At 37.9% G+C, this 70,283-nt stretch overlaps 3 protein-coding genes and 2 long non-coding RNA genes across 5 annotated transcripts; 4 read left to right on the top strand and 1 right to left on the bottom strand.

Annotated features, from left to right (window-relative positions):
• The first annotated feature begins 33,839 nt into the window (after window positions 1-33,839).
• LOC123318548 lies at window positions 33,840-34,757 on the top strand. The gene is made up of 2 exons (XR_006538321.1): window positions 33,840-33,960; window positions 34,025-34,757. It is a non-coding gene; the product is annotated as an uncharacterized LOC123318548 (long non-coding RNA).
• Window positions 34,758-40,469: 5,712 nt separating this feature from the next.
• On the top strand, window positions 40,470-41,904 carry LOC123322572. Its single transcript, XM_044910516.1, has 2 exons — window positions 40,470-40,676; window positions 41,651-41,904. Exons 1-2 carry the CDS (start codon window positions 40,477-40,479, stop codon window positions 41,820-41,822), a joined length of 372 nt encoding a protein of 123 aa, XP_044766451.1. The 5' UTR covers window positions 40,470-40,476; the 3' UTR covers window positions 41,823-41,904.
• A 7,782-nt stretch (window positions 41,905-49,686) lies between these two features.
• Window positions 49,687-50,554, top strand: LOC123319190. Its single transcript, XR_006538456.1, has 2 exons — window positions 49,687-50,223; window positions 50,331-50,554. It is a non-coding gene; the product is annotated as an uncharacterized LOC123319190 (long non-coding RNA).
• A 378-nt stretch (window positions 50,555-50,932) lies between these two features.
• LOC123308158 (glycosyltransferase-like domain-containing protein 1) lies at window positions 50,933-53,332 on the top strand. The gene is given in 2 exon segments (XM_044890715.1): window positions 50,933-52,156; window positions 52,159-53,332. Coding segments are annotated over 2 exon segments (1,104 nt in total). The 5' UTR covers window positions 50,933-51,096; the 3' UTR covers window positions 52,203-53,332.
• Window positions 53,333-63,948: 10,616 nt separating this feature from the next.
• On the bottom strand, window positions 63,949-64,878 carry LOC123322696 (craniofacial development protein 2-like). The gene has a single exon (XM_044910682.1). The coding sequence runs from the start codon at window positions 64,876-64,878 to the stop codon at window positions 63,949-63,951; it is 930 nt and encodes a 309-aa protein (XP_044766617.1).
• Window positions 64,879-70,283: the final 5,405 nt, after the last annotated feature.

Here is a 70,283-nt window from a genome sequence, read left to right as displayed (position 1 = left end):
GTCTGCATTCCTTCGGTGACGTATTCTATGAGCCGTAGTAATTGGAGTTCAGTCGAATGTTCTCGTCGAAATCCAAATTGTTCGGGTGGAATTATCTTCAACATTTCTGTTTCCTCATTCAGCCTTTTAGCGATAACCCTCTCGACGATTTTTCCTAGTGCTGATAGTAGGCTGATTGGTCTATAATTTTGAGGAAATTTCCGTTCCTTTCCAGGCTTGTTGAAAACTATCATTTCTGCAGTTTTCCATCTCTTTGGGTAGTACTCGGTTATATTCGTCAAGGCTGCTATTCCTTTTCTAGGCAATTTCTTCAAAATATAATTCGTTATCCTATCTTCTCCCGGCGCTTTCCTGTTTTTCAATTTCATTATGATCTCTTTGATTTCTGTTGGTGAAGCCGGTTTTGGAATGATTTCGGTTTGTGGTGGTTCCATCATCAGTTCTTCGTTTGCCTCCACTTCTTCTTCTAGATCTTCATTGTCATCATCATTTCTGTAATTTATTCTGGCTTCTCTCTCAATTGAGTCGGCCAGTGCTTCGGCTTTCTCAAGTCTCGTATATACCATTCCGTTTGCTCCATGCAGTGGAGGTATAACTGTCCGTTCTCGTTGTAAGCGTTTTTGCATTTTCCAAGCCGAGTGATCTATTGTATTCAGTTCCCTTAATCTCTGGTGCCATCTGTTATTACGCAGTTCTGTTAAAGCATTTTTCAATATCTGGCTATGCTTATTCAGTTTCTTCTTGTCTTCATCTCTTTTTGTTGTTCTGTAGATTTTTCTGAGCCTTCTGTTCTTTTTTATTAGTTCCTTTATATCCCTTGGCGTATCTCCGTGTGAATGTTTCGGAATTGGTTTCCTTATTCTCTTGGTGCTTTCTTCATAGGCTTCTTTTATTTGATTTTCCAATTTTTCAACTGCTTCATCTAATTCATCCCGGGTGTTTATTTGGGGAATTTCCGTGATTTTCTCCTGAAGTAAATTCTTATATTTCTCCCAGTCTGTGCGGTCCTTGGTTTGTGTCTCTTCTTCGTTTCTTGGGCCATGTCCCACTATGAATTCTATGGGATTGTGGTCTGTTCCGTCTTCTATTGTATCAATGCTGATTTCTTCAGTGATGTCTTTCATCACGACAATGTCCAGTACATCGGGTAGTCCATTAACTCTTGGTATGTAGGTCGGTATATCAGGTCCTATTACAACTGCATTAAGTTTTTCAGCATAAATCTTCAGTCTTCTCCCGTTGGTATTTTCCACTCTACTATTCCATTCCTGCGATTTGCAGTTAAGATCACCAATTATGATTTTCGGGTGTCTTCTAGTAGCATTTTCAGATCCTCTTCCAGCATGTCCTTATCCGGTGATTTATAAGTCGAAATAATCTTCACTTGTCCTCGATTGGTATTCACAATAATCGATATTGCTTCTACTTCTTGACCATTGAATATTTGGTCGAAATGGTGATCCATATTCCTTCTAGCCAGTATAGCAACGCCACCTGTGCTGTTAGGTCTATCATTTCTGTAGATATCGTAATTGGGAAATGCTATCCGAACGTTGGGGTTAAGTCTTGGTTCTTGGAGAGCTATGACATCCGGTCTCTTCTCTTCAATCAGTTCTTCGAATTCTGGTCTGCGGGCTCTCAATCCTTCGACGTTCCAAGAGACGATTATGAGATTGTTCTTTATCGTCGTATCAGCCATTAAATATTCTTAATAATTTGCTGCATCTTCTTCTCAATCTCTTTCTCCAGATGCTGCATCATCGTGCTGAGGAGGTTTTTCGTGAACTTATCCAGTTCCTCAGTGATTCCAGAAATTCCTTTTCTAGTTTCGGCTTTTTTGACGGTTTTTGCCTTTTCCGTCTTTTTCTCTGGTTTCTTCGTCTCTTTGACTGCTTTGGTTGCAGTTTCCTGGGGTTTCTTCACTTCCGAAGAGTTTTGGGCTGGCTTCGGAGTATTTTTGGCGATCTCTTGGTCTTTTTAGTGACCAATTTCCATTCGCTACATCCCTTGTAGCTGGCTGGATGTCCTTGCTCTCCACAGAGAACACAAGAGGCATTTCGCTCCTCGTTATCCCTGGTAAGCGTACACTCTTTGGAGCTGTGATTACCGGAGCATTTCACGCACCTCCATGGAAAAGTGCACATACCTTGGGTATGTCCTTATCGCTGACAGCGATAACATTGTCCAGGCCCGGTCGTCCTTCTCTTAGGATCAACAACACAGTTCATGTTGTAGAGCCTTCTCACCTCGAAGATACCCTTATTCTTGGTTTTAACCAGCAATAAGGGCATCGGCTTTTTTGATATATTCGAGGTCATCCTTATGACCTCAGCATCGACGATCCCTTGATCCTTGAGGTCGTCAAGGATCGTCGGGATATCTGCATCCAGCGGTAGGTATCTTACTACCGCGTAGATTTTCTTTTCTTCCTCCCGTTGAAGAGTGTAAAACTCCCTATTTATTTTATGAAGGAAGTCCGTCATCCTTCTATGATCATCGGCGGTTTGTGGGACGATTCTTATACCGTCCTTTACTGTCGTCGCTCTTTGGTATTTAATACCGTTCCGTATCAAGGCGTTTGATATTGAGGTCCATTCGGACGTACCTCTCAGGGTGACTGGGGGGATTTTTTCTTTCCTCTCCTCCACTGGAGTGGTTTTCTGTTGGGCTGGGGTTTCCAAGACTCTTTTTTTGTTCGAGTCTTCATTGGACGAGGAGCTTTCCTTTCTCACTCTTTTGGCGGGTGGGGAAATTTTGTTTTGAGGGGTTTTGACTACCTCCATCTTCTGTTTTTGAACCGGTAAGGTCAATTCTTGAACATTTTTCAAAACAATGTTCTTTTTGAGTGCTTTGGAGTAAGGACTTTCCTTATTTCCCTCCTGCAGTTCGAGCCTCTCCCTGAGATTTTTAATCTCAGCAACTAAGCTAGATACGCATCTATCTAGCTCATTCACCCTCGCTTTCAAACTTGCGTTCTTCTCTCTCAAAATATCGTGTTCGGACACGACATTAGCGATTCCTAGCGCGTCTTCTTCCATTACGGAATCGCAGTCCGAATGGTCAGACATTTTAAAATCTAATTAATAATTACTAAAGCAATTTGAAATGAAATTTTTCAAGACAAAAAAGAAAAATATATCTCATGCATAAAAACTAAACGACTCATCAAATTCTCTACGCTATGAGAAAAATCGGAAAAAAGATACGAAAAATAAGCTCACCTGATGTTTTCTGCAGTACCAACGAGGAAAAAAAAATCCTCTCGACACTTAGGATGAACACCAACTTTGAAAATTTTAACGAATTAAAATTCCGATAACAAATATAGAACCTACACAAACTTCACAGACGGAATCAAATATTCCGTAGCTTTGTTAGTGGGCACTTTCACCTCGACTTTCTCCTCCGCTTTCTCTTTTATAGCACTGGGAGCACTATAGCACGTCTTCTTTTGTCAAGATTTCACTCGAGACTGAAAATGGTTTTTGGTTTCTTTTATCGTTCCCCTTCTTAGACCGAAAACCCAAATTTGTTCTCCACCTCTCGTGCGTGTATCCCCCACGACGCGCTAACCTTGCATTTTTCTGAACTAATTGAATTAGCCGGATAAAACTCAAGAGCGTGGTAATTCTTACAACGCCAAATCAATTATCTTTGAATATTGAATTGATATACAGTGTGTCCAGAAAGGGTAGGGGGTATTTGTAAATTCAATTAGAAACAAACCACAAGTCAGAAAAAAAAATATATATATATTAAATTTTACAGAAGATATTGCAAAATTAATTGGCAAAGATTATGTTGTCCAAATGTTGACCCTCGCTTTGCTGGCATTCCTCCAAACGAAATCGGAAATCAGCCACCACGCATCTACACATCTCTCCCGAAATGGCGGCCATTTCGGTGCGGATATTGTGCTTCAGTTGCAGTAGAGTTGGTGGTTTATTTTCGTACACTTTCTGCTTAATGTATCCCCACAGGAAATAATCAAGGGGTGTCAGATCGGGGCCTCTCGGAGGCCAGTTGATGGTTCCTCGACGAGAGATCACTTTTTCTGGGAAAAATTGATTGACAACCGCAAGCGATTGGTTTGAAGTGTGGCAAGTCGGCCCATCTTGTTGAAACCATGTCTCCGCATTAAAACCTTCAAACTCCTGTAATTGTGGAGCCAAAAAGGCCTTGGCCTCGTTTGCGAACTGATTGAGACGGATTTTGTCGCACTGAAACTCTCACTTCTTCAATCGCTTGTTGGGTTCGAACAGAGCGTGGGCGACCTGGATGGTGAATTTTCACACTCGAACCGGTATTCTCAAACATTGAAATCCATTTTATGATGGTATCGTCCTTCGGTGCATTCCGTACATGGAATTCTGCACGATATAAACGTTGAGCTGACACTATCGAATCACCATTGCGATAATAAGCGCGTATGCAAAACGCACGATAGTTTCCCGGGTACGCTTCCATGGTTATTGAATCTCCAAATCATGGCGGAGCACGTTATCCTATCCAGCCCCCCCACCAATCGAGCCGTTACCCGGACAAAGCCGATACAAATACCCCCCACCCTTTCTGGACACCCTGTATAAGCTCTTATGGGCGAGTTATTGTCTAAACTAAACCTCTGCATTTCTGAATATATCGAAAAAGTAGCAATTGAGAATCATTGAATGGACCTATAAAGATCATACTTTCCCCCTAATTGCCGTTCATGCAAGGGATGCTTTCTGCATACAACAATTTACGTGGATGAACAGTTCTCAATTGACCTGCAGTAAAATGTTCACTGCACATGGTGTAGTCAGTAGTGTTTGCTGAAGTCATTGTCTTAATGCCCTGAGAATTTTATCCACTTCGGAGCACTGAAAATAAGAATCACTGAAAGACCGAATCACATGTTACGAGTTTTAATACTTACGCTTCCATTTTCCTCAGTTGAGGGAAAAACTTAATCTCGGAAAATCCATTTTATTATTTGATCCAACGTTCTTCACCATTCGGACAATATTTTTGTAATTTCACCGAGAAATAAGAAAAAAAAATTCAATAATCAGCAACTAAAACGAGCTAGATAAACAAAGAGCGGTACGAGAAGTCTTAAATCTTAAAGAATTTCATATGTTTCTACAAATGGCACTCAATTCAATATTTCAACCAGTCCTAGCGTCTTAAAAACACGCTTGACACACAGATGGCGCTCAAATCGCTTTAGTCGCCTCGTTTTCCATCTTCCTACTCTATAATCTTTGGTTCAAAGATTCTAGAGTTAACTCTATAATGGAGAATCAAGAAGGATACAGCGGCGGCCAGATCTGGTTGGTGACTATCCATGCCCTGAGTGTGGAAGGATCTGCAGGTCACGGTTGCACACAGTCGCAACTAGCCCTGAGAAATTACAAGTCTGTTCGCAATTTTTTTTTTCTTCTTTTTGTAAATTTATTCCCGGTAACGGGATACAGCAATGGAATGGAACCTATAGTCTTTGGTATTAATTTGAATTTATAATCCATGTCTCCGTTCATATCATTCAGATTGTCACATGTTTATAGAAATGTACACATGAACCAATGTTTGCAGGGATAAACTGAGTGCCCTATCAATTGGTACTTTCCATAAAAGTATTTATCTTCTCCTTGTTGAACAATGAACAATATTTTGATATGGTGTCTCTTCTCTGTTTACTCTTCTTTCTATGACGGAATGTACACAAAAAAGGAATCGTTTCATTCTGACAGCCCTAGAACCTCCACCTCCAACGATAAAAATGAACCGATATTCGGTTTACGATGCTGATGGAGCGCATGAGGAAATTGATGGAATGGGTGCATGGGGAAATAAATAATCCTTCGTAATAAGTCACTCCATCCCGCCATGTATATAGCTTTATTATTCCTTTCGGCATTCTATACTATTTAAGGGAAAAAATCAACAGACTTCATTCAGCGTTGATATCAGACATACACTATTTCCCGTGGTGGAATAGACGTTCTTGGAACTGGACAATCGGGGGGTGAACATCAATACGGTGTATAAATCGGGTTGATTTGATTGGTTTATTTTTTTTCGCTTATGCTTTTTTCAAATTGATTCGGTGGTAAAAGACATTCCGACATTCCGAGTCATTCGCTTGACAAGAGAAGACGTGCTACAGTGCTCCTAGTGCTATAAAAGAGAAAGCGAACGAGAAAGTCGAAGTGTCACAGTGCCGTAAAAGTGAAAGCGGAGGTGAAGGTGTACACTGGCGAAGCTGCGGAATTTATGATTCCGTCTACGAAACTTCCGAAGTTTTTTGTAAGTTCTATAAGTGTATGTGTTATAGAGCGGAAATTCGTTCAAATTCAGTGTACTCAGTGTCGAGTCCAGATCCCAAGATCGCTGGTTCCACGGATATCACTGGTGAGTCGATTTATTTTTCTGATAGTATAGAAAATATTTAATTTAGCCACATAGCTTAATAGTAACATAGTAGTAAGGATTTCCAATATTCATTATTATTCCGAAATATCTCATATAGTTCAATACGGTCAAAAAGCCATGTCGGAGGTCTCAGACAATGAGAGCTCCTACATGGAAGCTACGGACACCGAAGAATTCAGCGATGGAGATGCAGAGGAGCTTGTAAGGCTCAAAGAAGAGAATGGGCAGTTGAAGGCTCAAATAAATAAACTGACTGAAACCGTGTCTCAGTTCGTCGGTGAGATACGCATCTTGAGAGAGGAAGTTAACAAGAATAAAGCGCCTCAATCCCCTAGTTTTGCTGAAATTTCAAAACAGATTACGGCACAGAAATCCCCCACATTTGCAGAAATTGCAAGGCCGGTAGCGGTCCCCAAAAATTCATCCAAACAGGAAGTAGCTCCAGAACCGGAAAAGAAGAAAAATTTTGCAACTCAAGTTACTAAAACCCAGAACGCGCCGCCCACAAAACGCGCGCGTAAAGAAAGTTCATCTTCAGACGAAGAGACCGCAAAAAAAGCAACGGAGTTACCTAAAAAAAATGAAATTCCACCCATCACGACGATGGGTACAGCCGATTGGGTAGAGATCTCAAAAGCTCTCTACTTGAAGAAATTCAGCTACAACAGAGCAACCGTCGTAAAAGACGGGATCAGGATCGTAGCCTCGACTGTGGACGACTACAGGAACATAACAAAATATTTTGACCAGATTGGTGAGGAGTACTTCACGTAGCAGATGGAGGAAGAGAAAAAGATCTACGCAGTTATAAGACATCTCTCAATAGATGCTGACCTAGATATAATAAAAAATGATCTAAAGGTCCAAGGAATCCATGACGTCGAGGTGTCCAGAATGACATCCAATAAAACCAAAAAGTTTATACCCTTATACCTGGTAAAAACTCAGAGAAAGGAGATTTTCGAAATAAGACGCCTCTACAATCTCTGCATTGTAGTGGAATCAAAAAGAAGGGCAGAAAATCCAAGCCAATGCTTCAGATGTCAGAGGTACGGACATGCCCAAAACAAGTGCTCTTTTCCATACAGATGCGTCAAATGTTTGGGAAATCATTGCACAAAAGATTGCGAACTTACCAGAAAAGGTGAGGAGAGAAATGCCACATGCGTTCTGTGCGGTGAAGAAGGCCATCGAGCAAGCTACAGAGGATGTAGCGAATTAAAATTAGTTACAAGGAAGAGGAAAACAGGCCAGAAATCGGCTCAGCAGAGCACGATTCCTCAAAAAGTCCTGGAGAAAAAGAAGCCCACCCCCTCCAAAGTAGACGACAAGAAAAAAGAAGTACCCAAACCAGTACAGAAGAAGGAGCAACCGAAAATGCCCCAAGCTAAACCTACGATCAACAAAACAAAAGAAAACAGAAAAGTCTCTGAATCCGCCGACGATTTAGACACTTTTACTGAAAATTTTTTTAACAAAATCATGTTTGAAATTGGAAGAGAGATGGAGAAAAAACTCCAAGGAATGTTTAGTAAATTGAAATAATGGAACAAACAACTAGGAAAAATTTCTCATTTTGAACAATTAAGGGTGGAAATTCACCCCCTAGATCCCAAGGGAAGTGGATGAAATTTTCAGAAAATAATCGCATCCGTGTAAGGATTGTATATGTCGAATCTCTTTATGCGCCGATGAACTGTTTCCGAGATATCGAATTTTGAACATTTAAGGGTGGAAATTCACCCCCTAGATTCCAAGGGAAGTGGATGAAATTTTCAGAGAATAATCGCATTCGTGTAAGGATTGTATGTGCCAAATCTCTTCATGCGCCGATGAACGGTTTCCGAGATATCGAATTTTGAACATTTAAGGGTGGAAATTCACCCCCTAGATCCCAAGGGAAGTGGATGAAATTTTCAGAAAATAATCGCATTCGTTTAAGGATTGTATGTGCCGAATCTCTTTATGCGCCGATTAACGGTTGCCGAGATATCGAATTTTGAACATTTAAGGGTGGCAATTCACCCCCTAGATCCCAAAGGAAGTGGATGAGATTTCCAGAAAATAATCGCATTCGTGTAAAGATTGTATATGTCGAATCTCTTTATGCGCCGATGAACGGTTTCCGAGATATCGAATTTTGAACCATTTATGGGTGGAAATTCACCCCCTAGATCCCAAGGGAAGTGGATGAAATTTTCAGAGAATAATCGCATTCGTTTAAGGTTTCTATGTGCCGAATCTCTTTATGCGCCGATTAACGGTTTCCGAGATATCGAATTTAGAACATTTAAGGGTGGAAATTCACCCCCTAGATCCCAAGGGAAGTGGATGAAATTTTCAGAAAATAATCGCATTCGTGTAAGGATTGTATATGTCGAATCTCTTTATGCGCCGATTAACGGTTTCCGAGATATCGAATTTTGAACATATAAGGGTGGAAATTCACCCCCTAGATCCCAAGGGAAGTGGATGAAATTTTCAGAGAATAATCGCATTCGTGTAAGGATTGTATATGTCGAATCTCTTTATGCGCCGATTAACGGTTTCCGAGATATCGAATTTCGAACATTTAAGGGTGAAAATTCACCCCCTAGATCCCAAGGGAAGTGGATGAAATTTTCAGGGAATAATCGCATTCGTGTAAGGATTGTATATGTCGAATCTCTTTATGCGCCGATGAACGGTTTCCGAGATATCGAATTTTTTACAATTAAGGGTGGAAATTCACCCCCTAGATCCCAAGGGAAGTGGATGAAATTTTCAGAAAATAATCGCATTCGTGTAAGGATTGTATATGTCGAATCTCTTTATGCGCCGATAAACGGTTTCCGAGATATCGAATTTTGAACATTTAAGGGTGGAAATTCACCCCCTAGATCCCAAGGGAAGTGGATGAAATTTTCAGAGAATAATCGCATTCGTCTAAGGATTGTATATATCGAATCTCATTATGCGCCGATTAACGGTTTCCGAGATATCGAATTTTGAACCATTTATGGGTGGAAATTCATCCCCTAGATCCCAAGGGAAGTGGATGACATTTTCAGAAAATAATCGCATTCGTGTAAGGATTGTATATATCGAATCTCTTTATGCGCCGATTAACGGTTTCCGAGATATCGAATTTTGAACATTTAAGGGTGGAAATTCACCCCCTAGATCCCAAGGGAAGTGGATGAAATTTTCAGAGAATAATCGCATTCGTGTAAGGATTGTATATGTCGAATATCTTTATGCGCCGATTAACGGTTTCCGAGATATCGAATTTTGAATATTTAAGGGTGGATATTAACCCCGTCGACCATAACGGAATTACGTGGAATCCCCAATAATCAGTCACATTCCATCAAATCTAGGATCCTCTTTTTCATTAGCTATGTGAATCGGCCTTATTCCAGCATAAATTTGACCTACGCTTCGCACGCCACTGGACACGGCGTTCGGGTGTTTCCGTCAAACGGTCTGCCAGAAACGGTCTGCTAGGTTCACGCCGGTACATACAACTAGGAAAAATTCCCTTAAAATAGTCTCCTGGAACATAAACGGGGTCAGAACTCGAAAACCCGAGATAGAAGAAATAATATCAGAGAGAAAACCTGATATTATAGCCTTACAGGAAACAAGAATACAACCAAATACGCGATTGAATATCATGAATTATAAGATATATAGATGTGACAGAATCGCAAACACTGGGGGAGGTGTTGCCTTACTGGTTAGACGAGATCTGAAACACTATTTTAAAGGAAGATCTGACGAGTCACAAATAGAAACAGTGACGATTGTTGCTGAAATAAATCGACAAAGAGTCGAAGTCACATCGGCATATAAAAAACCCCCAAATAACTTATTGGAAGAAGAAATCAACAACTTACTAGATGGAACAAACCCGAAAATCTGCATCGGAGATTTTAATTGCAAATCTCCAGAATGGAACAGCAAGATGGAAAACAGAAATGGCAGAAAACTGAAAGATCTCGCTGAAAAACATGAAGCTATCGTTATTGGACCTGAAGAACCAACGTACCTAGCATTCGGAAATGGATTACCAGATATAATTGATATCGCAATTATGAAAAATATCATGATATCTCTATCAGAATTCTCGATAGAGACCTTGTGGGACGGAACCTCTAACCACAACTCCATCGAATTAACAATAGGAGAAGGGCCAAGAAGAGAACTAATGCAAACAAGAGAATACACCGATTGGACGAAATATAGCCATCTGATACAATCGGAGGTAACAGAAATACCAACAATCAACACCCCGGAAGACCTAGAAAGAGCAGTTGATAAACTAGAAAAGAATATACTAGATGCCTACAAAAAGAGCACAAAGAAAATAACGAGACCAGCACCGATACATCCACACGGTGATACACCCAGAGAAATCAAAGATCTCATCAGGGAAAATCGGAGACTGAGAAAAACATACAGGCTCAACAAAACAGATATAAATAAGAAAAATCTAAACCGACACAGCCAAGTTCTAAAAAATGCCCTGAAGGACATGAGAACAAATAGATGGAAGAAAAGAGTTCAAGAACTAAATACTATCGGTCATTCTGCATGGAAAATGCAAAAATGTCTGAGAAGAGAAAAGACTAAAATACCACCTCTCCACGGAGAAAGAAGAATGGCATATAGGAATATCGATAAAGCAGAAGCACTGGCGGACTCGATAGAAAGAGAATCGAGAATAAATTACAGACCTGATGACGATAATGACGATCTGGAAGATCTTGTAGGGAACAACGAAGAAGAAATGGACGAACCACCAGTAGACGACAAAATAGAAAAACCAACTTCTCCATTTGAAATAAAAGAGATAATCAGAAGCTTGAAAAATAGAAAAGCTCCCGGAAGTGATAAAATAACGAATGCTTTGTTGAAGAAATTACCTAGAAAAGGTATAGCTGCTCTCACAAATATTGCAAACGGTATAATGAGGACTGAACACTATCCGGAAAAGTGGAAAACTGCAGAAGTCATAGTGTTCAACAAACCAGGCAAAGACAAAAAATTCCCCCAAAACTACAGGCCGATAAGTTTATTGTCCGCCCTAGGAAAAGTAGTAGAAAGGGTAATCGCTAGGAGGCTTACAGAAGAAACTGAAAATCTGAATCTCATTCCAGCAGAGCAATTCGGATTCAGAAGAGACCACTCAACTGAACAGCAATTACTGAGACTCACAGAATACATAACAGAAGGATTCCAAAATAAACAAGCAACCGGTCTTGTACTACTAGATGTCGCCAGAGCATTCGACAGAGTATGGCATGAAGGATTGATTTACAAAATGAGATATGCTGGATATTCAATGAAACTGTGTAAGTTGATTAGGAATTATTTGAGGAACAGAAGATTCTACGTGAAAGTGGAAGGAGAAAACTCCACAACCAGATATGTGGAAGCAGGGGTGCCTCAAGGGTCAGTACTTGGGCCGTTACTGTATAACATATATATTCACGATATACCAAAATCTCCAAGGACTATGCTGACACTATTTGCCGACGACACAGGAATCGCAATGCGACATCGCAAGCCAGAAATCATAGAAGGAATATTACATGGAGCTATAGATGAAATAAATGACTGGTGTATTAAATGGAAAATAAAGCTCAACGGACAAAAGAGCCAAGCGATATTACTGCAGAAGAGGAGACTAAGAACTACAACAAGTCTAGAGGTAGATGGAGAAGAAATCGAATGGAAAAACGAAGCGAAATATTTAGGTATCACCCTAGACAAAGGTCTAACATGGAGAAGCCATATAAAACAAGCCGTTGACAAAACCAAGGCAGCGATGAATATGCTCTACCCGCTGATAGGTAGAAAGAGCCACATGTCAAATGAGACAAAATTGAAAATAATCAAAGCCGTTGCTAGACCGCAACTGACTTATGGATCAGGTGCTTGGGGATTCGCGGCAAAGAGCCATATACAAAGAATTCAGGCAACAGAAAACAAGCTACTACGATGTGCCATAGATGCGCCTTGGTTTGTCAGGAACAAACAGATATATCGAGATTTGAAGTGGGAAACCATCACCGAAGTTATGAGGAGGAAAGCTGAAAAGTTATTCGAAACAGCGAAGGAACATCCAAACGAAGAACTCAGGAGACTAGTGGACTACGATCCGGAGGAAGACAGAAGAAGAATGAGAATTTACAAAAGGAGACCGCGATATCAATTGAGGAGAGATTGAAATGAGTACGAAAACTTATTAAAACTATACTAAGAAGAGATATCCGAAATGGACGAACATGAAAACCCTAGCACGACAATGTGCAAGAAGAAATTAACCGATTAAGGGATAAATGGTTTATAGGCAAATGACCGGAACCAATAAAAAGCAGGTTAGGTTTAGTGGGTCGCGAACTCAGGAGAGTGAGTAACCCCACAGTGTTCCCTAGAAATGGGTTCCTCTGGGCGAGAGATAGAGCCCCGTGTTTTCACGGTCGCAGATTCCCCCTGCTATAAAAAAAAAGGTGGTAAAAGCACTCCAGAGGATCTGGAATGTGTGGATGTGGATGTGTGGACTGGAAGAGATAATATTGAAAGCTTACGAAAAAAGCACGAGGAGAGTTAAGAGACCAACACCAAGTCATCCGCATGGCGATAGGCCTAAAGAAGTAAAAGATCTTATACGAGAAAATCAAAGACTCAGAAGAATATATGGGATGAATAAAAATGATCTGGACAAAAGGACCCTCAACCGCCATAGCCAAGTTCTGAAAAATGCCCTGAAAGATCTAAGAACAAGCAGATGGAACAAAAGGGTTCAAGAACTGAATACAATTGATCATTCTGCATGGAGAATGCAAAAAAGCCTACGAGGAGAAAAGACTAAAATTCCACCCCTACACGGAGAAAGGGGAATGGCGTATACCTATACTGATAAGGCAGATGCATTGGCGGACTCGATCGAACGAGAATCGAGAATAAATTACAGGATAGACGACGATAATGAGGATTTGGAAGAACTGGTTGAAGAAAATGATGAAGAAATGGATGAATTACCAGCGACTGCTGAAATAGACAAGCCAACATCGCCAAATGGAATCAGGGAAATAATTAGAAGTTTGAAGAAGAGGAAAGCTCCCGGAAGCGATAAAATAACGAATGTTATGTTGAAGAGATTACCTAGGAAAGTTATAGCCGCTCTAACAAATATCGCGAATGGAATTATGAGGACAGAACACTACCCAGAAAAATGGAAAACAGCAGAAGTCATAGTATTCAATAAACCATTCAAAGAGAAGAAGTTCCCACAAAACTACAGACCGATAAGTCTACTGGTAGCGTTAGGAAAATTAGTAGAAATAATTACCGCCACGAGGCTAAATGAGGAAACCAAAAATCTGAAACTAATTCCACCAGAAGAGTTCGGATTCAGAAAGCATTCAACAGAGCAACAATTATTAAGGCTCACAGAATGCATTACAGAGGGATTTCAAAATAAGCAAGCTACAGGTCTTGTTTTACTAGACGTCGCCAGAGCATTCGATAGAGTATGGCATAAAGGATTAATATATAAGATGAGATGTGCTGGATATTCGATCAAAATAAGCAAGTTGATCAGGAATTATCTCAAAAATAGAAGATTTTACGTGAAAGTGGAAGGAGAATGCTTCACAACAAGAGATTTAGAGGCTGGAGTACCCCAAGGGTCAGTGCTTGGGCCACTTCTGTACAACATATACATTCACGATATTCCGAAGAATCCAAGAACCATGCTTACATTATATGCTGACGACACAAGCATGGCAACTCGACACCGCAATCCAGAAGTAATAGAACGAGTTCTATAAGAAACGATTGACGCAACAAATGACTGGTGCATAAAGTGGAAAATCAAGCTCAATGGACAAAAGAGCCAAGCAATATTACTGCAGAAGAGAAGACTGCGACCCACGACGAATCTAGAAGTTGACGGCGAAGAAATCGACTGAAAAAATGAAGCCCAATATTTAGGAATAACGCTTGACAAAGAACTCACTTGGAAAAGTCATATTGAACAAGCAATCGACAAAACGAAAGCAGCGATGAATAGACTCTACCCTCTGAAGAAGCCACATGTCGAAAGAGACAAAATTGGTCTTCTGAAACGTTGTTGGGAAAATGAAGATGGAACTGAGCAGAGACTTCAGTTGATTGTGCCGAAGAGCCGTGTGACAGACATTCTGACCAGACTACATAATGGAACTTCAGGTGGACATTTCGGGATAACTAAGACGTTGGAAAGAGTCAGGCAGCGATTTTATTGGCTGAATTGTAAGAAGGACGTTAAAGATTGGTGTAGAAGATGCAAGGTTTGTGCTGCTGCTAACGGACCTTATGGTAAAGGAAAAGCACCAATGAAACAATATAACGTCGGATCCCCCATGGAACGAGTAGCTATCGACATCGCTGGTCCCTTTCCCGAAACAGACCATGGAAACAAGTACATTTTGGTAGCGATGGATTTTTTCACGAAATGGGTGGAAGCCTACGGTATTCCCAATCAAGAGGCAAGTACGGTAGCTGATAAATTGGTCAGAGAATTCTTCTGCAGATTTGGAATACCTCTGGAGCTGCATTGTGATCAAGGCCGAAATTTTGAATCGAAGTTATTCCGAGAAGTATGCAGCAAATTGGGGATTCACAAAACAAGGACTACACCTCTTCATCCACAATCAGACGGCATGGTCGAACGAATGAATCGGACCCTGGGAAAACATCTAGCCAAAGTAGTTTCTGATCATCAGCGGGATTGGGATGAATATTTACATCTATTCACCATGGCATATCGATCTTCGGTTCAAGAATCTACCAAGGAAACTCCATCCAGTACAATGTTCGGCCGAGAAATAAGGCTGCCTTGCGACTTAGAGTTTGGATGTAAGCCTGGAGAAGACGTAGCTGGGGAGGACTACGTTAGTAAATTAAGGAACAAGCTGGATTACATTCATGACAAGGTACGCAATCAAATGCAGCAAGCAAGTGACCGAATGAAAATGCGCTACGACATCAAGGCTATTGAAGGTGGATTCACCACTGGAGATCTGGTGTGGCTACATAATCCACAAAGGAGGAAAGGTTTTTCACCAAAGCTGCAGAGACAGTGGGAGGGACCGTATGAAATAATCAAGAGGATAAATGATGTAGTTTACCGGATAAGGAAGCTCCCCAGAGGAAAACCAAAGGTTGTCCATTTCAACCGATTAGCCCCGTACGCGCAGGACGAAGAAGAAGTACGTCTTGTGGAAGCCCCGATGCAAGGTAGCAGCGATTACCAGAAGTTTATGGATTGTTATGGTGAGACACGCGTTGCACGGTTCGGCGTTACACAGGAAGTACATCAAGATCTCTTTACCGTGTCTGAGGAATACTCCCTCGCTCATTACGTAGCAGAGGACCTTTGTATGAGCAAAGGAATAGCGAGAGTATTCAGAAATAAATTTGGACGTCAGGAACAACTATTGCGACAGCAGCCAAGAATCGGAAAAGTTTTGAAATTGAAGACTGAAGGTTGGTTCATTTATCACCTAGTCACAAAGCAACATTCCTATCAGAAGCCAACCTATCAGAATCTATGGACGGCACTGCATAGCTTGAAAGAAGACCTTCAACGCTTTGGAGTTAGGAAATTAGCTGTTCCCAAGCTCGGTTGTGGATTGGACCAGCTGAATTGGCGAGTTGTGCGAAGCATGCTGGAGGTGGTATTTCAGGGGACTGGTATACGGATCCTGGTGTGCAGTTTCAACCCAAAGCAGGCCAAGGAGCCTGGAAAAACTGTGGAGTGCTACTTCCATCAGAATGGCTACTGTAGGAATGGTGATGAGTGCAAGTTTCGCCACGGTCCTTGGAGAAATTCACTAAATCTGTTCTGGGACAGAACAGGCTTAAGGAGGGGACAGTGTAACCAGTCCGGCCCTTGCGTGTTCTAGAACAACCGCGAAGGTACCTGAATGTTTCCGGCGCCTATATAAGCGCAGCGGAGGAGCAGGCAGACAAGTACAGTTACAGTGCAAGCGACTAGTGAAAATAAACAAGAGTGGAAATAAATAGTAGTGTAATAGTTAGTTTGTGAGTTATAAGTGTATTAAGTGTAAATAAATAATTTTAATAAGTTGGACGTTTTAATTAAGCGAAGAAAACGTTACAATATATTCGATGTCGTTTTAACAAAAACGAATTTGTTTCGCCCTTATGTGCGGTCACTGTTGACGTCCGGAATGCAGGTTCGGGTGCAGGTCAAGTGTCTCCCTGATAATCGTTGCCAGATGTCTTGGGACCGCACGTCTTCGAGTAGCTGGAGTGGTGCAGACTTGGAATGCGGAAGCGATATGCGTAATTTTCTTAGCTGGTGGTCGTATGTCTCGATCGTTGAGTCTGATTTTTTTTTGGTGTAGCAGAGGGAAAATCTGCAAAACAGACGAACACACCCTCTCCTGAGGGGGAACAGTGTGGGGATTCTCACTCTCTGAGCTAGAGACCCACTAAAAACCCTTAACTGCTTCTTCATAGGTTCCGGGCATTTTGCCTACTAACCAGTTGACTCTTATGGTTTCTGGACTCTCACACGTCGTGTTGATAGTTGTATGCTGCCTATAGCTTTAATAGGTTAAGCTCTTCTTTTCTTTGGATACTTAAAATCCTTAACTGATCTGTCGGTCTTCGGTAGTAGGTTTTTGACCTTCTAGCTTCTTCTGTTGGATCATAGTCGACTAATCTTCGTAGTTCCTCATTTGGATGTTGTTTGGCTTTGTCGAATATCCTTTTCGTCTTTCTCTTCATAAATTCTGTAACTGGTTCCCATTCCAAGTCCTTGTAGATTTGTTTGTTCCTAAAAAACCAGGGTACGTCGATAGCCATTCTAAGGAGTTCATTCTCAGTGGCCTGTATTTTCTTGATGTGGTTCTTGGCTGCGAAGCCCCATACCGCCGATCCATATGTGAGTTGTGGTCAATAGTTTTAATCATCGTCAACTTGATGTTCTTATTCATATGACTTCTTCTGCCTATGAGTGGATAAAGTTTACTCATTGCGGCTTTTGTTTTATCAACAGCACATTTGATGTGGTTTTTCCATGTAAGTCCTCTGTCAAGCGTCACTCCTAAGTATGTTGCTTCATTTTTCCATTCAACCTCTTCTCCATCAACTTCAAGGTTTTCTTCCATCCTCAATCTTCTCTTTTGCAGTAATATTGCTTGAGTCTTTCTTCCATTGATTTGGATTTTCCATTTGATGCACCATTTGAGTAATTCATCTATGGCTTCTTGCAGTCTCCGGTGTATGATCTCTGGGCGTCGATGTCTGAACGCTATTCCTGTGTCATCTGCGTACAAGGTGAGCATATTTCTAGCATTCTTCGGGATATCATAAACGTATATTACGTAAAGCAGAGGTCCAAGTACCGATCCTTGAGGCACTCCCGCTTCCAATTGCCTGGTTTGAGAGGTTGCCCCATCTATCTGCACATAAAAGTTTCTATTCCTCAGATAGTTCCTTATAATCTTGCATAGCTTGGTCGAATATCCTGCTTTTTTCATCTTGTAGATTAGGCCTTCGTGCCATACTCTATCAAAAGCTCTCTCGATATCCATCAGAACTAATCCTGTGGCCTGTTTAGTCTGCATTCCTTCGGTGACGTATTCTATGAGCCGTAGTAATTGGAGTTCAGTCGAATGTTCTCGTCGAAATCCAAATTGTTCGGGTGGAATTATCTTCAACATTTCTGTTTCCTCATTCAGCTTTTTAGGGATAACCCTCTCGACGATTTTTCCTAGTGCTGATAGTAGTAGTAGTAGGCTGATTGGTCTATAATTTTGAGGAAATTTCCGTTCCTTTCCAGGCTTGTTGAAAACTATCATTTCTGCAGTTTTCCATCTCTTTGGGTAGTATTCGATCCTCATCGCACCGTTTGTTATATTCGTCAAGGCTGCTATTCTTTTTCTAGGCAATTTCTTCAACATATAATTCGTTATCCTATCTTCTCCCGGCGCTTTCCTGTTTTTCAATTTCATTATGATCTCTTTGATTTTTGTTGGTGAAGCCGGTTTTGGAATAATTTCGGTTTCCGGTGGTTCCATCATCAGTTCTTCGTTTGCCTCCACTTCTTCTTCTAGATCTTCATTGTCATCATCATTTCTGTAATTTATTCTGGCTTCTCTCTCAATTGAGTCGGCAAGTGCTTCGGCTTTTTCAAGTCTCGTATATGCAGTGGAGGTATAACTGTCTGTTCTCGTCGTAAGCGTTTTTGCATTTTCCAAGCCGAGTGATCTATTGTATTCAGTTCCCTCAATCTCTGGTGCCATCTGTTATTACGCAGTTCTGTTAAAGCATTTTTCAATATCTGACTATGCTTATTCAGTTTCTTCTTGTCTTCTTCTCTTTTTGTTGTTCTCTAGATTTTTCTGAGTTTTCTGTTCTTTTTTATAAGTTCCTTTATATCTCTTGGCGTATCTCCATGTGAATGTTTCGGAATTGGTTTCCTTATTCTCTTGGTGCTTTCTTCATAGGCTTCTTTTATTTGTTTTTCCAATTTTTCATTTGCTTCATCTAATTCATCGCGTGTGTTTATTTGGGGAATTTCCGTGATTTTCTCCTGAAGTAAATTCGTATATTTCTTCCAGTCTGTGCGATCCTTGGTTTGTGCCTCTTCTTCGTTTCTTGGGCCATGTCCCACTATGAATTCTATGGGATTGTGGTCTGAAGTTCCGTCTTCTATTGTATCAATGCTGATTTCTTCAGTGATGTCTTTCATTACGACAATGTCCAGTACATCGGGTAGTCCATTTACTCTTGGTATGTAGGTCGGTATATCAGGTCCTATCACAACTGCATTAAGTTTTTCAGCATAAATCTTCAGTCTTCTCCCGTTGGTATTTTGGACTCTACTATTCCATTCCTGCGATTTGCAGTTGCAGTTGCAGATACCCTTATTCTGGGTTTTAACCAGCAATAAGGGCATCGGCCTCTTTGTTATATTTGAGGTCATTCTTATGACCTCAGCATCGACGATCCCTTGATCCTTGAGGTCGTCAAGGATCGTCGGGATATCTGCATCCAGCGGTAGATATCTCACTACCGCGTAGATTTTCTTCTCTTCCTCCCGTTGAAGAGTGTAAAACTCCCTATTTATTTTATGAAGGAAGTCCGTCATCCTTCTGTGGTTGTTATATCTTTACTTATTTACCTTTTGAAAACTCAGAATTGAACAACTTATTAGTTTTCCAAAAGAAACTTTTTATTTTTCTATATTGACAACACTAAAAATATATTTCAATGATGCCATGATATTTTTAATAATAAATTAATCTAGTTCCAACATACTCCCCCGCGAAATTATTGAAAACCATAACGATAAGGCGGCTTCACCACACGTCCTATTCTAGTTGTGATTTCTTTCTTCTCTTCATCTTTATTTGAACGGCTTCCTTCTGAGTTCAGCTCTATGTCTGTGTTCTTTATTCTTGACTGATCAGTTTATCTAGTCGAATCTTCGATTTCCATGGGATATAAACGTTGGAAAGGTCGTAAAAGTTAACCAGTTCTTGTTTTCACCTTTGCTACTCTCGACACTTCATCTCTTCCGGGGTAAAGTGCTGATATTCTCCCCATTTTCCAATCTGTCCATTTGGTATTTTCTTCACCAACCAGAACCATTTCGCCAACTTCCAATTCACGTGGATTCCGACGACCAGAGTTAACCAGTTCTCCAAAATATTTTTTTTTTTTAAGCTTGTTCTTAGACCTTCCCGGAGCTATTGGATATATCTTTGTCGTCTGAGGAAGCTGTTTCTGTCTATTTGATCTAATTCAGCCATGTCACTGTTGGTTATGTCACTAATGAACATAGCAGGGGTTAAAGCACTCAGATAATTTCCATCATCAGATGAATATGTCAGAGGTCTACTATTTATAACTGCTTCACAATCACACAAAAGCGTAAGTAATTCTTCGTAAAAGTGACTACCGCTTTACCTGAATTTCTTCGGAATAAGTCCTTTACAATTCGAACCATACGTTCCCACCATCCTCCCCACCAGGCAGCTGTGGGTGTATTGAAAATCCATTTTATTTTATGTACAGAGGAATATGATAACACCCTGTCCCTATCGATTTTCTTCAATAGATTAAATACACCAACAAAATTACTACCGTTGTCTGAGTAAATAGTGCCAACTCTAGATATCGATTGAAATTTATTTTGGGAGGATTTTGCATCTCTTCACAAACCTTTTAGGGCTTTCACTCCCAATCTCTGAAACAAAATCAATTAGTGCAAGAATTTACGCAGGAGCAAATCGTTGATTTCTTTTTTAATTGATTTTGTTTCAGAGATTGGGAGTGAAAGCCCTAAAAGGTTTGTGAAGAGTGCCAACTCTACCTCTTCTGGCTGAAAATCTTCTTAATGATGAAAGGAATGCTTCAGTAGAAAGAGAATTTACCAGTTCCAGATGTATCGCTCTATAATCTGCGCATGTGAATAATACTATCCACGTTTTCGTTTTATCTTTGAGATACAGAGGTCCAGCCAAATCTATACCTACCACATTGAAAGCTTTTCCACATGTTATTCTATTTCTAGGTAAAGGTGCAAAAGGTGTCTCTATAGGTTTACTGGTATATCTTTTACATATACAGCATTTTGAAATTACTTGTCTCACAGTTTTCCTACCCTTTAATATCCAGAATTTCTCCCTCAGAATACTCAACAATGTTTGAACTCCTGTATGACGATTGAGTATATGATATTCTTTTATGAGTCTATTGACCAGAACATGCTTACTAGGAAGTAGAACAGGGTATTTGAAATTTTCTTCAAAATCTCCCAGAATGAGTCTTGACCTTATTCTCCATAATTTATTTTCGTCTTGGAAAGTCTCCAAATTTAAGGTACTAAGATCTTTAAACTTCTTCTTGTACCATTCTAAGTAATCTTTTTTCTGCTTCACTATGACTTCATCACATGTGATTTCACCTGATTTCTTTAAATTTCTTCGCCTAGAGTTGAATCCAAATCTCAACATCCATGCGATCATCCTCAAAACTTCAGAGTATTTTGAAAAGTATTGAAATTCTTCAGTTGTTTTATTCACTTTTGATATAAGAACTTGTGTTGTATTCCTTTCTTCTGAATTCCCTTCTTCTGGACAAAATATTTCATTATTAGGCCATTCTTCTGAATTATTTTTTAACCATGTTGGACCAAACCACCACTTAGTTTCCAGCAAAGTTCTGGCATTGCAGCCTCTGGAAGCCAGATCTGCTGGATTGATTTTGCCTGGAACATGATACCAATCATCTGTATTTGTATGTAGCCTCATTTCTTTAACCCTGTTTTCTACAAAAGTTTTCCATTGTCCTTTTGTTCTTATCCAGGTCAATGCCACCATTGAATCACTCCAGAAGTAAGTCTTCATATCGCAAAATTCTTTTATTTTTATAACAGTTATGTATAGTCTGACACCTAGTATTGCCGCCAATAATTCCAGTCTAGGTAAAGTGATATTTTTTGGAGCTAGTCTAGATTTAGCAAGAATTATATTGACTGAAATCACTCCATTAATAATGGTTCTTAGAAATATGCAACTTGCATATGCTGATTTACTAGCGTCGCAAAATACGTGGATGGTCGAATTTGAAGAATTTTTTAAATTGGAATTTCCACAAAGTGTCCTTGGAATTTTACAATGAACTAATAAATCTAGTTGTTTTACCCAGCATTGAAATTTTTTAGATATTTCAGATGGCAATTCTTGATCCCAGCCAATCTTAAGTTGCCAAGTTTCCTGTAATAATAATTTGGGAATCAATAATACTGGACACAAGGAACCAATTGAATCAAAAATTTTTTGTGCCACTGATAGCAAACTTCGTTTAGCCAATACAATTTGAGAATCAGACATGCTATGGATATCACAAAATAATGTATCTTCTTGTATATTCCAAAGTAGTCCAAGTACTCCAACATACGTTCACTTGATCAGAAATTTCCTTAGATTTTTGTGAATTGTATATCCATCCTCGTAAGTTGAACTTTGCAGACGACATGATAAATGTTGCTTCTTTGATAAATTTCGCGCATTCTGATTCATTTGTTACACTTGTTACACAGTTATCTACGTAAAATGAATTTTTCATCAGATTATTGCTTAAATAATCTCTATCTTCTGGACATATACTTATCTGTAAAAACGCTTTTTCTATATCAGAAACTATGCCAATTGCATTGATGCGAAATTTTAAAAGCAATGATGGGATTAATTCCAGAAAATTCGGACCCTTTTCCAAGCAACCATTTAATGAATTCCCATCCTTGTCCCTAGCTGATGCATCGAAAACTGGGCGAATTTTAGTAGTTGCACTTGATTCTTTAATGACTGCATGGTGCGACAAATAATGAATTGAATTTTCTTGTCTCATTTCTTTCTCAATAATTCCCAATTCTTCCCATTCATCGAATACCCTTGAATAATTATCATATTTTTTCAAATTCAGCGATCTTTTTGTATTAGACTCTAATCTACTAAGAGCCATTTCCTTATTATCTAAAATATTCAAGTGATCTTGCGACCAAGGTAATTTAATTTCATATCTTTTTTCGTCATTTATAGTAATAGTATCATAGAAATGGATCAAAGCTTGCTCTTCTAGAATTTCATTTGATTTTACTTGTACCGAATCTTTTATACCAAGTAATTCTAACTACCATAAGTCTGGTATTGACAATTCGGAAAATCCAGAAAATATAGTCTCATTGCGTTGTTTTGTGTCGTACTGTCCGATGAGTGTCCACTCCAAATATGTTTCGAGCCCTACAAGGCCACCATCAAGATGATGTTTTCTTCCAGTTAATAAATGACCAAATATATCTGCTCCTAGTAATAGTTCAATTTCCTTTGGAGCATTTGACAAATTGCTATCGTAAATCACAATATTACTTTGCTTCAAATAATTTATACAAGATGAATCATTAATACGAGAAATATAATTGCAGATTTTATCTTGATTCAACATATTTATTTTAAATTCATGTGTGTTATCAGTACTTTTTATTGTTACTTCGAATAACTTATGAGTTTCTGGTTGGGATTGCTTCCCTCCAAAAACTACTTGTATTATAATAAACAAAAGGGTCGCCTAAGCGGGCGCATCGCTAGAATGAAATATTAATGGAAACAACAATTCCGAAGGAATTGCCGTTCCAATAATGTGAGCTAGTCATGAACTATCATAGGAAGTCCCAGAGAAGTCGAAAAATTCAAGTGCAACTGTAGACCGGTTTCGGGATCATTTTCCCTCGTCAGTACAGTATAGCACTGAATCTCTCGATCGGAGGATGGTGGTCTTATGCGATCTTGGGACGCCGCTTTGAGATATCTCATCACGATACGCCACCTGTCACGCAAAGACTGAACCAAACCTCACTTTCTCTGCAGACTCCTACAACAGTTCATGGCTCCCAAGTTCAACTACTTCCCGCAGTCATCGAATGTGCTAACATTCATCAAGGACCACGCCCAAGTTTTTCGACTTCTCTGGGACTTCCTATGATAGTTCATGACTAGCTCACATTATTGGAACGACAATTCCTTCGGAATTGTTGTTTCCATTAATATTTTACTTGTATTATAGTTTCATTGTCAATTTTCCTCAACTTTAGTTCTTCTGCACTTCTAGATAAAATATAAGATCTTTGTGAACCAGAATCTAATAATGTTTTAACTATTTTTTCGCTCCCTTCAAAATGAATCCGCACAAGAACTGTTTGCAATAATACTGTATTAGATAAGTTGCTAGTCAAAATATTTTCTATTTCTTTCTTCTCATTATCCTTCTTTCCCTTTTTCACATCTAAATCCGGACACATTATTGGATAATGTTTCCTCGAACAAACTATACATCTCACAAATGCTCTGCATTGTTTACAAGTATGATATTGTTTTAGGCAAACGAAACAACCTTTCTTTTCTTTGACGATATTTTTTCTCTCATTCAAAGATAATTTCTGAGCTTTGAGACAATCTTGACTCCAGTGAGATTTTGTACAGAAGTGACAATATGGAACTTTCTTACCAACTTTCCTGCGTCTTTCGAACTTGCTGAATATAATGCTGCAGCTGTGTATAATCCACCGTCACCTGTTTTATCGACTGCTTCATTGTAGAAACTTGACTGTGCTAGATTTAGGCCCGATACTTTCACGTGCGAATAAATAAATTTATTCGCATTTATTAAGTCTTATTCGTAAGATTAGTAAAAATGCAGTCTTTTCACTTTCAGATAGTGTTATTCATCGAATAAATCTGTCATTGAAAGAAGAGTTTATTTGTCATAGATCGAATGTCGGTACGTCATTATTGGTTGAATAAAATTTATTCGAAGGTGAAAGTACCGGGCCTTATTCTTTTTTCTGATTCAACTTCGCTTCGTAAAAAATCTAATAAAAATGGCAGATTATCAGAACCACAAATACTTTTCCCTATCTCATTTGGATTAGAAATGTTGTTCACTTTATTTGAACTGCGATATCTTTCCCATGCTTTCAATGTATCGTTCGGTAATGAAGACTCTACCAAAGGATACAACATTGCCGCATATTTTTCCTTTGTTACCCCTAGAGATTCCAATGCCCTAAGTTGTGTTTCTAACTTATCATAAAGATTGGAAAGTGGCATACTTGTATTGTCCATTGCTTGTTTGAGAACTAAACTCAGCAATTCTCTCACATACACCTCGATAAGGAATTCATCTTTTGCAAACCTTGCCTTCATCGGATCGACAGCTATCGTATAATTCGCTCCTGATGGAGGAAAACTCTCCACTAGCTTTCTTGCTGCTGAATCAACTGAAGTAGGTACTGAAATTTGTCTTCGGAATCGATTTCCATGTCTTCATGTGTTTTTCGGAACTGTCCCCATAATCCTACCCAATTTTTGACATTTCCGTCGAATTTTTTCATTTCAATTTGTGGAAGCCGGAATTTTCTCTTTTTCTTTTCGCCGCTGCATTCTTGCGATGTTGTTTGATCCAATGACTTCTTCAACTCAGCTTCACATTTAGTTCTTTGTCTTACGAATTCTTCTCGGAAAAATTCTACTTTGTTGAATTCCTCTTCTAAATCTTCCTCTTCAGTTTCATTTGATAATAACATACCTCTAATGTTTTCATCTGAAGAGAATAGTCGGTCACCCTTGTCTTCTAATTGCCTTAAAAGGGATAACATGTCGTCTTTGCTTGGTTCTTTGTCGCTTATTTTCAGGTCTATTTCTGCACATATTTTCTTGAAGTGTTTTCTCATTATTTCTCTTTCTTCCTTGAAACTCTCCATTATCACGGTCGCTAAATGTTATATCTTTACTTATTTACCTTTTGAAAACTTAGAATTGAACAACTTATTAGTTTTCCAAAAGTGACTTTTTATTTTTCTATATTGACAACACTAAAAATATATATTTCAACCTTAACTATCAAATTCAATGATGCCATGATATTTTTAATAATAAATTAATCTAGTTCCAACAGTGGTCTTCGGCGGTTTGTGGGACGACCTTAATTCCGTCCTTCACAGTTGTCGCTCTGCTATATTTAATGCCGTTTCGCATTAACGCATTGGAAATTGACGTCCATTCTGACGTACCTCTCAGGGTGACTGGGGGGATTTTTTCTTTCCTCTCCTCCACTGTAGTGGTTTTCTGTTAGGCTGAGGCTGTACCCATCGTCGTGATGGGTGGAATTTCACCTCTTTTAGGTGTCTTGGGTGTATGGTCCGTATATACACATTTGGTAACCGAAAGTTACCAGAGCGGTTACTCTGGTGACTGATATTGAGCCGAATTGTCAGGAATTCGACATATACGGACCGCCCACTTACTAACCAGAAGAAACCAAATTGTATATACGGACCACAGCCTTGGTAACCGAAAGTTACCAGAGCGGTTACACTGGTGACAGATATTGAACCGAATTGTCAGGAATTCGGCATATACGGACCGCCACTTACTAACCAGAAGAAACCAAAGTGTATATACGGACCACAGCCTAAGTACGAAGATATTACAATGTAATATCAAAGATTAACTTCCTCTTTGGTAATATCTTTGGCACAGATTATAGGGATTTACTCTGTAATCTGTGATCTTCGATTTAGTTAGTTGGTTATATCCAAAGATTAGAGATCTTTGAGTATATCTATCAGAGACAGAGATATCCATAGACCTAATAAAATATGGACAGGCCCTGAGAGAGAGAGGTCACGATTAGTACGTTAGAAAGAGATGGACATATGGTAGAAAACGTCAAAATCATATGTTTATTGTTTACTGTTCAGCTACTGTGTTTTCAATCGATATTTCATTCTCCTCACAAGCAATTTAGCAGAAAACTAGGTTTTTAGAATCGACTGCTACATGCTCATAAAGCGAAAGAGATTTATTTTTGGAAATAATAGACCAATAAAGGAGTTTCTTTGTTATTTCATGTACATATAAGACATAATTTACAAACAATCACAAGGAATATACCTAATCTACTTCCTATATTTCATAAGGCCACAGCAAGAATTTGTAGAGGTGACTTGAATTTCGAGATAGTATATGAGCCGGTCAGAGGAAAAGTGGTATAAGTCACAAATTCCGATTTTTGAGTTATACCGATATTTGGGTACCAAAGGCAGTGATAGGTATGGAAAATTTTGTTAAGAGGAAAAACATAACTCGGTCAAAACGATGATTTGACTCATACCACTCATAAGAAGAATAATATGCAACCTTTGGTACCCAAATATCGGTATAACTCAAAAATTGGAATTTGTGACTTATACCACTTTTCCTCTGACCGGCTCATATATTATTGAATATTATGAAGGATGTTGTTCTAAACGAAGTAGTTACATATCTACCATCACATTCTATTTCAAGGCATGTCCGAAGAAAACACTCCAATCTGGATTTAACATTAGAAAGAGAAGAGATGTGAATCATGTTGATATTCAGTAAGCCTTGTGACATCGGCAAACTCAAAACTCAATATTTTCTGTTGATCAGTGTCACAGAAATCTAACACTGTAAAGTCACACGATAAAGAAACAGGAGCAGTAAAATATTAATGCCAGGAGTGCCAGAGAAGAGCAACTAAACCACCTGGTGGAGAACCTATCAAAATAATTGAAAAAAAAAATGTGAATGATTAATCATCATATAAATAATTCCCCAGCAGTAAATTTTATATTATTTGTGAAAGTATCAATAAACATACTTAAAATTATTGCCCTTTTCTCTATACCACACATGTTTTTGCTCAAGGAAGGTGAAATGCTTAAAAAAATTCACTTCAACGATTAATTTTTCTCTGCGTAGCCAGAACCCAAAGCAGGGGTCCTTTTATCTTCCCAAATCACGAGTAATTTCAGTGTATATAAAATCAGACCCTGGCGAATGAGATGATATTGTTGTTTTATGCAACTCTCAATTTTTTCTACATTCATAAAAATAAAAAAATAAAATTTCAGTTAGTATTTTTCTTTTTGATAAACTTTTTAGGGTTTTCACTCCCAATCTCTGAAACTATTATTTTATCAGCACTTGAAAGTTTCAATACGATAAAAATATTGTTATCGATTGAAATTTATTTTGGGAGGATTTTGCATCTCTTCACAAACCTTTTAGGGCTTTCACTCCCAATCTCTGAAACAAAATCAATTAAAAATGAAATCAACGATTTGCTCCTGTGTGAATTCTTGCACTAATTTGTCAGGAGCAAATTAACTAGAAAAAATTGTTGCCTGACAATGAACTCAAAATAAATAACGTTGAAACTATAATTCTTCGTAACGTTTCGGAGTCTATATCAGACTCCTTCATCAGACGAAAAAATCTACTTTTGAAAATCTTCTGGAATTGTCGCTTTTTGTCTGACATTAATTGTCAACACACAGAAACAGAGACTGCACAGAAACGTTGATTCATTTAATTTTGAAATTACCGGATGACAGTTCCTTCTTTAATAAATTGATCCAAATATGATCTATTCCTACCGAACAATTTGCCAAATTATTATCCTGATCTAATAGAATACACGTAGACTCTTTAATTTTTCGTTTATAATGGTCTGGTTCTGTCATTAAAATTTTTGTGTTGTCCCAATCCATCATGTGGTCTCCCGTATTAGAACAAATGTGATCTGCGATTTGCGATCGATTAATTTCTCTATTTTTAATATTATTTTTATGTTCGCGTTTTCTTATTTCTAGAGGTCTGGACGTTTCACCTGTATAAGTTTTACCACAAATACAGGGTATGTTGTAAATACAATTTTTTGATTTTTGTTTTTCGTTCAAAGGTTTAGTTTTTGTTAATATAGATCTTAAATCATTTTGCGTTTTAAAAACAGTTCGTATGTTGAACTTCGAACCGATTCTTCTTATTTTTTCTGAAAGGCCATTAACATAAGGAATTACATTCAACAAATTTGGTTGTTCTTGACGGTTTGTTGGTTGTTCCTGATCATTATTACGATTTTGGTTAGTCATTTTTCTCTCTAAATTTAATATTGTTTTTTCAATAAAATCTTTTGGGTATTGATTATCCCTAAGAAAATGTTTAATGAAGTCAACTTCATTATTTCTAATTTCGGGTGTAGATGAAATTAAATTAGCTCTATCATAAAGTGTTTTAATGATACCTCTTTTGACACTTACTTGGTGATTGGAATAAAAATTTAAATATCTATTAGTATGTGTCTTTTTTCGGTATACGCTCGTTTCAAAATAATTCGGAAACTTTTTTATTGAAACATCTAGGAATGAAATTTTGTTATCCTGCTCTAATTCCATTGTAAATTTTATTGTAGGTTCTTTGTTGTTGATATGATCAAAAAAATTCTCTAGTTCATCTCTACCATGTTGCCAAATCACAAAAATATCGTCTACATATCGCCACCAAGTCTTTGGTTTTAGTGGGTATGTGTCTATATATTTTTGTTCGAAAGATTCCATGAATATGTTACTCATTACTGGTGATAAAGGAGAACCCATAGCCATACCAAATTTTTGTTTATAGAAAACATCATCTAATTGAAAATATGTGGAATTCAGGCAAACTTCTAATATCTCCATTATATCATCAATAGTCAATTTCGAATTTTCATAAATGGTTCTATCATTAATCAATTTTGTTCTCACTATTTCAAGAGTTTTATCAACTGGAACATTTGGAAAAAGATTTACTACATCAAAACTTACTAAGATGTCTGTTGCATTTAAATTAGAATTTCTTAATTTTTCAAGAAAGTGTTGAGTATTTTTCAAAAAACTAGTTGATTTTCCTGTTAATGGGTTCAAAAATTGTAAAATATATTTAGCAAAATTTTGACAGGGGGATCCAACTTACTATTGGTCTCAAAGGAATAAGAAGTTTATGTTTTTTAGGTAGGCCGTATAAATGTGGGGGTTTGCTATAAGATGGTGTGATAAATTTCTTTTATCTACTCCTATTAAGTTATATATTCATTATTCAACTGTTTTGGAGCAATTAATAGTATTTGTAAACAAACAACGTGAGTTATAATAACTCACTACTATAACTCACTATAATAAATCGGAAAAGATTCTTGGAATTATTTACGAACTGAATATCAGGGTGGCTCTGTGCTTCTTCTACAAGCCGGTTGGCCGAAAGGGAACAGTCCATTATTGTTAATGAGGGGAGGAATGTCACTTGAATAATTTTGACGTTTTCAAATCAAGTTGATACCTAATTATTGTGAATATTTTGCTGGAAAGCAGTAATTCAGATAATGAAAATGAAGTATTATGTACACCTCCAGAAATAAGACAAGCTGCTAATATACCATACAGAATTTATTGCCCGAAAATTTAAACTGAAATTTTTATAGCATTGTTATAGGTAACTATTGAGATTTGTCAATAAAGTTCTTTCTCTTTACTTGTATCTTAGTATTTATTGTTAAAGTCGTAGATAAAGTATAGTATTCAACTTGCGGTAATGGTCATAACTCACTTGCTGAATTACAGCACTCGCCTACGGCTCGCGCTGCAAACTTCATCTGCGTGAGTTATGACCTACATTACCGCACGTTAAATAATATACTATTGAGCATATGTGAATTTTTTGGAATTTTTTGAAATAATTTTCTTCACTTTATTCTCTGTGAGAGAAGTTGGATCTTTTTTGATTTTGGAATATTTATCGGTATCATCAACAATTTCTAAAAGTTTTCTTTTATATTCACCTGAATCCATAATAACTGTTGCATTTCCTTTATCGGCAGGTAAAATTTTAATGTTATTATCATTTTTCAATGAAGTTATAGTTTTATTCTCAATTTTATTTAGATTTGGTTTTATTTTAAAAGGTTTATCAAGTAACAATTTATTTAGTACTCTAAATTCATTCGATTTATCAAGCGGAAGTTTTTGATTTTCAAAAGTAGATTTTTTCGTCTGATGAAGGAGTCTGATATAGACTCCGAAACGTTACGAAGAATTATAGTTTCAACGTTATTTATTTTGAGTTCATTGTCAGGCAACAATTTTTTCTAGTTAATTTGCTCCTGACAAATTAGTGCAAGAATTCACACAGGAGCAAATCGTTGATTTCATTTTTAATTGATTTTGTTTCAGAGATTGGGAGTGAAAGCCCTAAAAGGTTTGTGAAAAAATATTGTTGATTTGATAACATTTTCGAAGTTGATTTCAGTACAAAAATTGCTACAAATCAATAGAAAATATATAAAGCTACCGACAACCACCCAAAAATGCAACATGGAGGATCAGCGGACTGGTAGAATTCCCGAGTTTACTCGATAACTTGGTTGAAGCGGCAACGTTGATTTATTCACTACCAGCTACCAGCTTGACGTTTACTACCCATTGAACTAAAGTTTAGTTCAATGTTACTACTAGGGACTGCTGTTATCTCTCTTTTCTACCACCCCCCTCTCTCTCGTGGGTATTCCTCGATGCGGTGAACGGGAAAACCACGTGAAGGCCTGTCCATGTATTAGAGAGTTGAAGTGCAGCCATGAACGTAAACGTTAACGTTATAATTGACATCTACGCATGCTCATTCGTCCGTTTTTAACGTTAACGTTAGCGTCAGCTTTACGGCCTACGTAAACTAGCGGTCTCCCACGTATACCTTAAACATCGACATACGTTAACCGAACGTTAAACGAGTAGCACCGATGACTTGCGAATGGCCGAATTTTGATTGTTAAATGCAATTCTCGATAACCTCAAACAGTCATTGTTTATATTTCCCATGTATTTTCTCATAATGAATGAAAGTTATAGGAAATCAGCATTGATTTTAAAGTTATCAAAAGGATTTAGTTATGAAACTTCGTTATCAGATTACATTCAGTAAGGAAATGGCTGAAACTCATCTGCGATTCTCATGTCTCTAACACTTAAACATTTCGTTGATAATAAAATACTTTCAAGTTGAAAATTCTCTTTATTATGCATATGATCATTAGAACATCAATATTCCAAATGTTATTCCAGCTGTCGGAGCTCAATATTAGATAAAAGAGAGTTCACGCGAAACGAAAGCAAAATCAAATTGATAGGTTATGTTTAACGTCTGACGTTTCATGATGGCAGCACTTCAACTCAAATTTCATCACAACACGTAAACGTTATATCTGACGCTATTTCTCACGTTAACGTTTACGTTCAGGTTAATGTATTGTGCACACTTCAACTCTCTAATACGTTAGCCTGAACGTAAACGTTAACGTGAGAAATAACGTCAGATATAACGTTTACGTGTTGTGATGAAATTTGAGTTGAAGTGTTGCCATCATGAAACGTCAGACGTTAAACATAACCTATCAATTTGATTTTGCTTTCGTTTCGCGTGAACTCTCTTTTATATAATATTGAGCTCCGACAGTTGGAATAACATTTGGAATATTGATGTTCTAATGATTTATATGCCTAATAAAGAGAATTTTCAGCTTGGAAGTATTTTATTATCAATGAAATGTTCAAGTGTTAGAGACATCAGCAATTTACGCTTTCTTTTTGACCGTTTGAGCAGCTCCTGGGCAGCTCCGGTGCATCTCGCTCGAGCACCGACGCGTTCTTTTTGATTGGGGCGTGAAGCACCGGAGCAGCTCGCGTTCCCTTCCCCTGCCCCCTCTTGCACCAACCGAAATGTTGGTGCACGTCGAGGGCTCGAAGCCCGTAAACAAACTTTTTGGTTATGTTTACATGTCAACAAATATTAGAAGACGTGTATTGTTGAAATTTGTGGATTAATACTATAAAAAGGCTGTAATACACCTTATGGACCACCTAAGATTGATTTTTTCGTCAATTGAAGCTGTCAGTTAATTTTTTTATTGAATAAATGAATAAAGAATCAATGTTAGATGGAATTAGAACTGAATGATTTTGAATGAAGATAGGATTCGTTCTTTCAGGTTTGAAGAGTGAACTAATCATTTTTTTCATGAATGCATAATTTTTAGAGATCGATCAAATGAATAAACGACAAGCTTCAGTTTAGTAGCGCCCATCAGTGAAAATGTAGCATTTCATTTCAAATAAATTGATATTTCACGTACATGAATGCAACTTTCGTAAAATCAGAACACTCTTTACCTACTTTTACCAAAGAGGATTATTAACGAAGCTTCAAGAGATTAAATCATTGTTAAATAATTTTTTCAAGTTTTATATCTACAGACATATCCAGTATTTCGTATATTTTTACTCTCCATAGCAAAGAAAGGGTAATGTTTACCCGGTAAATCAAGTTTTTCAACCAAATATATGGCAATAGATTTCGGAAAAATAGTGAAACTTATTAATAATCAACGACTTCAACGTCAAACTTATAACAAAGAACCGCGAATCCGGACTTGTCTCTTGTCATTTTGCTCAACAGCTGATCATCCAACTCGCTGCGCGCAGTTGGCGCACTAATAACCGTTTTATTTGGGAACAGCTCAGGGGCGAGAAGCCCGGAGCTGTACCGGTGCATGAAGCACCAAAAAGAAAGCGCCTAATGTAGTTTCAGCCATTTCCTTATGTACTGAATGTAATCTGATAACACAGTAATTTAACTTAATCCTTTTGATAACTTTCAAATCACTGCTGATTTCCTAGAATTTTCGTTCATTATGAGAAAATACACAGGAAATGTAAACAATGACAGTTTGAGGTTATCGAGAATTGCATTTAACAATCAAAATTCGGCCATTCGCAAGTCATCGGTGCTATTCGTTTAACGTTCGGTTAACGTACGTCGATGATGATGGTATACGTGGGAGACCGCTAGTTTACGTAGGCCGTAAAGCTGACGCTAACGTTAACGTTAAAAACGGACGAATGAGCTTGCGTAGATGTCAATTATAACGTTAACGTTTACGTTCATGGCGGCACTTCAACTCTCTAATAACTTGAGTTTTACTTCTTTGGGTTAGATATTTTCATAACATATTCGGTTACCAGTGAACTATATTCACAAAACTTTTTGGATGTCTGATTAGAAAAATAGGTATTAAAATAATTTAGTGAGTATTTATATCAGTGTCATTCAGTTGGGAAACTATTTACCAATTTTCACTATAATTTTAGGTTAGGAGATATCTTTGTTCTAGATGAATTTTCTAGTGTTGGACGATTAAGAAAGGCAATGCGAATTTTCATTTCCATGATTTCAATAGTGCCGAGAAACCTGAGCAGAAGAAAGTATATGAGATTAAATTTCTGACATAACTGAAGTTGTACATGCATTACTGGACTTGCAATCTTCAAGAGATGATACGTTGGGAACATTTTGAATGAAAAGTAGTGATTTGACTTGGAATTTTGCAAGCAGTTGAAAGTGATCAATAATTAAACCGTTCGACAAGAATTTCAAATTTCGTTAATGAAATTACAACTGTAGAATTAATTTTCAGGCAGTCTCGTTGAGTTGGTTGTAATTGCTGGAAAATAATTTCTGTGTTGGCATTTCGAACTGCATAATATGTTTTCATCCAAATAAATTATCTCAAATAATTACATTAATTTATTTCCACAAATTACATAATTCATGTGAGTGTGATGATAGAATGAAATCTGCTGGTTATAAGTTCTTGTAAAATATTCATCAAACGACACCAACATGTTCAGGAAAGTTCTGGAGGAACCCGAGCACAATCAATGATCCCATAATTATTCACTACCTTCACAAATATCTCTATATTCGAATAAAATCTTCGATAACATTGCTTTCACAATAGAGTTTTCACGATGATTACTCATTTTCCGCCATGTTTGTTGACAAGTCGCAGCGCCCTCATCGGTAGTTGGATTCGCCTATAATTGACATCTACGCATGCTCCTTCGTCAGTTTTTAACGTTAACGTTAGCGTCAGCTTTACGACCTACGTAAACTAGCGGTCTCCCACGTATACCTTCCCTAATAGCACACAACGTCCTTGGGACGTCCAATTCATGTCCATTTAACGTCGGAACGTCCATGTACTTGATTTGTATGTCCTTTGGACGTCCGTTTCCGGACAGTTTTAGGACGTCCAAGATGGATATCCATTGTTAGTCCAATTTATGTACAATGTCCGTATCGGATATCCATTGGATGCCCGTGATGGACATAATACGGACCATATGACACATGTCCGTATCATGTAGTCCCAAAATGGTCCCTGACCGACTTGATACATGCAATGTCAAATATATGTCCTTACTGGATATCCATTAGTTGTCCGAGATGAACATAGTACGGACCATATAACTTTTCATATATATATATATATATATATATATATATATATATATATATATATATATATATATATATATATATATATATATATATATATATATATATATATATATATATATATATATATATATATATATATATATATATATATATATATATATATATATATATATATATATATATTACATGGTCCGTATAACGTCCATCACGGACACCTAGTGGATATCCGGTAGGGACATCTTTTGAATGTCCATACCGGATATTCACTAGGAGTCCGTAATGGACGTAATATGGACTAAATAACATGTATATATTACATGGTCCGTATAACGTCCATGACGGACACCTATTGGATATCCGGTAGGGACATCTTTTGAATGTCCATACCGGATATTCACTAGGAGTCCGTAATGGACGTAATATGGACTGAATAACATGTATATATTACATGGTCCGTATAAGGTCCATGACGGACACCTATTGGATATCCGGTAGGGACATCTTTTGAATGTCCATACCGGATATTCACTAGGAGTCCGTAAGGGACGTAATATGGACCAAATAACATGTATATGTTACATGGTCCTTATAACGTCCATCACGGACACCTAGTGGATATCCGGTAGGGACATCTTTTGAATGTCCATACCGGATATTCACTAGGAGTCCGTAATATGGACCAAATAATACATACATGTATATCAATGAACACCAAAATTTAATATTATTTTTCACTAAATTCCATTTTTCCGCTTTGTAGTATATGAATATCTTATGAATATTATATTATGTATAACGTTATGATGAACGAAGACTAAATACTTGAGTAATTACTATTATAAAATAATCTATATTTGAGTTTCAAGACTTCAGTTTTTATTATATGGTATTTCTGTATTAATCGACTACTATTCCATAAATCAGTTAACAATATAATGAATATGTTCCTACAAGTAGGTATATCGTATGGTCTCGGTAGCTAGGACGGTTGCACCGAAGACTCAGTAATGCGGTGTCCCCACGTACTCGCGAGTTCGAATCCGGGCCAAGTGTATAAACTTTCTAGTAAGTATGGATGAAATTGAGAACAACACAGAAAAAATAATATCTGCGTCTGAGTGTAAGACACCCAATGTCTAGGACATAAAATTCTAATAGATAGGATAGCCAACGTCGTGGTAAATTTTTGTACCGTTGAGATTGCTAATGATGGTCCCAACGGGATATCCATTGGACGTCCGCGATGGACGTCCGAATTCTGTTCAAAGTTGTGACATTTGTACGTCCCTCGGATGTCCATAGAACGTCCATTGTACCAGAAATGGACGTCCCATGGATGTCCGTAATGTCCGAAGAGGACGTCCTATGGATGTCCATAGGACTACTTTGTGCTATTAGGGTTAAACATCAACGTACGTTAACCGAACGTTAAACGAGTAGCACCGATGTCTTGCGAATGGCCTAATATTGACTGTTGAATGCAATTCTCAATAACCTCAAACGGTCATTGTTTACACTTCCCATGTATTTTCCCATAATTAATGAAGAGTTATAGGAAATCAGCATTGATATCTCTCTTTTCTACCACCCCCCTCTCTCTCGTGGGTATTCCTCGATGCGGTGAACGGGAAAACCACGTGAAGGCCTGTCCATGTATTAGAGAGTTGAAGTGCAGCCATGAACGTAAACGTTAACGTTATAATTGACATCTACGCATGCTCATTCGTCAGTTTTTAACGTTAACGTTAGCGTCAGCTTTACGGCCTACGTAAACTAGCGGTCTCCCACGTAGACCTTAAACATCGAGGTACGTTAACCGAAGGTTAAACGAGTAGCACCGATGACTTGCGAATGGCCGAATTTGGCTGTTGAATGCAATTTTCCATAACAGTCATTGTTTACATTTCTCATGTATTTTCTCATAATGAATGAAAGTTATAGGAAATCAGCATTGATTTTATAGTTATCAAAAGGATTAAGTTTTGAAACTTCGTTATCAGAATACATTCAGTAAGGAAATGGCTGAAACTCCACTGCGATTCTCATGTCTCTAACACTTAAACATTTCATTGATAATAAAATACTTCCAAGTTGAAAATTCTCTTTGTTATTCATATAATCATTAGAACATCAATATTTCAAATATTATTCCAGCTGTCGAGGCTCAATATTAGATATTAGATAAAAGAGAGTTCCAGCAAAATGAAATCAAAATCCAAATTGAAGGGTTATGTTTAACGTCTGACGTTTCATGATGGCAGCACTTCAACACTTCATTACAACACGTAAACGTTATATTTGACGTTAACGTGGCAAATAACGTCAAATATAACGTTAACGTGTTGTAATGAAATTTGAGTTGAAGTGCTGCCATCATGAAACGTCAGACGTTAAACATAACCTATCAATTTGGAATTTGATTTCGTTTTGCTGGAACTCTCTTTTATCTAATATTGAGCCTCGACTGCTGGAATAATATTTGGAATATTGGTGTTCTAATGATCATATGCATAATAAAGAGAATTTTCAACTTGAAAGTATTTTATTATCAATGAAATGTTTAAGTGTTAGAGACATGAGAATCGCAGATGAGTTTCAGCCATTTCCTTACTGAATGTAATCTGATAACGAAGTTTCATAACTAAATCCTTTTGATAACTTTAAAATCAATGCTGATTTCCTATAACTTTCATTAATTATGAGAAAATACATGGGAAATATAAACAATGACTGTTTGAGGTTATCGAGAATTGCATTTAACAATCAAAATTCGGCCATTCGCAAGTCATCGGTGCTACTCGTTTAACGTTCGGTTAACGTACGTCGATGTTTAAGGTATACGTGGGAGACCGCTAGTTTACGTAGGCCGTAAAGCTGACGCTAACGTTAACGTTAAAAACGGACGAATGAGCATGCGTAGATGTCAATTATAACGTTAACGTTTACGTTCATGGCTGCACTTCAACTCTCTAATAACGTAAATTCGTATCTTCCATACGACTAAAATCTGAGCCAGATAGCGCAAGACGTTATTCCATTACCGCATAACGTTATTAGCGTACGTCGGCGTTATACGCTTCTTCTATATTAGAGAGTTGAAGTGCTGCCATGAACGTAAACGTTAACGTTATAATTGACATCTACGCATGCTCATTCGTCAGTTTTTAACGTTAACGTTAGCGTCAGCTTTACGGCCTACGTAAACTAGCGGTCTCCCACGTATACCTTAAACATCGACGTACGTTAACCGAACGTTAAACGAGTAGCACCGATGACTTGCTAATGGCCGAATTTTGACTGTTGAATGCAATTCTCAATAATCTCAAACAATCATTGTTTATATTTCCCATGTATTTTCTCATAATGAATGAAAGTTATAGGAAATCAGCATTGATTTTAAAGTTATCAAAAGGATTTAGTTATGAAACTTCGTTATCAGATTACATTCAGTAAGGAAATGGCTGAAACTCAACTGCGATTCTCTTTTCTCTAACACTTAAACATTTCATTGATAATAAAATACTTTCAAGTTGAAAATTCTCTTTATTATGCATATCATTAGAACATCAATTTTCCAAATGTTATTCTAGCTGTCGAAGCTCAATATTAGATAAAAGAGAGTTCACGCTAAACGAAAGCAAAACAGAGATATCTCTGAAGCAAAATCAAATTGATAGGTTATGTTTAACGTCTGACGTTTCATGATGGCAGCTTCAACTCAAATTTCATCACAACACGTAAACGTTATATCTGACGTTATTTGTCACGTTAACGTTTACGTTCAGGCTAACGTTCTGTGCGCACTTCAACTCTCTATTATCTCTCTTTTATATTTTATTGATGCAGAAACAGAGTTTACAAGAAAAAGTCGTAAGAATCTTCTTGCAATCTTGCAGAGAAATTTTATATTCCTATTAGAACTCCGTTTCATGGATGAATATTCATATACGATACAGAGCCTGTTTACATTATATTACCAGAGACAGTTCTGGGATTATTGGATACACAAGACTCTTGATGCTCCAGGAACAAGCAGGAAATTTATAAAAACTTGAGTGTTACGTCAATAGTATATCGTTGAAATGTGAAGATCTGGAAGTTTTCTTGGGGATTGGATCATCCTAGAATCTGCAGTTCCCAGGACCTCAAGAAAACAATAACCAAGATTCTACCGAAATTGGGAGGGGCTGCTAGCTTGAGTGTTGTAATTTTCAAGAATAAATAAATAAATAAATAACCAAATATATGATGATTTTATTCCCAGTCAGTTTTTCTGGGTTCCTGTTCCCAATTAATATTTGGATTTTCTGATGCTTTGTTTGAATTTATTGGGGTTTGCCATATCTTATAATTTGTAGTGTGACCTTCAAGTAATCAATATCAATATCTATTTATCAAAATTAGGAGCAAGAGGAGAATTGCAGCTATAGTGGAATTAGCTTATGAAACCACACATTTCACACACATTCACATTTCACATAAAAAATTGAGCTGGATTTTTTTTCCTATTTTTTCCTGGAGTAGTTATGACCATGTCTACCCTACGGCGCCGGCTTATCATTGAATTTTGGGACACGTTGGTATTTCCCATTGAACTCTATGGGAACCCATAGAGGTTCCCATAGAGTTCAATGGTATTTCCAGAGTATTTCTATGCGTTGTATATATTATAATGTTCATCATAGAGTCTCTCTTGTCTCTGATGTTCATGTAATTTAGTTGTAATAAATTTTCTTGAAAAGGTGCTTTGTATTATTTTGGGTCCTATACTCTTTATCATCTTCATCAATGACCTATCCAACAGAATACAGCAACATATGATAAATTATGCTGATGATTTCAATTTAACCTTGAGTGCAAATACCATCCCCGAAATTTTAGACCTAGTGAAAAACGCTCTAGAACAAACTATGCAATGGTTCCAATCCAACAGGCTATGTATGAATGTAGAAAAAACTTGTGCCATTCTTTTAAAGACTGCTCAGTCTTCACAGACACTATCTCACATCCAACTCGATAACAACAAAGTTACTCTACAAAACACTGGACGCTTTCTAGGTCTCGTGATAGATGAAAATTTAAACTGGAGAGAACATATATTCAATTCTATGTACGAAACTTACTTCCATCTGCTACTCACTAGGAGTCTTAAGAAATTACTTGGACCTATCATCCATGAAAATGATTTATCAGGCGACATTAATTTGAATCCAGGCTAAGATATGGCATTTTATTCTATGGAAGTGCAAGCACCATGGGTCGTGTTCTGATGATACAGAAAAGACCTATTCGGACGATTATGCAAATGACCAGCAGAGAATCGTGTAGAGGAATATTCAGACAAAATAACTTGCTGACTGCAATTGCAATTCATATACAGGAGTGCCTTATTTTTGTATTCAAAAATAAACATTACTTCCAAACTAAATCGGTAACAACGTACAACACTAGAACAACAAAGTTGAAATATCCAAAACATAGACTAACACTGACCGAAAAGTAAGATGTCTAAAACTCTGGTGTATTCACTGATTCGATTTTGTTTTTAATTTCGTGGGGATATGGGATCAGTTTCGTTTTTCCCACTGTAGGTAGCGCTGTTCAGAATTTGACAGAGCATTGTCAATTGATATTTGAAAATAATTTGAATACTTTACAACGACTTACGAATATGCTGTATTTAAAAGCGATTATTGGTGTGTGAAAATGTATTAGTTTCGAGAAAGGAGTGTAGAACATTCATTCAACATGTAGTTCAGTAACTTCAGTTTTCTGTATGGACAATCAAGAACTACAGTTAATAATTCGGTGTTGTTGGAATTTGAGGCAGAACCAAATCAGATGAACGAACATTCGGGACGGATATAGCTAAGTTTTATGGCAACTTCAGCAGTATTTCAAAGAAACTGTATTGAAAATACGTAATGTAAATTGTGGGCATGTATTGAGAAACAGAAACATAAATCTATTCTAGTCTGTCCTTCAAGTATTCTTAATGAGTAGATATAGTGAAAATTCCCTTTCCGTCAACTGAATATATTGGACATTTGACCAATCAACCGTGTTTTATTAAAATCATATTGAACCCCCTCATTAATTCAATTTGTGAAACGGAAATTATCTTGAAGAAGAATAGTAAATACTCCTTCGAACCCTTATTCAACAGTGTTGAAATATCGACAGGTTTATTTTTGCAACGAAAATCAAACTATAAGTTACAAATATTCCTTAACAGCTGACAAAATGGGCCAGTTCATATTTTGAATTCGTTGATCGATGTTCGATATCAACGCACAACAAAACAAAACGAGAGAGTATCATTGGACTTCCTTTGGTAGAACAAGGATAGACCGAAGCAAATGACATGGTGGCGCCGCCACGAAACTGATCCCATATCCCCGATTTTCTGAAATGTTGATGCATGCAAAAAGTGACAAGTGCACACACCAGTGTTTTAGACATCTTACCGAAAAGGGACCAGAATACAGTTGCATTAAATATTACAACAAGGTTACAGATCACATAAGAGAAACAACAGCACTTAAAATTTTCAAAAAACAAATCTTCAAACTGTTGGTACAAATAGAACCCTATACTGTTGATGAATTTCTGATGTATGAGATGGGAGATACCTCAAACTGTTAATTACATACCTTGACACTATTTCATTTCAAGAAGTAATGTATTATTATGTTGCTACTTAATTTGAAATAAAGCTTATTATTATTATTATGACTTTAGCCTTGCAGCTTTCACACTCCTCTCCAGAGGAAAATTCACTTATCCCAGATATCTCAGATATCAAAAGGATTAAGCTCTGTTGGAGCCCTTTCCAGGTTGTCGGGCTCGTGGTGGTGGTCGGGTCCGGGTCGCTCCTCGCCTCCCTGCTGTAGGTTGGATTCCTGCTCCACCCGCACTTCCTGTCGGAGCAGACGGTGTTCCTCTGCATTCCCCATGTACTTGCGTACAGTTCTCGCCGTTCCGAGCAGTACCGCCTTCTGCATGACTCTAAAGATATTTTCGTCCAACTGAAGTTTCCTTAAGTTCTCTAGTAGTTTCTTCGGTATCAGGCCTGTAGATGAAATGACAATAGGGATGGTCTTGATATCTTTCAGCTTCCACTGTCTTCTGGTCTGTTCCTCGAGATCTCTGTATTTTGAAATTTTTTCAGTGTGCCTATCTAGAAGATTGTAATTATTTGGAATTGCCACGTCGATGAATAGTGCTCTGTCCTCATCCTTATTGAGCAATATGAGGTCTGGTCTATTGTGGGTTATTTTTCGGTCTGTGAGAACCGTGCGATCCCAGTAGAGCTTGTGATGTTCGTTTTCCAGCACAGCATCCGGATGGTAATTGTAATAAGGAACCTTTTTCGAAGTTAGAAGTTGGTGTTTTAGTGCCAATTCTTGGTGAAGAATCTTGGCAACAGCATCATGTCTATTTTTGTACTCCGTGCCCGCGAACTTCTGACATCCCCCGGTGATGTGCTGGATAGTTTCATGTGTGTGTTATGACTTTAGCCTTGCGGCTTTCACACTCCTCTCCAGAGGAAAATTCACTTATCCCAGATATCTCAGACATCAAAAGGATTAAGCTCTGTTGGAGCCCTTTCCAGGTTTTCGGGCTCGTGGTGGTGGTCGGGTTCGGGTCGATCCTCGGCTCCCTGCTGTAGGTTGGATTCCTGCTCCACCCGCACTTCCTGTCGGAGCAGACGGTGTTCCTCTGCATTCCCCATGTACTTGCGTACAGTTCTCACCGTTCCGAGCAGTACCGCCTTCTGCATGACTTTATAAATATTTTCGTCCAACTGAAGTTTTCTCAAGTTCTCTAGTAGTTTCTTCGGTATCAGGCCTGTAGATGAAATGACAATAGGGATGGTCTTTATATCTTTCAGCTCCCACTGTCTTCTGGTTTGTTCCTCTAGATCTCTGTATTTTGAAATTTTTTCAGTGTGTCTATCTAGAAGATTGTTATTATTTGGAATTGCCACGTCGATGAATAGTGCTGTGTCCTCATCCTTATTGAGCAATATGAGGTCTGGTCTATTGTGGGTTATTTTCCGGTCTGTGAGAACAGTGCGATCCCAGTAGAGCTTGTGATGTTCGTTTTCCAGCACAGCATCTGGATGGTAATTGTAATAAGGAACCCTTTTCGAAGTTAGAAGTTGGTGTTTTAGTGCCAATTCTTGGTGAAGAATCTTGGCAACAGCATCATGTCTATTTTTGTACTCCGTGCCCGCGAACTTCTGACATCCCCCGGTGATGTGCTGGATAGTTTCATGTGTCGCACAGCCATAACGACAGCTATCGTCCGCTACTGAGGCATCCTTGGCGATGTATCTCATGTAATTTCTTGTTGGGATCACCTGATCCTGGATGGCGAGCATGAAGCCCTCTGTCTCAGGAAACAACCTTCCGGAAGTCAACCAGTAGTTCGACGCAGATATGTCGACGTAATCATGGTTGACCTCATTCTGGTGCCTCCCATGCAAAGGCTTGCCAATCAGTTTCTGCATTTTACTTTCTGCAGAGTGTTCGACGGTTTCCAAGTGATCCTGGTGTAGCTTTAACGGTGTAGAAGTATCAGCAACACAAACTACTCGATGGAGTTCTGACGAAGCTGCCTTGCCCAAGAAATAGTTTCGAAGTCCTTCAATTTCCTGGGACATACGGTTGGACAAATCAACAATTCCTCTACCCCCAAGATGTCGTGGCAGCTCTGTCCGTTCTATTGAGCTTTTGGGGTGATGTTTATTGTGTTTAGTCAGCATCGTCCTTATTTTCCTCTGTAAAGCTGCTAAATCGGTGGTCGTCCAAGAGATAATACCAAATGAATAGCTCAGCGCCGAGCAAGCGTAGGTGTTGATCGCTTTTATCAGATTCTTGCTGTTAAGACCAGTTCTCATTATCCTCCTCAATCTTCGGGTGAACTCCTCCGTTAATTCTTTCTTCATCTGGGTCTGATTGATTTTTCTTGCCTGTTTTATGCCTAGATACTTGTATGTGTCTCCTTCCTTTAATGCTTCAATTTCTGCACCTTCCTTGAGTTTGAACGTACCATCTTCTATTCTCCCTCTCGATATGTTTAGCAGTCGACATTTTTCTAGTCCAAACTTCATTTTGATGTCTTCCGAGAATCCTTCCACCATTTTCAGCATCAGTTGCATTTGTTTTTTGGTAGATGCGAAGAGTTTCAAATCGTCCATGTAAAGGAGATGATTCAGTTTCATCATAGTTCTACTGCCGCTCTTGATGGAAAATCCGTAGTCCGTAGAATTCAATCTATGAGACAAGGGATTCAGGGCCATGCAGAACCACAGAGGGCTCAGCGAGTCTCCTTGGAAAATTCCGCGTCTTATTGGAATAGGTCCTGTTGTAATGGAGCAATCTGCTGCTTTCATTTGAAGACTAGTACGCCAGGTTGACATGGCGTTTTTCAGGAACTTAACAATATTGGGATCCACCTTGTAAATCTTCAAGATCGTCAAGAGCCATTCGTGAGGTATAGAATCGAATGCTTTTTTGTAGTCTATGTACGCAGCGTAAAGATTCCTTCGCTTGGAGAACGCTTGATTGCAGATAACTGAATCTATTATTAGTTGTTCTTTGCACCCTCGGCTGTCTTTGGTGCATCCTTTCTGTTGCATGGCGATGATGTTATTTCTTTCGCAATGGTTGTGAATTCGGTTTGATATGCACGATGTGATTAATTTGTACATCGTTGGAAGACATGTGATCGGTCGGTACTTGGATGGGTCTTCTGTATTCCTTTGGTCTTTAGGTAACAGGTATGTTGTGCCATGTGTAAGGAATACTGGCATTCTTTCAGGATTTTCAATGACATCATTTATTGCGGAGGTCAATTTGTCATGCATGATCCAAAGTTTCTTGATCCAGAAGTTCTGTAATCCATCAGGCCCAGGTGCTTTCCAGTTGTGCAGTCCTCTGATAGCTGATTTTACTTCTTCGATTGTGATCATGTCATGCTGCATCGGCTCATATTTTGTAGCTTCAGATTTTTCATCTTCAATCCATTCGGTAGCTCCATTGAACTGAGGTTTCGTTGATAATTGTTCGGTCCAGAATTGTTCAATGGCTTCCTTTGGTGGTAACTTTCCATTTTCTCCATCTGACAATGTGAGTGACCGGTAGAAAGATTCTTTCGACTTTTCGAATGAATTATTGTCTCTTTTCCGGCTATAATTGCTTTTATATCTCCTCAGGCGTTCTGCATACAGACTTAATTTTTGCTTCAGAGTGTCGAGGCAATGGTGAGCTGTAGCATTCTCCGTCTCTCGTTCTGTGTGTGTCCTGTTTCTATCCATGATCTCTTTGGCAGCTTTCACAACCTTTCTTCCTCGATTCCCGTTCAAGTACTCCGTCAGTCGTCCAATGTCTCTTCTTAGCCTTTCTGTTTTGTGTTGAAGACGTTTCTGCCATGCTGGCGCGTGTAATTTGTGTAATTTTGGACCATCGTTGTTCGTTCGGCGAATTTTTGCCCCTATGGTTTTCGCTGTCGTCAGCGCTGCACAGTGAAAAACTAGATGCAGATATTCCAATGAACTTCTGTTCTGTAGGTATTCAGGTAAAACGTCCTTATTCAAGATGTCGATTATAAGTGACAGTTTATTGGATGTATTGAGTCGTGGGGGTGCTACTCGATGAAGAGGATCTGTTCCTTCCAGTTCGGCAAAGTATCTCCTCATGTCAGAGTCAACTTGTCGGTGGAGCTCTTCCCTATCGTCCTGGTGTTCAGGCTCATTTGCTTTGCAAGAAGGACTTTCAGTATCAATGTCTTCTGGGTGTTGTTGCCCAGGTATGTGAATTTTATCAGAGGTGTTGGTGTTATTCTCTATTGCTAGCGGACGCTGAAGTTCTCGTTTAATTGCGTCGATTCGGGCCGTTGGTATTAGTTCATTTCTCAGAATTACGCGGTACTGGTCTGCCACTCGTTGTTCAGTGACATTGAGATTTGGGTAGGCAATGCAGAATTCCTCATGAAGCCTTTTCCTATAGTTGTTCGTGTTCTGCCCTAGTCCCGTGATGGAGTTATATATGCGCACAATAGTTTCATTCATGGACGTTGTCCACTTCATGCGCTTTCTAACTAACCCCGCTTGTTTGAGCACTGGCTGAATATCCTGCGCAGCACCTTCAGCGGTTCGAGTCGGCAATTGAATTGGACTCGATGGTTGCTGTTGTTGCTTTGGAGCTGTAGCTTCTTTTGCAGCAGGAGCCCGCTTCCTCAACATCCTGCCACCGACGTCCCGCATGCTGTCATGTCCAGCGCCGGCTCCAGACATGCCCTGACGATCCCCAGGCAGCGACTTGTTTCCGAGGCTTCTCGTAATCACCATTTTCATGGGTTTGTGCTCCCCTTTCTCGGTTTGGGTGAGGGGTAGAGAAATGAGAGCAGAAAGAGCACCCCTATAAAGGATGTGCAAGAGAGAGGAAGAAGGAATGGGACTGCGGACAGCAGGCGTGGCTGGCTGCACCGTCTACGTCGTTACGATGGCTACCTGGCAGGCCATCTACCAGATAGCTGCCAGGCAGGCCAGACTATTATTATTATTATTATTATTATTGAAAAGGTGTATTCACTATACATATAAATGGGAACTGTATAAAATTATCAGTACAAAATATTAACAGTATCGAACTATAACTAGTGAAACAATAAAAAGCATAAATATAATGAATTTAAAAATATTACAAGTACACGTCAGCTCTTAATAATAACGTCCAAGCATTTTTGTCGTATCTTTAAGTCATTTATGTGAAGCTACTGGTGCTGAAATAGAGAATACGAAAAAACTAACACTGTCTCTATTTCTTCGGCCTACACGTCCAACAACATAACAAGAGAATGGCACTTCCTGCTAAAATACAGTGCAGTGCGACTTGCCCAAGTTACTGAATACTTTCATTCACTAGGAATAACACCACTAACTTTAAAACAAAAATAATGCTATTGCAATTTACTTACAGTCCCTGGCCATATTATTAGACGCACTGATTCGATGCAAAATCTCAATATTGAATTATTAAATTGAATGTATATGTTACATATACTTCATCTGTAAATGATTTTCACATATAATATATCATATTGGATAAAAAATATTGATTTATTGATGATTAAACATGAAATTCTAATATTTTGCTGAGCCACCCTGTGTAGCTATGAGAGCTTCATACTATCAAAGCAGAATTGTTCGGTTTGCTGCATTCGAAGATAATGATTTCATATGTGGATTATCGAAATAACGTACGAACCTGAAGAATGCAAGACGTCCACTGGAAGACATAGTACTGATTCATACTTAAGTATTAATACTACAACATCAAAAATAAATGCCAAATAGAACAATTTAATGAGAGTCGTAGATAAAACTGACATTCTGTGGAAATGGAATTTAAATATTCTGCTTTTTCCTCGGGCAGTACCAGTAAATATAAAAAAAATTCTCAGTGCGTCTAATAAACTGGCCAGGGACTGTATAATAACTAAAAGTAAAATATTCAAAATTATGTGTTATGTTTACATAGTTTGCGCCAATATCTTATGACATAAATGTCATTCGTGAATTTACATTTTGCACGGCATGGCAACGTTGGATTTCAATGCTCTTTCTAGTCCATAGCAGAGAAAAAGTTTATCTCTGTCCATAGACATAGAGTCTATGTCTATGTTCTAGTCGCTCCTATTTTTTTGCTTGCCCGGTAACTGTTCCAGAGACAAACAATGATCAAATATCTAAGGAGATATTTTCCTTGCAATCTACTTTTTTATCTGTAGTGACCGCAACAGTCATCAAATCAAAATCTCAGAGATGAAGACGATTGGCACTGACTTTGAAATGTTTTATTCGAGCGGCATTCTATATTTCAGTCGATATCTGAAGAAAGAAATCTTTCACTATAACCTTATTGAATGAAACGATACATTTTACGCTTTCTTTTTGACCGTTTGAGCAGCTCCTGGGCAGCTCCGGTGCATCTCGCTCGAGCACCGACGCGTTCTTTTTGATTGGGGCGTGAAGCACCGGAGCAGCTCGCGTTTCCTTCCCCTGCCCCCTCTTGCACCAACCGAAATGCTGGTGCACGTCGAGGGCTTGAAGCATTGAACTCTTTCTTTAGCATAGACATATAGACGTGGACTGTGCCTTTCCTTTCTATCTATGCATGAAATACGGTCAAAAAAAGTGACAGAGAGAAACGCACGTCGGGCATTGAACTCTATGGTTCCCATAGATCAATGACGTCGGGAATGCAGTTGTCTCTTTCTAGAATATTGATTGGTCTACACTCACCTCTATGTGAACAAAAAAGAGACCACTGCATTCCCGACGTGCGTTTCTCTCTTTCTATAAAAAAAGCCAATTTCATGCTGACATTGCTCAGTCCATGTCTCTATGTCTATGTTCTTTAGTTCAATGGCTTGAAGCCCGTAAACAAACTTTTTGGTTATGTTTACATATCTTCACAAACCTTTTAGGGCTTTCACTCCCAATCTCTGAAACAAAATTAATTAAAAATGAAATCAACGATTTGCTCCTGCGTGAATTCTTGCACTAATTTGTCAGGAGCAAATTAACTAGAAAAAATTGTTGCCTGACAATGAACTTTCGTCTGATGAAGGAGTCTGATATAGACTCCGAAACGTTACGAAGAATTATAGTTTCAACGTTATTTATTTTGAGTTCATTGTCAGGCAACAATTTTTTCTAGTTAATTTGCTCCTGACAAATTAGTGCAAGAATTCACGCAGGAGCAAATCGTTGATTTCATTTTTAATTAATTTTGTTTCAGAGATTGGGAGTGAAAGCCCTAAAAGGTTTGTGAAGAGATGCAAAATCCTCCCAAAATAAATTTCAATCGATATGTTTACATATGTCAACAAATATGAGAAGTCGTGTATTGTTGAAATTTGTGGATGAATACTATAAAAAGGCTGTAATACACCTTATGGACCACCTAAGATTGATTTTGTCGTCAATTGAAGCTGTCAGTTAGTTTTTTTATTGAGTAAATGAATAAAGAATCAATGTTAGATGGAATTAGAACTGAATGATTTTGAATGAAAATAGGATTCGTTCTTTCAGGTTTGAAGAGTGAACTAATCATTTTTTTCATGAATGCATAATTTTTAGAGATCGATCAAATAAATAAACGACAAGCTTCAGTTTAGCGCCCATCAGTGAAAATGTAGCATTTCATTTCAAATAAGTTGATATTTCACGTACTTAAATGCAATTTTCGTAAAATCAGAACACCCTTTACCTACTTTTACCAAAGAGGATTAGTAACGAAGCTTTAAGAGATGAAATCATTGTTAAATAATTTTTTCAAGTTTTATATCTACAGACATATCCAGTATTTCGTATATTTTTACTCTCCATAGCAAAGAAATGGTAATGTTTACCCGGTAAATCAAGTTTTTCAACCAAATATATGGCAATAGATTTCGAAAAAATAGTAAAACTTATTAATAATCAACGACTTTAACCATAGACAACTTATAGATGGGAAACTCTCCTACTAAACGTTTGGAGGTGATTTTAATTTCATCAACACCCACCAGACAGCGCTCGCATCGTGGTTTTCGGTCTTTCGTTACGATTTCCATCATAAAGTAAGTCAAGTGGGTGTGTTCTGTGATTTCCATTTCCTCTGTCTCATAGACAACTTAAGTTGTCTATGCTCTGTCTTTCACTGTTGAACTGTCACAGGGGTAACATTGAGTTTTTGGTTAGCCGGGTGAGCGAATATTGGAATATTCTAAATTTCAACATGGAAAGAAATATGAGGTTGAAACCTAAGTGTTGTGTTCCAAATTGTGAGGATAGGACATGCAAGCGTCATCGGTTTCTGAATCCAGAAAAATATCCTACTCTCTTCAAACTTTGGGTGGAAAAAGTGAATAATTCTATCCTAAAAAATAAAACACCACAACAGATACGGAAAACATATCTTGTTTGTGATAGACATTTTCCAAAAAATCACAAAACAGAGGGCCGAAAAGGACCCGTCCTGGTTTCTTCCTGGTGAGTTGAATGAATTGATATGACATGGATTTGTGGTAACCGAATTGGTTATTACATAACTGTTTCGTTAACTATTTATTTCAAGTAATAAATTAATAAATTTTCAGATGAAAGTGATGATGTTCTGGAAATGCAAGAATGTACGAATGTTCCAGAGATCCATGAAGGCAACAATGATCTGATGATAGGGGAACCTCCTGGCTGTTCAAATTCCATCCACTTATTGAGACGAGGAGCAGTCAAGAAAAGGGTGATGATGAACATTCACGAAAAAATTTTACTGAAAAGACTGACTTATCAGAATAGAAAATATAATGTTTGGTTTTTTCAATTTTCGTTTTTCTTAGTGCCTTTACATGTCCAACCACTCATACTCACTATTATGATAATATATCATTCGAAAAAAATTCGATAAGATCATATTATCATATTTTGAGTGAGTGATTTAGAATTCAAAATAGGAAATAAATTGAAAGAATCAGAAAGGTGAGGCTATTTTAAATTTTCGCGCCAATTAGTACCATTTATCACCGCCAGTTGGCAGCATTTTTACAAATAACTCTTTCAACACCCACCAGGGGGCGTATTAAACCCAAACATTAGAGGGAGAGTTTCCCATCTATATGGGAATCTATATGGAATTGATCTATATAAATGTCTATGACTTTAACGTCAAACTGAAAACAAATAATCCAAAAAACCCCGAATCCGGACTTGTCTCTTGTCATTTTGCTCAACAGCTGATCATCCAACTCGCTGCGCGCAGTTGGCGCACTAATAACCGTTTTATTTGGGAACAGCTCAGGGGCGAGAAGCCCGGAGCTGTACCGGTGCATGAAGCACCAAAAAGGAAGCCCCTATTACTGAAGAAATATGGATGGTGATAAAGTGGCTGTGAAAAATAGTAAGCCAAACATTCTTATTATTGAACGTTTTTATGGAGGTTCTCATAAAGAATTGATAGATAATATTACTAAAAGTATTTCATCATTCACACTTGTAACCCTACCATCCAAGAAATGGCATTGGCGCTCAAGATGTGGTGCTATATCCTTGATGACATTAATTCCTGAAATTACAACAGAAAGGATTCTTTTCTGCAGCTCTGTTTTGAATTTAGCTGAATTGGTGGGATTGAGACCAGAACTGACAAGGTTGAAGAAGGTTATATACTTTCATGAGAATCAGTTAATTTATCCTATACAAGATATTAAGGCCAGAGATATTCAGTATTCATATAATCAGATAACCTCATGCTTGGCTGCTGATATTATTATATTCAATTCACATTTCAATAAAAACAGTTTTTTGTCTAATATTAAGAAGGTTATTAAGCTAATACCTGATTATCGTCCCAGAAATTTGGAGGATTATATCAAAGAAAAATGTAAGGTCTTATATTTTCCTGTTTCTTTTCCAAAAATGCCTGGAAACAGAAGATTAGCATGTGGTAGTAACATATTGAATATTGTTTGGCCTCATAGATGGGAATTTGATAAATCTCCTGAAGATTTTTTCAATATACTCATGCGGTTGAAATCTGAAAATATCAAATTCAAAGTTCATATACTTGGAGAATGTCATAAAGAGGTACCTGAAATTATAACTAAAGCTCAAGCAATGTTAAACGATGAAATTGTTCATTGTGGCTATATTCAACTCAAATCAATGTATTATCAAACTTTGCAAGAATGTGATGTTGTGGTAACAACTTCTAAACATGAATTTTTTGGAGTTGCAATGGTGGAGGCTACATACTGTGGCTGTTTTCCACTGGCCCCTGACAATTTAGTGTATCCAGAATTATATCCTAAGAATTGTTTATATTCTGATCTTGAAGATTTGTATATGAGATTGAAATGTTATTGCCTTAATCCTATGTTGTCCCGAAAAGATAGAACAATGTTAGAAATGAATTTAGAAAAATTCTCTTCTGAACAATAATACCCGAATTTTTGAAGATATTAGATCTAATATAAATGATTTGCCTCATTTCATACTATGGTGAAAGAATCTGCATTCAAGATATTGAATAGACTGTACCATTTTGAAAGGTGCGTCCATCAGTGGCTGACCAGATAGATATAAGAATTTTAGAGACATGTAGCAAATGCAAAGGGAATCTTGTCATGGAATGTGTGTATCTTCAAAATTGAAAATTTTTAGCAAATATGCTTGTTGTCGAAATCATAATTCTTTCTTTATATTACAAGTGGCCAAGTCAGGAAAACAAGTGAAATGTTTGAAAGGCTATTCTGTGTCATCCAGATAGTACTCTGTTGTTGTCTCTGATATTTGAAAAATATTGACAGGATTTGTAGGAACCAATGATGTTATGAGATCCTAAAAGTTTCAGATTTCTAACCCACTTGTTTTTTGAGTATGATGGGAATATGTACTAATGAGAAAAAAATTCACAGGAACTCGTGAACTGATTGTTCGAAATTTTGGATATATTTTGAGGGCTGACAGTACCTTTTAGAAAAAAATTAGGGCTTCATGGGTTGAAAGGATTCGTGAAAAATGAGATTTTATTTCTCATTTTAATTTCTAACCATACAATACAAATTTTTTTGGAACCTCGAAGAGAAGCGCGTCACCAAAGATTAGGTTACTCTATAATCTTTTAGGCAATAAGATATAGCACAAACACAACAACCAAAGAGTAACAACTCTTTGCAACAACTGTTATTTATGTGTAGAGTTTGGAACATAAATACAGTAGAACCCCGATTATCTGGGATCTGGGCTGCGGGTTATGCGTGCCATGATTTCTCATCATCGACATTATATTTTTGAAGTTCTATCAGATATCTACAAGGTGACAGACTTTCTTTCGAACGCATAGTTACGTAAAATACATATCCGCTTTACGTAAACGAAAATTAACATAATTTAAAATATACCAATGTAGAGTCCTTATTTTCATTATTTTGTGTAGTTTAGTTTTTTACTTATATTTTTTGTTCTGTAATCTTATTTTTACAATACATAAATATGAACAAAGTTTGAACTTGTGGGATCTATTTCTTTTTTTCCGTCAACTTTCTATTATTATATATGTATGTATAAACATATATTATCATGTTATAAATGAATGTTGGGACTTTCCGTGCTTTTCAATTATTCGTGTCTCGTCCGGTCCCGTGCAGCATATCCGTCCCGAATGTTCGTTCATCTGATTTAGTTCTGCGTTCTGCCTCAAATTCTTAGCTGTAGTTCTTGATTGTCCATACAGAAAACTTTTTTTTTTTTTTTTTAGTATGTCATTTATTTGGAAAAATTACAATCTACTCATAATGGTATTAAGTAATTTTGATGTAAGTTACAACATGAAAGTGAAATGTCCAGTGACATTTCTACTTATTCTGCACTAGTCTAGTGGTGCTGTGGGAGATCTTCAGGCCATGATTTTTTGAGTCTTCTGATGTTTGGTCCTCCTGCGTACAGATTCTGGATAAGATCGTTAGAGTGTCCCTGTAGTCGTTCTTGGTATTTAGCAGAGGCGGTTTTGATGACATCAGTTACGTATGGGATTTCGAGATCTTCATGCAATCTTTGGTTTCTGACGTACCATGGTGCGTTAGCTATTGTTCGAAGAGTTTTTGATTGGAATCTCTGAATTATTTTAATTCTCGTTGGTTTCGCACAACCCCATAATTGTACGCCGTATGACCATATCGGTTTTAAAATTGCTTTGTACACTGTCATTTTGTTTTGGATGGATAGTTTTGATTTTTTTCCGATTAACCAGTACATTTTTTTGAGTTTGATGTCAAGATGTTTTCTTTTTGCTGATATATGTTTTTCCCATGTGAGCCGTTGATCTAGGTGCATGCCTAGGTATTTTACTTCCTTTTTGGTAGGTATTGCTTTTCCATTTAAAGTTACTTTGGGGCAAGTGCTGGTTCTTGTGGTGAATATGACTTGGACTGATTTGGTCTGATTTATGGTCATCCTCCATGTTTTGTACCAGTTGCCAAGTTTGTTTAGGTGATCTTGAATGTTTTTGGAGGTGGCCAAGGGGTCGTCATCTGAGGACAGTATAGCTACATCGTCAGCAAATGCAGCAATGATTGTATTCGGAGTTTCGGGCAGGTCAGCTGTGTAAAGTAGGTACAGGAAAGGCCCTAGGACACTTCCTTGTGGTACGCCAGATTCGAGGGAAAAGTATCCTGATGTTTCATCATTGTATTTGACGGAGCACTTTCTATCGGAGAGGTAGGACTTCAGTAAAAGGTAATAGTTGTTATTAAGGTTTCTTTTTATTTTATAAAGCAAACCTGAATGCCAAACTTTGTCGAATGCCTGGGAGATATCCAGAAATACGCCGTTGCAATAGCATTTATTTTCAAGAGAGTTGGCTATTTCATTAACTATTCTGTGGGCTTGGTTAATTGTTGACATTTTTTGCCGAAATCCAAATTGGTAATCAGGAAGAAGGATGTTCGTTTCATGGTCCTCTTGAATTCTTTTTAGTAGCAGTCTCTCAAATATTTTTCCTGGTATTGACAGAAGGCTAATTGGTCTATATGACGCTGGTTCGTGTAGTGGTTTGCCATCTTTGTGTATCATAACCATGTGGGCATATTTCCATAATATGGGAAAGTAACTTAGATTTAGCATTCTATTGTAAATGGTGGTTAGGAACACTATTGCTTTTTTTGGTAGCCTTTTGAGGATCTGTGCAGTTATCAAATCATAACCAGGGGCTTTGTTGTTTTTTAGTTTGCGTATTTCAGCTTTCACTTCTTTGGGAGTTATTGATTTGATTGGTAACGATAATTGGCATGATGCTTCTAAAAACTCTTTGACATCGATTGTTAGCCCTGGTGTTCCTTCAGGTTCTACAAATATCTTAGACAGATGTGAAGCAAAGGCATCAGCCTTTTCTTTGCTTGATCGTGCCCAACCATTGTTTGTTCTTATCGGGCTGATATGTGGTGTTGGTCTTTTAAATTTTTTTGTGGCATTCCATAGGCTGTGATCTGCTGTAGTCAAGCTTTCTGTGTAGGCTTCGAACGACGCATTTTGGACATCTCTTTGTGCTGCCGAGAGAACCCGAGTTAATCTTCTATACTGATGGAGATCATTGATGTTTCGTGACTGTTGCCAAATTCGCCTTGCCCTTCTTTTTTCAGATATAAGTTGTCGTATGTGGAGAGGAGTGCTTAAATAATTTGATACTTCTTGTGGGTTCAAGGGAGTAGCATGCCAAGCTGCTTGTTGAATCGTACTGGTGAAATGGTCCACTGCTTCATCTAATTGAGTTGGGTCTTTAATACTCATGTTGCTCAGGTTTTCAGTAATATAGTTGCTGAAGTGTTCCCATTTTGTATGTTTTGAGGCTAATTTGGGTGGAAGCTTTGTTTGTATGGGTATACTGTTTAGGCTAACAACAACAGGCGTGTGATCAGATGTTAAATCATAATGTGATTCCAATAGGCAATTTTGTGTTGGAATACCATTCACTACAAAAAAATCAAGAAGGTCAGGTAGTTTTCTTGGGTCTGTTGGCCAGTATGTGGGCTCTCCGGTTGAAAGGTGTTCATAATGTTTGTCAGTCATAGCCCGGTGTAGGTTACGCCCCTTGGTTGTTGTAAGTCTGGAGCCCCAATTTGTATTCTTGGCATTCCAGTCACCGCCCACAATGAATCGGCTTCCAAGAGTGCTGAAGAATTCCTTATACGTGTCTGTTGAGATTGTATGTCGTGGTGGACAGTATACTGATGTTACGCGTAGATTTCCGTTGTTGGTTTTGATCTTAACAGTCGTAGCCTGAATGGCGTCCGTTTGAAATTTTTCTAGTTCGTGATGGGATATGCATTTTTTTATTATTATAGCTGATCCTCCATGGGCAGTTCCATCAGGATGAATTGTGTGGTAGACTGTGTAGAATGGAATAGTAAATACTGTTCGACTGGTGAAATGTGTCTCAGAAATCAGTAGGATGTCTATCTTGTTGAGATCTAGGAATGTTTGGATCTCTTGTTTGCGATTCATCAGACCGTTGGCATTCCATGTTGCAATTCGCAGAATATTATTAGCCATTATGGGTTCATTTTGCTTGCAAGGGTAGTGAGTAGATTCAACATTATGGTGTTCTGGTTCAGTAGTTGTGTAAACAGGCTTTTGAATTCATCAAGAAATGCTGATAACTCCTGGTTAAGGTTGGAAGGTGTCTGTTCTTGATTTTTGTTAGTTGTCGCTTCAGCATAGGTTCGTGGAATTTGTGTTTGTGGTATTTGGTTGTTTGATGGTGTTTGGGTTTTTGGCGGAAGGCTTGAGGTATTAGTTTGTGGGCGAATGGTGTTTCTGGGATGGCTTTTCTGTACAAGGTCTTTATATACTTGGCAACCCCTATAGTTGGCCGGATGATTACCGTTGCACAAGACGCATTTTGCTGGTGTATTTTTCTGTTTTTGGCAAATTTTTGTGTCGTGTTGTTCTCCGCATTTTACGCAGTTGTAAGGTCTATAACAGTATGCTTTGGAGTGGCCGTATCCCTGGCATCTCATACATTGTATCAATCCTCGCTTCTTTCTTGGTGGTTCTATGTTGACTCTGGTTCTATTTATAAATTGAATATCATAAACAGTTTTGTTGTTAGGTTGGGGCTCAAGATCAACGAAAAACATATGCAATGGTTCTCTTGTTGCTCTATGTTTCACATTTATTATGTTACGAACATTGTGTCCAGCTTCGTGAAGTTCGTTTTTGATTTCCTCAATCGGAACTGTGTGATGAAGGTTCCTAATGACCACTCTATATGCTCGTTCTTCGCGTATTTGGTAAGTGTGGTGGATTATTTCTTCCTTTCTCAGGTGTGCAGATAGTTTTCTGTAGGTGTCTACTGTGTGCGCGCTTATTTTAATTTTGTCGTTTGCTAGCACTCTTGTGTGAAATGAGTCTTTCTCTATTATCTGTGTGAAGCTATTCAACATTGCCTTATAGTCAGCAACGTCGTAGATAAAAATCGGTGGTGGAGTTGGCATTTTGTTTTCGTTGTTGGCTTGTTTCTTTTCATTTCCGTTGATATTATCGTTTTGGTCGTTATTTGATGTTGTTGCTAGCGGTGAGAATCTGTTATTTGTTGGTGTTGTGGGCGGACTAGGAGTTTGGGTGGCTGATCTCTTGCGTTTTTTCGCCACCTGCCAGGTATTTTTGCTGTTTGTTTCCATGCTTTCGTCAAGATGTGGATGTATTTGTTGCAGTGATAAATTCCTTGAATATCCTTGATTTATTTCGCTTGATGGGAACCCTCGAAACGGGTCGCTTATTTGGTCATCAGACATTTCTTGTAGGTGTGTGGAACACTTTATATTTATCTGTTATCGTCCGGCACGCGCCAGATCTGATAAAAACATCACAACAATATGTTCGCTTTTCAGATTAGAGTTTATTATCGGAATATTATTGTCTTTTCTCACTTTGTTTCGCGAAAACTTTGAACTGTTTTATTTTTCACTTAATTCAGAATTTTTGGCAAGCTAGCTCGATCAATCCGGGTTTTTAACGCCCGGAGTCGGTGGCTGATTGCTGTCGTATTCAAAATATTCGAAAACGAATGTTATAATAATCGACGCGTCCGCATGAGTTGAACACACGTTGATGAATTTGCCATAATTTGAGACATTATACAGAAAACTGAACAACATGTTGAATAAATGAATGTTCCAAATCCCTTTCTCGAAACTAATACATTTTCACACACCAATAATCGCTTATAAATACAACGTAAGTCGTAGTAAAGTATTCAAATTATTTTCAAATATCAATTGACAATGGTTTGTCAAATTCTAAACAGCGCTACCTACAGTGGGAAAAACGAAACTGATCCCATATCCCCACGAAATTAAAAACAAAATCGAATCAGTGAATACACCAGCATAGATAAACACTATACACCAGAGTTTTCGACATCTTAACGCAAGCGTAGCATGTCATTTTCCTTGTTACCGTTCATGATTGACGTATAGGAGAAATGATCTACGACATACGGATATATTCCGTATAATAATGTGTTCAATTTTGATTTTAGGACATATAAAAGTATTTTGTGATGTAAAATGTACTTGGAAACAACCTCTAATAATGGCGGCACCCAATTTTGCATGTCTTTATATTAACATTTACTTCTAGCTAGCGATATTCCATCTTAAAGTTGATTCCTATGTAAAAAAATTTGAATATGGATCTCCCGCCAATTGAGTGATTCTAACCTCACTAATATGGCGTATGGTCCGTATATACACATTTGGTAACCGAAAGTTACCAGAGCGGTTAGTACGGTTACTCTCATAGAGAAAGGGAAAGTCTTGTCTTGTCTCTGGTTACTCTGGTGACAGATAATTGCACCGAAGTGTCAGAAATTCGACATATACGGACCGCCCACTACTAACCACAGAACAGACCCATGACCCTTGACCATTGAACTAAAGAAAGTTTCTTTAGTTCAATGCCCTTGACTTACTTTATGCTACTAACCAACAGAAACCAAAGTGTATATACGGACTATACGCATGGTCTGTAGATAGCATAGACCCATAGACAAACTTTCTCTATGCATAGACCTAATACATTGAACTCTATGACCTAATAATACATAATTTTATTAGATCTATGATAGAGAGATATGGAAGAAGCGTATAACGCCGACGTACGCTAATAACCAAAGATTATAGAGTAGAAAGATAGGAAACGCCCTCATATCGCTAGTACTAAAAACCGACTACATTTTGGCCAGTGAAAACACGCGTGACAATGAGATGGCGCTAAAAACGCACTGTCAATACAGAAAAACTTTTTGATAACAGTTTTCTGTTTTTTAATTGAGGGGCGCGAAATTCGAATTCTATTTCTCATATTACATTTCAATATTGACTTTGTTTCTATCAGAAAACAAACATCCTGAGCGACAAAACAAAAGTATGGTTTTGCTTTGTGATCAGGATTTTAGTTTTCATCTAAATATTGTTTGGAATCAATTGATATCAACGAAAAACGCTGTTGGATGTGATATATGTTTATTTGCAATTCATAAAAAATTTACAGAAATTGAAATAGTGGGCAATAAATGAAGCTTTCCCTAGGACACTAAAGTATATGGTGATTTGCTATACGTCGAAGGTGTTGTTTCTGTACAATAGGTTGTTCTGAATTAATGAACTTAGTTGAATTTGTAAAATATACATATATCAGAAATTAATATGAACCAGTATTCAATAAACCATCATAGCATACACATTCCAGTTACTTACATATGTCGGTATTATTTAAAGAATTTTCAGAACCACACTTAAAAAAAAACTTGGAGACATATGCAAGACCTGTATGTCAGTATAGTTTCTTGGTGCTTTTTTAATGATTTCCTATGATATGGTCTCTTCATGACACAATATACAAATTGATTAATGAATGAACAAAACACTCACAGCAGGTTTCATAAAACTTTGACTTTTCAAACAACAATTTGACAGTCACTTGGTTCCCAAATGGAAATCAATAAAACCTCTGCATTTCTGAATATAGACCATATTAGTGAGGTTAGGCGGGAAATTTGAATCGCGATCCATCCGTGGATCTGGTCCCTGAATTCCCTATGCATTTCTTATGGGACTAAAAATGCCGCGTACTTCTCGCCTGTTTTTGGATATTTTAGCGAATTTCTTAAGATTTATTTCTGTTGGAATGTGTTCTATGATTCTTTCTAAACAAGTTGAAAATAAAATTTCGTAATAAAATGGTATATTTTTTTGATAATGGATCAATATAAAATTGGTCAGCAAGATCCATGGAAGTTTGTCGTAGCTTTATTTCGTTTCTAACCTCTGAAGCTGACATCATTTTAACGCGCAAGCGTAGCATGTCATTTTCTTTGTTACTGTTCATGATTGACGTATAGCAGAAATGATCTACGACATACGGATATATGTGATATATATATATATATATATATATATATATATATATATATTATCAAAATCTCATCTACCATACAATGGTGTAAGATATTTCATTATATACTGTAACGCGCGTTTCTCGGAGAAGCCTTAATCTCGAGCGCCAGCTATTCTTTTCAATAGGAAGAATAGCAAACCTACCAGGGTAGCTGCTAGCCAGAGACAGAGCTCGGTGTTGTCTAGGGTAGTAGCGACAACGAAGAAGTCAAAATCGAACTATGTAAAAGTTTATTCACAACTTCGGAAACTAATTATATGTACAAGGGAGATATGTGTGATATAAAATATGAGTGATTCTATCAGTGAAAATACATTCGGAAAATCTTATCCGGTCACGAGCACTTTATGAAATTTGTACCGGGCGTAGTGAAAAATTAACGGTTCAATAAAAATGCGCCAACCAGAACTGACGAATGCTAAGGACTTGCTATACGGTATCGGTGTGTAGTTGTATTTCTCCGGGAATAAAACACACTAAGGACGGGTCTGTTCGAGACTTTTATTCGCTGCCCCAAGGGTTTTAGCACGCCATGACTGACAGCGAAGAAAATGTCTATTTTTAACGCAACTACGGGATTTCACTGACTACGTGCGGTATCTCTTATTCTCTGCCCCAAGGGTTATAGCACGCCATGATTGACAGAAAAGAAGAGATTTCGGATCTAACACTTATGACGCGGAACGCGGACAGGGGGGTTGACGGAACTTTCCCTTCAGTACCCCAAGGGCTAGGGCGGACCTGTTCGAGACTTTTACTCGCTGCCCCAAGGGTTTTAGCACACCATGATTGACAGCGAAGAAAATGTCTATTTTTAACGCAACTACGGGATCTCACTGACTACGTGCGGTATCTCTTATTCTCTGCCCCAAGGGTTATAGCACACCATGATTGACAGAAAAGAAGAGATTTCGGATTTAACACTTATGACGCGGAACGCGGACAGGGTAAAGAACGATAAAATACAACAGGAAACGATACAGTACAGCAGTGTCAAAGTTAAAGAAGTAACGGCGTAGGTCTAACAAAGAAACTGAACGGTACAGACGGGGACCTACCTCCTTTGTTTCAAGCACTCGAAACTCAAAGGATTTAAAAGAAAAACTAAAAAATTAACTCTAAGCACTGATGCAAATAACACAAAATGATTATTCTTCAACGGCGAAAGAATACGGAAAATCAACTGAATTTATAACAGAAGTTAGAAACCACGTTAGAAAGCGAAAAATACTCAAGCGAAAGGAAAGCACTGAAGTAAAATTCAAAAGTCGGCCGAAGAACTGAAGTAACAGTCGAAAAGTCGAAAAGTGACCGTCGCGGGGGAAAATTTGCTTTTATAGGCATATCCCCTCTCACGGTAAAAATCTGAAAATTCCAGAATACGACAAGAAAGAAAAAACGTCGTCAGCTCCGGTTTATCGCATATCAACAGATGAAAAACGTCGAAATCTTCAGCGGCATGTAAGAAAAACAACGTGAAATACAGATAAGCGGTTTTTTACATTTACTCTGCCTGTCGGAATGAACGTACGGAATATTCGAGAATTAAAATATTTTCAAAGACGGAAATTTAAAACGAAAAAATACACTAAGATGAACTCCAATTTTCCTCAGAAAACTGGGGTTCATTACAATACTATTAACATTCAATTCACTATTCTGTCATGTGTCAATATATTCAGTTATTTGCCTTTGCTCTCCGTGTACAAACCTTGACCATGTCTTCTTGTTTATCGCCATGTTCTTCGCCTCTCTCCATGTCTTTCCTCTTCTGGTGATTATTTCATTTAGAGTTTTATCCCATGTTCGTTCTGGTCTGTCCCTTCTCTTCTTTCCTTGCACTTTCGACTCCCAAATCTTTTTGACAGGTCGCTCGTTGTTCATCCTGTGCAGGTGTCCCCACCAGCTCAGTTGCCTTTTTCTATGAATTCCATCAGTGGCTCTATTTCTACGTCCTCTCGTATTTTCTCATTTCTTATTTTGTGCATTTTTGTTACGCCTCTCACTCTTCTCAGGTACTTCATCTCCATCGCTTGCACTCTGCTCTCCTGTCTTTTATCCAGGGCCCATGATTCACATCCAAATGTCAGAGTCGGTCTATATATTGCCTTGTATACCTTCATCTTAGTATTTCGAGATATTTCCCTCTTGTTTATGAAGCTCTGGTTCATGGCATGGTACAGTTTCAAGGTTTTTTCTAATCGGCTGTTGAGTTCTAAATCTTGCCTTCCGTTCGTTTCCAACTCTACTCCTAGGTATCTGAATGTCTTAACTTGTTCTATCTTCACTCCATCTATTTCTAAATCTATTCTTTCCTGTGTATCACCAACGATCATAACTTTTGTTTTCTCCTTATTCATCTCCATTCCAAACTCTTCTATCACCTCGTTCCAGATTTCCATATTTCTCTTCAGAATTTTCTCACTTCCAGTGATGAGGACAACATCGTCTACAAAAGCGCATTCTGATATTTCAACTCTTTGTAGGTCCTTATAGCCTAAGTGGAATTTTCTGGTTCTTATTGAGCATTCTTTGATAATTTCATCTATGTATACTGTGAACAGCACTGGACTGAGGCTTCCTCCTTGTCTCAAACCTATTTTCGTACAGAATTCCTGTGATGTTCTGTTGTGTCTGATTACCCTGTTACTGTTTAATTTATATATGTTCTGTATAATTCTAATCATCTTCTTGCTGATTCCTCTCCTCTCCAGAATCATCCACAATTTCTCCCTGTTCACCCTATCAAAAGCTTTGACCAGGTCTATGAATCCAATGTACAGTTTCTTGTTCTGCTGTTTTATTTTCTCGAATAAAATCTTCATGGTGAAGACATGATCCTGAATGCTTCTTCCCTTTCGAAAACCGCTCTGTGACTCCTCCAATGTAACCTCAACCTTGTCTCTAATTTTCCTATCCAATATTTTCTCGTACAGCTTCATGGCCGTGCTCAACAGCGTTATACCTCTATAGTTATTACACTCCTGTCTTTCTCCTTTCTTGTGTATTGGGACTATCAATGCTGTTCTCCAATCTTCTGGAATTACTTCTTCTTTCCATGCTTTTTCGAAAATTTCTAGAAGTGTTCTCATCCCATTTGGTCCTAAGTTTCCAATCATTTCTGTTGTTATCTTATCGCATCCTGGTGCTTTGCCTTTTTTCAGTGTTAGTATCGCTTGCTTCAGTTCTTCCATTGTTAGCAATTCATCTTCGTCTGTTTCTTCTGTCTCTGTTAAAACCTGTGCCTCATCTGGTTTACCGTCTCCACCGTCAAGTAGCTCCCGGAAATATTCTCTCCACCTATTCATTATTGCGGAATACTCCCTTAAGACAACTCCATTTTTATTTTTCACGTTGACAGTCTCATTTATTACACCCCTTCTGGTCGTTTTAAGAATTCTATAAAACAGTTTCTGGTTTGATTTACTGTCGTTCTCCATTTTTTCTCCGAATTCTGTCCATTTCTTCCTCTTTTCTAACTGTATTAGCTCTTTCACTGCCTTTCTCTCTTTTTTATATTGTTCGTAGTTTTCCACTGTTCTATTAGTTAGGTATTTTTTCCATCTGTGTTTCTTTACTTTTATTCTAGTCTTTATTCCATTTGTCCACCATGATGTCTGTTTCTTCTGATTTGTTTTCTTATAACTTCCACAGATTTTTCTTGTAGAGTCTACAACTATATTTTTGAACATTGTCCACATGTTTTCTATCGTTATATCCTTTTGTGAACTATATTCCTCTTCAAATCTTCTTTCTGTTTCAAGTCTATATAATTCTGCAGTGTCTATCCGAAAGTCTATACGTTTTAAGGCATTCGTGTTCCTTAATTATTTTCTTCTCAGGGACTGATCTGGCCATTTGTCCTTTTAATTTGGACATCACTACATAGTGGTCACTTCCTATTTCTGGACCTCTTCTTACTCTTGTATCCATTATAGTTGACCTTTTTTCTTTTTGTATTAATATATAATCTATTATTGATTTTTCTCCTCGGCTCCTCACCTCTCTTGTATATTTATGTATATCTTTATGTTGAAATAGGGTGTTGGTTATTATTAAATCATTCAGTAAGCAGAAATCGAGCATTCTCTCCCCGTTATTATTTCTAGTTTCTTCTCCAAATGGCCCCATTACTGATTCAAACATTCTATCTCCTTTCCCTACTCTGCTGTTAAAGTCACCCAGAATAATTATTGTTCCCTTAGCTCTTTCTGTAACCACTGTTAGGTCCTCCCAGAAACTATCCTTAGTTTGTTTATTGTCGTCTTCGTTAGGCCCATAAACTATTATCACTGTTTTCATTTCATCCTTATTTTCTATTTCTACAGTCAATATTCGTTCTGACCAACCTTTCCACCCATTTACATGCTCGGTTATATTCTTGTTTATCATACATCCTACTCCTGCCATAGCTCTCATTTCTTCATTCACTCCGCTGTACACAACTAAATGTCCATTCTTCGTATCCACTGTTCCCTTACCCTTCTTTTTTGTTTCTGTTATCGCCAATATTTCCAATCCCATTTCCTCAAATTCTCTTTCCAGTTCTTCCTCTTTACCTTGTAGACTCCTTACATTCCAAGTTGCGATCCTCCATATCGGTGTCCTTTCTTTGTCTGATCCTTTGTGTTGGCCGTCTCGTTGTCCATTATCTTGCCTGGTTGTTATCCTATCCTCAATCGTATCTTGGGTCATTGTCCTAAGTTTTTTGTCTTAGATTCCTCTATGTCCCCTGTTTCCTCGTTCCATCTGTATTGCACGTCGTCAATTATCAGCTTTTGAAAGCCTTCCCTCACCTTTTTGCCCTTCTGCCTTTCCTCCCTAGCGATTCTCCTCAATTTTCCCTGTATTTCTCTCTGTGATTTGGTCATATCGTCGTTTATGTAGACTTTTTCCTTTCTATAGTTTATTAATCTGCTCTTATTTTTCATTATTTTTGATTTTTCGAATGAGTTTTCTAGTTCGATCAGGCATGTCTTGGTTCCTATTTTCTTGACGGTTTTAGGTTGCATGTCAACTTCCATATTTTTCTTGAAAAATTCCTTCATTTCGCTTCTGAGCAGTTCCTGTCGTATATTTTCCATTGACAAACCACTCACTACAACATTATTTCTTCTTTCAGCATTTTCTATATATTCAAGTTTGTCTTTTATATCTTCATCTCCATTCTCAGCTTTTCGTTTTCCTTTTTCATCTCCGCGTTTTCTTCTCTGATTTTCTCCATTTCTTCCCGATATTTTCTCTGCTCCATTTTCATTTCTCTCATATCGTGCATCATCTCCTGCATCATTTCCACTATTTTATCCAGCTTGTCATCACTCGTTTTCGTTTTTATCGGTGTTCGAAACACTTTTTTGCTTCTAGCAAATAATTCTCCCTCATCATCTGGGTTTCTCCTTCTCTTTCCCTCATCACTTGTGTATTCTTTTTCGTTTTTCATGACGGTTTTATCAATTCTCACCGTACCCTGAATCCGGCTCTGTCCTATGGGTTATCTGGAATTGATTCTTATCGGCGCTGATAATTTCGTTATCTTTCGTACCACCTGATATTTCTTCTTTCTGCCGGTTTACTGGTTCTGATTTTCGGAAAATCCTTATTTTTCCGTGTTCAATCAAATTCCACCTTGATGTTTTTCGGTTGTGACTTGAAAACTCACTTTCTACAATATATAGTTTCACTTTTGTAAATTATTTGCTCGTAATTTCCGAATAAATCGAGTTAATTACGGAGCCCTGAGTTCTCTCGCTTCTATCGCACACATGATGATAATGTGTTCAATTTTGATTTTAGGACATATAAAAGTATATTGTGATGTAAAATGTACTTGGAAACAACCTCTAATAATTGCGGCACCCAATTTTGCATGTCTTTATATTAACATTTACTTCTAGCTAGCGATATTCCATCTTAAAGTCGATTCCTATGTAAAAAAATTTGAATATGGATCTCCCGCCAACTGAGTGATTCTAACCTCACTATAATATGGTCTATATTGAAAGAGTAGCAATTGAGAATCATTGAATGGACCTATAAAGATCATCATTTTCACTTAATAGGCCGTTCATGCAAGGGATGCTTTCTGCATACAACAATTTACGTCGATGAACAGTTCTCAATTGACCTGCAGTAAAATGTTCATTGCACATGGCGGTGTAGTTAGTAGTGTTTGCTGAAGAAATTTTGTCTTCAAGCCCTGAGAATTTTATCCACTTCGGAGCACTGAAAATAAGAATCATTGAATGACCGATTCACATGTTACGACTTTTAATACTTACGCTTCCATTTTCCTTAGTTGAGTGAAAAACTTAATCACGTAAAAAACATTTTATTATTTTATTCACCGTTCTTCACCATTCAATAATTTTCGAACAATATTTTGATGTTTTCACCAAGAAATAAGACAAAAAACTCCAAAAATCGGCAACTAGAACGAGCCAGATAAACAAAAAGCGTTTGAGAGTCAAAACATTGAAAACCTCTTTGATCAAAATTGACGTCTGAAATCTTAAAAAATGTCATATGTTTCTGCAAATGGCACTCAAATTAATATTTTAACCAGTCCTAGCGTTTTAATAACACGCGTGACACACAGATGTCGCTCAAATCGCTTTAGTCGCCTCGTTTCCCATCTTTCTACTCTATAATCTTTGCTAATAACGTTATGCGGTAATGGAATAACGTCTTGCGCTATCTAGCTTAGATTTTAGTCGTATGGAAGCATTGAATTAAAGGAAGTCAGTCAGTTAGTCAGTTTAGTTCAATGTATGGAAGATACAAATTTACGTTATTAGCGTAAGCAACAGATGATCGGTAAATCAATAAAAATAATCAATAAGTCAAAGTTTGTTGTCGATATAGGTTTTTAATGCGTAACCTTCCTCTTGAGTAGGGTTACTGCATTGAACTTTCTTTAGTTCAATGGGTTACTGGCCATAGACATGGACTGTGCCTTTCCCTTCCTCTATCTACGTCCTTTCCTTTCTATCTATGCATGAAATACGGTCAAAAAAAGTGACAGAGAGAAACGCACGTCGGGCATGCAGTTGTCTCTTTCTAGAGTTTTGATTGATCTAAACTCACCTTTATGTGAACAAAAAAGAGACAGGTAAATTCCCGACGATCATTTCTCTATTTCTATAAAAAAAGCCAATTTCATGCTGACATTGCTCAGTCCATGTCTCTATGTCTATGTTACTGGCATGGTATGTAGCCATTGAACTAAAGAAAGTTCTTTAGTTCAATGTATGTAGCAGAGACTCTTTCCCTTTCTCTATGGTATGTAGCATAGAGTCTGTCTACCTCCTTTCAATGAGTGTATATTAGGGTTCTGTGAGTGAAATGGAATAGTGGACCATTGATGTTGTGAGATTCACAAAGTTTTTAAGAGATGGATGCTATAATATAATGAAAGATTAACCTTCCTCTTCGATATAACGTACGTTATTTTTATAAATAGAATCCAATTTCTGTTCCAGACAGAAAAGAAATAATCAGAAAACTGGGAAGATAATCCGTTCAATTAATTTTTTCACTCGTTAAGCAAAACTGAAAATTTGAATTTGATAATTCTTAATTGAGTTGTCGAAGATCCGCCCACATCCATGTCAAGTCATGGGGCGAATTTTGGCGCTGTAACACAGACATGGAGGTAGGAAATCATAGAGAAAGGGTTCTCTCTGTAGGAAATCCTTTACCTCCATGAGCACAGATTACAGAGTAGCTGTAACCACAGCTTACTATGAGCTGTGGTCCGTATATACACTTTGGTTTCTTCTGGTTAGTAAGTGGGCATTGAACTCTATGGGAACCATAGAGTTCAATGTAAGTGGGCGGTCCGTAAATGTCGAATTCCTGACAATTCAGTTCAATATCAGTCACCAGAGTAACCGCTCTGGTAACTTTCGGTTACCAAATGTGTATATACGGACCATACGCCAGGGAGTATATAGCGTATGGTCCGTATATACACATTTGGTAACCGAAAGTTATCAGAGCGGTTACTCTGGTGACCAAAATGTATATACGGACTACTGCCCTGGGGAGCATATAGTCACTGTAACCATAGCGTATGGTCCGTAAATACACATTTGGTAACCGAAAGTTACCAGAGCGGTTACTCTGGTGACAGATATTGAACTAAATTGTCAGGAATTCGACATTTACGGACCGCCCACTTACTTACCAGAAGAAACCGAAGTATATATACGGACCACAGTCATAGTTAACCACACAGTTCACCTCGAGACGTTGAAGCAGGTAGATGTGTTGAATGATACCAGTGCGATACGTCATCTCTCGTGTTGTAAAAGAGAAAGTCGAAGTGAAAGTGTACACTAGCGATGCAGTGCGATACGTCATCTCTCGTGTTGTAAAAGAGAAAGTCGAAGTGAAAGTTGACACTAGCGAAGCTACGGAATTTTTGTTTCCGTCTACGAAACTTCCGAAGTTTTTTGTAAGTTCTATAAGTGTATGCGTTATAGAGCGGAAATTCGTTCAAATTCAGTGTGTTCAGTGTAGAGTCCAGATCACCTCCAAGATCGCTAGTTCCACGGATATCACTGGTGAGTCGATTTATTTTTCTCATAGTATAGAAAATATATAACTTAGCCATTTTTCTTTTGTCTTGAAAAATTTTATTTCCAATTTCTTTGAGTAGCAAAGTAATTATTAATTAGATTCTAAAATGTCTGACCATTCGGACTGCGATTCCGTAATGGAAGAAGACGCGCCAGAAATCGCTAATGTCGTGTCCGAACACGATATTTTGAGAGAGGAGAACGCAAGTTTGAAAGCGAGGGTGAATGAGTTAGATAGATGCGTATCTAGCTTAGTTGCTGAGATTAAAAATCTCAGGGAGAGGCTCGAGTTGCAGGAGGGAAATAAGGAAAGTTACTCCAAAGCACTCAAGAAGAACATTATTTTGAAAAATGTCCAAGAAGTGAACTTACCGGTTCAAAAACAGAAGATGGAGGTGGTCAAAACCCCTCAAACCAAAATTTCCCCACCCGCCAAAAGAGTGAGAAAGGATAGCTCCTCGTCAAATGAAGATACAAACAAGAAAAGAGTCTTGGAAACCCCAGACCAAGAGAAAACCACTCCAGTGGAGAGAATAGAAAAAATCCCCCCTGTGACCCTGAGAGGTACGTCCGAATGGACTTCAATTTCGAACGCGTTAATGCGAAACGGTATTAAATACCAAAGAGCGACGACAGTAAAGGACGGTATAAGAATCGTCCCACAAAGCGCCGATGATCATAGAAGGATGACGGACTTCCTTCATAAAATAAATAGGGAGTTTTACACTCTTCAACGGGAGGAAGAAAAGAAAATATACGCGGTAGTGAGATACCTACCGCTGGATGCAGATATCCCGACGATCCTTGACGACCTCAAGGATCAAGGGATCGTCGATGCTGAGGTCATAAGGATGACCTCAAATAAAACAAAACAGCCGATGCCCTTATTGCTGGTTAAAACCCAGAATAAGGATATCTTCGAGGTGAAAAGGCTCTACAACATGAACTGTGTTGTTGAACCTAAGAGAAGGACGATTGGGCCTGGACAATGTTACCGCTGTCAGCGATATGGACATGCCCAAAGTAAGTGCACTTTTCCATGGAGGTGCGTGAAATGCTCCGGTAATCACAGCTCCAAGGAGTGTACGCTTACCAGGGAGAACGAGGAGCGAAATGCCTCTTGTGTTCTCTGCGGAGAGCAAGGACATCCAGCCAGCTACAAGGGATGTAGCGAATGGAAATTGGTCACTAAAAAGACCAAGAGATCGCCAAGATCGAACCAGACCAGCTCGAGGCCAACACAAAATACACCGAGGCCATCCCAAAACTCTTCGGAAGTGAAGAAACCCCAGGAAACTGCAACCAAAGCAGTCAAAGAGACGAAGAAACCAGAGAAAAAGACGGAAAAGGCAAAAACCGTCAAAAAAGCCGAAACCAGAAAAGGAATTTCTGGAATCACTGAGGAACTGGATAAGTTCACGAAAAACCTCCTCAGCACGATGATGCAGAATCTGGAGAAAGAGATTGAAAAGAAGATGCAGCAAATTATTAAGAATATTTAATGGCTGATACGACGATAAA

This window comes from Coccinella septempunctata, chromosome 1 (assembly GCF_907165205.1).
Source record: "Coccinella septempunctata chromosome 1, icCocSept1.1, whole genome shotgun sequence".
NCBI classification, from domain to species: Eukaryota; Metazoa; Arthropoda; class Insecta; order Coleoptera; family Coccinellidae; genus Coccinella; species Coccinella septempunctata.
This window is presented reverse-complemented; position numbering and strand designations above follow the sequence as displayed.

Coding starts and splice junctions, on each gene's coding strand:
- LOC123322572 (XM_044910516.1), top strand. CDS start 40,477: ATGCAAATGACCAGCAGAGAATCGTGTAGAGGAATATTCAGACAAAAT. Junction 40,677..41,650: donor AGACTAACACTGACCGAAAA/GTAAGATGTCTA, acceptor TCTTACCGAAAA/GGGACCAGAATACAGTTGCA.
- LOC123322696 (XM_044910682.1), bottom strand. CDS start 64,878: ATGACCCAAGATACGATTGAGGATAGGATAACAACCAGGCAAGATAAT.